The sequence below is a fragment of the Coregonus lavaretus genome (genome assembly GCF_964263955.1).
Source record: "Coregonus lavaretus genome assembly, chromosome: 3".
Taxonomy (NCBI): domain Eukaryota; kingdom Metazoa; phylum Chordata; class Actinopteri; order Salmoniformes; family Salmonidae; genus Coregonus; species Coregonus lavaretus.
The window spans coordinates 13922433-13994521 of record NC_139990.1 but is presented as its reverse complement, the minus strand read 5'-3'; the positions used below and the strand labels follow the sequence as shown (position 1 = coordinate 13994521).

General features: G+C 41.0%; 2 protein-coding genes and 1 pseudogene across 3 annotated transcripts in view; 1 reads left to right on the top strand and 2 right to left on the bottom strand.

The window, feature by feature from the left end:
- The window catches only part of LOC311108759 (succinate dehydrogenase assembly factor 3, mitochondrial-like), a 16454-nt pseudogene extending 4239 nt beyond the window's left edge, over window positions 1-12215 (bottom strand). Inside the window, exon 1 of the transcript in view lies at window positions 11708-12215. The product of the transcript in view is annotated as a succinate dehydrogenase assembly factor 3, mitochondrial-like (transcript). The remainder of the gene's footprint in view (window positions 1-11707) is intronic.
- A 14101-nt stretch (window positions 12216-26316) lies between these two features.
- Window positions 26317-29831, top strand: LOC311122682 (glycoprotein-N-acetylgalactosamine 3-beta-galactosyltransferase 1-like; the record flags this gene model as incomplete). Its single annotated transcript, XM_084158091.1, has 3 exons — window positions 26317-26488; window positions 27921-28585; window positions 29622-29831. The coding sequence occupies 3 exons, from the start codon at window positions 26317-26319 to the stop codon at window positions 29829-29831; spliced, it is 1047 nt and encodes a 348-aa protein (XP_084014217.1).
- A 1066-nt stretch (window positions 29832-30897) lies between these two features.
- Window positions 30898-61224, bottom strand: col28a1a (collagen, type XXVIII, alpha 1a; the record flags this gene model as incomplete). The annotated part of the gene is made up of 37 exons (XM_084157157.1): window positions 30898-31070; window positions 33990-34302; window positions 34639-34781; window positions 36333-36660; window positions 36938-37164; window positions 37479-37515; window positions 37619-37654; window positions 37747-37827; window positions 38022-38090; window positions 38916-38984; window positions 39215-39283; window positions 39475-39543; window positions 39851-39919; window positions 40054-40122; window positions 40401-40469; window positions 43716-43787; window positions 44480-44548; window positions 52190-52261; window positions 52575-52643; window positions 52768-52836; window positions 52982-53050; window positions 53564-53632; window positions 53787-53855; window positions 54052-54120; window positions 54248-54316; window positions 54432-54485; window positions 56002-56046; window positions 56400-56444; window positions 56724-56750; window positions 56848-56892; window positions 57055-57108; window positions 58628-58687; window positions 58776-58796; window positions 59037-59303; window positions 59588-59714; window positions 60752-60923; window positions 61104-61224. 37 exons carry the CDS (start codon window positions 61222-61224, stop codon window positions 30898-30900), a joined length of 3555 nt encoding a protein of 1184 aa, XP_084013283.1.
- Window positions 61225-72089: the final 10865 nt, after the last annotated feature.

Below are 72089 nucleotides of genomic sequence, written 5' to 3'. Positions count from 1 at the left end.
CCCCACAGCACAGGCATAGAAGTTGGTCTAATTTACTGGAAAGTCTACTAAAGCGTGACTGTCCTTGTGTTTCTTGGCTATTTATATTGTTTTGTTCACACGCTAGGTTACTTTTCAATGTTAGCTTGGGTTTGCTGCAAGTGCAACCGAAGATACAATGTAGATTCAGTCTCACTCAGAGACAGACGAGTTTCACTATTATCACGGCAACTCCCCCGCCCTTAAAGGGGCAGCTGAACATTATCACAACTAAATTACTTAAATATTTGAGGGTATATTGTGGAACACGCCAAAATCATTTTATTATTGAACTTTTAGTCATTTCTTATCATTAAAACACTATTCCTACCTCGGGGGCACATGTGCTCCTTGTAAAATCTGTGTACATTCCAAACCACTCTCTTCTCCTATAACTCCTATGGTCATTGTCCAATGTTCACAGCTAGAAAACATTTTGGTAATCATTTTTCATTTCTGTGTCTTTCTTTGGTCCCACTTCCCACTGTATATTTTCACTGCAACATATCAAGGTTGGTAGGGATGTGACAATACCAGTATCGCAATTTTTTTCCATGCATGAAGCAGAACAAACTCTTTGGTCCTTTAAAAACCTGCTGTATGTAAAATAGTGTGTATAGCTTGGAAAATAAATAAATGTGACTCTGGATGAGAACATAATGATGTTTGTTTTCAACATTAGGGCTGTTTTCCTAAAGAAGTAAAATCTGCTTTGTGTTTTGTTTCCTTGCCACGATACTAACGAGTATCGCTATCCACTTTGCCGCTCTGACATTGCTCGTCCATATATTTATTTATATATTCTTAATTCCATTGCTTTACTTAGATTTGTGTGTATTGGGTATATGTTGTGAAATTGTTAGATATTACTTGTTAGATATTACTGCACTGTTGGAGCTAGGAACACAAGCATTTTGCTACACCTGCAATAACATCTGCTAAACACGTGTATGTGACCAATAAAAATGGATTTGATTTGATTTATACTGGTATCGTTCCGTCCATAACACATACCATGTCTGTTCACACTGCACATGTAGAGCTGCAGTAATGGAGAGTGGGGAACGTGGTGAGTCATGACTCATGATATAGCCTAGGCCTAAAGATAAACCCAAGCCATTTCTATAGATTTTTTTTAACCATTTATTTCACCAAGGTAATTATCTTTCCCAAGAGCAACTGGACCAAGACAACAGCAAGTAATGGAGAGACTTGTATAGAGCCAGGAGAGAAGGAGAAGAGAAGGAGAAGAGAATAAAGGAGAAGAGAAGGAGAAGAGAAGAGAAGAGAATAGATTATTAAACAGCAGCTCCATCCCCCATGGATTCCTATTCTCCGCCGTCATCAAAGACAAAAGGACTCTCTGCTCTGGCATCCAGCTGCCATCCCATCACCACTTCATTAGACGCATTACTGCAGGTGGATGGATTCCCTTCCTCTCTAATTCATCATTACACTGGAAAAACACTCTGTAGGTTCCTCACAGACAGTCATAGTAACACAAACTGGGCCATATCTGGGTTCAGTTTACCCCCATATGTGAAGCATATTGAGCACCTGGTAGAAAATCACAAGGCTATATCAATCCTATCAATTATGATTAATTCATGAATAATTCATAATTCATTATGACCTTCTGTATCACAAAGGAGATACATAATCATTATTGGTTGGATAAATAATACATAAAGGAATAAATGGTTTGATAAATAAATCCTTGGAGGCTATCAGGACACAGGCTTATGCCAGTCTGCCTGTGAAGTCATTTTACTTGCAGAATCCAAAAAGATCCATATTGAATGGCAGAATAAGTAGTCTAGTCTCAGTCCAGAATGCCACTGTCAGACAGCACCATCTGTGTGTTACACTCCATTCATTTGCCAGTAAATTAAGTTAGAAATAGTGCTACTAATGCACATGACACCAAAAACACATATCGTAAAAGTAATGATGCTTTTGTTTGTTTGTGTGTATCTAACATCATGCTTCATGATTGTTTTTGAGACCCAACATCTTAAGAGGACTTTGAACCACCTCTGAGAGGTAGCACAAAGGAGGCTTGGCAGATGAAATGCATCGAAGCCTCTGGTGTGTGTACATATGGCAGATTGGTATGGGGAAAGTTGCTCTGATGATTCTCATCACTTAATTTGTCATGCTCCACTCAACGAAGACCGAGTGAACCTGGGAACCTGTGTGTGTGTTAGTAATGTACCATTTGAATATCAGTGTAGTTTTCATCTTTGGTTGACTGGATATCTTACAGTGGGGGAAAAAAAGTATTTAGTCAGCCACCAATTGTGCAAGTTCTCCCACTTAAAAAGATGAGAGAGGCCTGTAATTTCCATCATAGGTACACGTCAACTATGACAGACAAATTGAGAATTTTTTTTCCAGAAAATCACATTGTAGGATTTTTTATGAATTTATTTGCAAATTATGGTGGAAAATAAGTATTTGGTCACCTACAAACAAGCAAGATTTCTGGCTCTCACAGACCTGTAACTTCTTCTTTAAGAGGCTCCTCTGTCCTCCACTCGTTACCTGTATTAATGGCACCTGTTTGAACTTGTTATCAGTATAAAAAGACACCTGTCCACAACCTCAAACAGTCACACTCCAAACTCCACTATGGCCAAGACCAAAGAGCTGTCAAAGGACACCAGAAACAAAATTGTAGACCTGCACCAGGCTGGGAAGACTGAATCTGCAATAGGTAAGCAGCTTGGTTTGAAGAAATCAACTGTGGGAGCAATTATTAGGAAATGGAAGACATACAAGACCACTGATAATCTCCCTCGATCTGGGGCTCCACACAAGATCTCACCCCGTGGGGTCAAAATGAACACAAGAACGGTGAGCAAAAATCCCAGAACCACACGGGGGGACCTAGTGAATGACCTGCAGAGAGCTGGGACCAAAGTAACAAAGCCTACCATCAGTAACGCACTACGCCGCCAGGGACTCAAATCCTGCAGTGCCAGACGTGTCCCCCTGCTTAAGCCAGTACTTGTTCAGGCCCGTCTGAAGTTTGCTAGAGTGCATTTGGATGATCCAGAAGAGGATTGGGAGAATGTCATATGGTCAGATGAAACCAAAATATAACTTTTTAGTAAAAACTAAACTCGTCGTGTTTGGAGGACAAAGAATGCTGAGTTGCATCCAAAGAACACCATACATACTGTGAAGCATGGGGGTGGAAACATCATGCTTTGGGGCTGCTTTTCTGCAAAGGGACCAGGACGACTGATCCGTGTAAAGGAAAGAATGAATGGGGCCATGTATCGTGAGATTTTGAGTGAAAACCTCCTTCCATCAGCAAGGGCATTGAAGATGAAACGTGGCTGGGTCTTTCAGCATGACAATGATCCCAAACACACTGCCCGGGCAAAGAAGGAGTGGCTTCGTAAGAAGCATTTCAAGGTCCTGGAGTGGCCTAGCCAGTCTCCAGATCTCAACCCCATAGAAAATCTTTGGAGGGAGTTGAAAGTCCGTGTTGCCCAGCGACAGCCCTAAAACATCACTGCTCTAGAGGAGATCTGCATGGAGGAATGGGCCAAAATACCAGCAACAGTGTGTGAAAACCTTGTGAAGACTTACAGAAAAACGTTTGACCTGTGTCATTGCCAACAAAGGGTGTATATAACAAAGTATTGAGAAACTTTTGTTATTGACCAAATACTTATTTTCCACCATAATTTGCAAATAAATTCATTAAAAATCCTACAATGTGATTTTCTGGATTTTCTTTTCTCATTTTGTCTGTCATAGTTGACGTGTAACTATGATGAAAATTACAGGCCTCTCTCATCTTTTTAAGTGGGAGAACTTGCACAATTGGTGGCTGACTTAATACTTTTTTCCCCCACTGTAACTATGCTGTTGAAATGAGTAGTATGTCTCTGAAAAGAAAAGCAGAGAACATTTGGAACTTCAATTTATTAATTGAAAATGTTCCTCAGTTTTCAACAAAGGTTTATAATGTCATTAACTGAACTTGAATTAGGGTATGTATACAGTTGAAGTCGGAAGTTTACATACAGTGAGGGAAAAAAGTATTTGATCCCCTGCTGATTTTGTACATTTGCCCACTGACAAAGAAATGATCAGTCTATAATTTTAATGGTAGGTTTATTTGAACAGTGAGAGACAGAATAACAACAAATTAATCCAGAAAAACGCATGTAAAATATGTTAGAAATTGATTTGCATTTTAATGAGGGAAATAAGTATTTGACCCCCTCTCAATCAGAAAGATTTCTGGCTCCCAGGTGTCTCTTATACAGGTAACGAGCTGAGAATCAATCAGATTCCAAACTCTCCACCATGGCCAAGACCAAAGAGCTCTCCAAGGATGTCAGGGACAAGACTGTAGACCTACACAAGGCTGGAATGGGCTACAAGACCATCGCCAAGCAGCTTGGTGAGAAGGTGACAACAGTTGGTGCGATTATTTGCAAATGGAAGAAACACAAAAGAACTGTCAATCTCCCTCTGCCTGGGGCGCCATGCAAGATCTCACCTCGTGGAGTTGCAATGATCATGAGAACGGTGAGGAATCAACCCAGAACTACACGGGAGGATCTTGTCAATGATCTCAAGGCAGCTGGGACCATAGTCACCAAGAAAACAATAGGTAACACACTACGCCGTGAAGGACTGAAATCCTGCAGCGCCCGCAAGGTCCCCCTGCTCAAGAAAGCACATATACATGCCCATCTGAAGTTTGCCAATGAAAATCTGAATGATTCAGAGGAGAACTGGGTGAAAGTGTTGTGGTCAGATGAGACCAAAATCGAGCTCTTTGGCATCAACTCAACTCGCCGTGTTTGGAGGAGGAGGAATGCTGCCTATGACACCAAGAACACCATCCCCACCGTCAAACATGGAGGTGGAAACATTATGCTTTGGGGGTGTTTTTCTACTAAGGGGACAGGACAACTTCACCGCATCAAAGGGACGATGGACGGGGCCATGTACCATCAAATCTTGGGTGAGAACCTCCTTCCCTCAGCCAGGGCATTGAAAATGGGTCGTGGATGGGTATTCCAGCATGACAATGACCCAAAACACACGGCCAAGGCAACAAAGGAGTGGCTCAAGAAGAAGCACATTAAGGTCCTGGAGTGGCCTAGCCAGTCTCCAGACCTTAATCCCATAGAAAAACTGTGGAGGGAGCTGAAGGTTTGAGTTGCCAAACGTCAGGCTCAAAACCTTAATGACTTGGAGAAGATCTGCAAAGAGGAGTGGGACAAAATCCCTCCTAAGATGTGTGCAAACCTGGTGGCCAACTACAAGAAATGTCTGACCTCTAAGATTGCCAACAAGGGTTTTGCCACCAAGTACTAAGTCATGTTTTGCAGAGGGGTCAAATACTTATTTCCCTCATTAAAATGCAAATCAATTAATAACATTTTTGACATGTGTTTTTCTGGATTTTGTTGTTGTTATTGTTATTCTGTCTCTACCTGTTCAAATAAACCTACCATTAAAATTATAGACTGAGCATTTCTTTGTCAGTGGGCAAACGTACAAAATCAGCAGGGGATCAAATACTTTTTTCCCTCACTTAGCCAAATACATTTAAACTCAGTTTTTCACAATTCCTGATATTTAATCCTAGTAAAAAGTCCCTGTCTTAGGTCAGTTAGGATCACCACTTTATTTTAAGAATGTGAAATATCAGAATAATAGTAGAGAGAATGATTTATTTCAGCTTTTATTTCTTTCATCACATTCCCAGTGGGTCAAAAGTTTACATACACTCAATTAGTATTTGGTAGCATTGCCTTTAAATTGTTTAACTTGGGTCAAACGTTTCAGGTAGCCTTCCACAAACTTCCCACAATAAGTTGGGTGAATTTTGGCCCATTCCTCCTGACAGAGCTGGTGTAACGGAGTCAGGTTTGTAGGCCTCCTTGCTCGCACACGCTTTTTCAGTTCTGCCCACAAATGTTCTATAGGATTGAGGTCAGGGCTTTGTGATGGCCACTCCAATACCTTGACTTTGTTGTCCTTAAGCCATTTTGCCACAACTTTGGAAGTATGCTTAGGGTCATTTTCCATTTGGAAGACCCATTTGCAACCAAGCTTTAACTTCCTGACTGATGTCTTGAGATGTTCCTTAAATATATCCACTTAATTTTCCTTCCTCATGATGCCATCTATTTTGTGAAGTGCACCAGGCCCTCCTGGAGCGAAGCACCCCCACAGCATGATGCTGCCACCCCTGTGCTTCACCGTTGGGATGGTGTTCTTCGGCTTGCAAGGAACCCCCTTTTTCCTCCAAACATAACGATGGTCATTATGGCCAAACAGTTCTATGTTTGTTTCATCAGACCAGAGGACATTTATCCAAAAAGTACGATCTTTGTCCCCATGTGCAGTTGCAAACCGTAGTCTGTCTTTTTTATGGCTGTTTTGGAGCAGTGGCTTCTTCCTTGCTGATCGGCCTTTCAGGTTATGTCGATATAGGACTCGTTTTACTGTGGATATAGATACTTTTGTACCTGTTTCCACCAGCATCTTCACAAGGTCCTTTGCTGTTGTTCTGGGATTTATTTGCACTTTTCGCACCAAATTATGTTCATCTCTAGGAGACAGAACGCGTCTCTTTCCTGAGTGGTATGGCGGCTGCGTGGTCCCATGGTGTTTATACTTGAATACTATTGTTTGTACAGATGAACATGGTACCTTCAGGCGTTTGGAAATTGCTCCCAAGGATGAACCAGACTTGGAGGTCTACACATTTTTTTCTGAGGTCTAGGCTGATTTCTTTTGATTTTTTCCATAATGTCAAGCAAAGAGGCACTGAGTTTGAAGGTAGGGCTTGAAATACATCCACAGGTACACCTCCAATTGACTCAAATGATGTCAATTAGCCTATCAGAAGCTTCTAAAGCCATGACATCATTTTCTGGAATTTTCCAAGCTGTTTAAAGGCACAGTCAACTTAGTGTATGTAAACGTCTGACCCACTGGAATTGTGATACAGTGAATTATAAGTGAAATAATCTGTCCGTAAACAATTGTTTGAAAAATTACTTGTGTCATGCACAAAGTAGATGTCCTAACCGACTTGCCAAAATGATAGTTTGTTAACAAGACATTTGTGGAGTGGTTGAAAAACTAGTTTTAATGACTCCAACCTAAGTGTATGTAAACTTCCGACTTCAACTGTACCTATTAAGCCCACCGAAATCTAAGTTTAGACATTTCAAAAATATACTGCCCTAATTTTTGTAAGAAAAGTGGAGATAAAATGAAAGATTAATCTCTAATGTGAAGTTTTATGACTTTACTTAGATGTTTTTGGATAAAATATGTGAAAAGTCGGAACTGGGCTTAAATGGGTACCGAATGTAACCTTTTAGCCCATGGGTGTTCCAAATAATCCCACCTCTTAAATAATCCATTTTAATTAATTTTCAAATGTTCTAAACCTACAAATGGACATTTCTTATGTAAAATTATATTAGTCTCCCCTAAAGTAGCACTCATAAAAGGGGGTGTTCAATCATATCCAGAGATCAATGTGGGCTTTTGTTCTTACCAACCAGTACACACCTAATTCACCTAATCATAGACTTCAATCAAGACATGATTAGTTGAATCAGGTGTGTTATTGCTTGGTTAGAACACAAACCTGCACCCACACTGGCCCTTTGTGGATAAGAAGCCATGCACAAAGTCCATAAGACACACAACTTTTAAAGAATTATCTGAAAGCTGATTCACATTTGCTGTACTGCTATTCTTGTTAATTAGTTCAACTTGTCTTCCTAAAGGGTCGTTCCACTCAAAAAGCACAAGAAAGATAATTTTGACACCCACCATCTCAGATTGTTCTGAAATTGTTTCTGTTGTTAGAAACAGATACAATTAAAATTCCTGCAACATTATTTGGTTGAAATATAATTTGATCTCTGAAAAATTCCGCTAATTGATTGCACTCAAATTGGCCATTTTAATTTATAGGATTCATATAATATTCAATAAATATAGTACCTAACATCCGACTTGGACCAAGCGTTTTTCTAACAATGAGTTAGACATAAGGAATCCAAAGAAATGGTCAAAAGCCACCCACGGACCCCCCACACCACACACCAATCCCACCCCAACAACGAGTATACAGTATAAGTTCTCTATGTCTGACAAGTAGTATGGAGCTGCGGCTCAGAGTTTCTTCATCCTATGTAATGTGAATTTGGTGATGTTTTTATTAAAAAAATTTCTGTTCAGAGAAATTAGTCATTGAAGTTGTTAGGTTTATGTCCAATCCTACATCCTGATATTACCAGGTTCTGACCACTAGATTGTGCTGTTCCTGCTATTAGGTGAATTATTTTTTAAAGATCCCTCACCCCATCAATTTTAAAGGGATAGTTCACCCAAATTACAAAATGACACATTGGTTTCCTTACCCTGTAAGCAGTTTATGGACAAGGTATGACAGCAATCCTGCCATTTGATTAGATGTTCAGGAGTCTTATGGCTTGGGGGTAGAAGCTGTTTAGAAGCCTCTTGGACCTAGACTTGGCACTCCGGTACCGCTTGCCGTGCGGTAGCAGAGAGAACAGTCTATGACTAGGGTGGCTGGAGTCTTTGGCAATTTTTATGTTAGGTACTATATTTATTGATTTGAGAGCTAAATATTAGCTTAATATCTCAAATTATATTTCATAAAAATAATGTTGCAGGAATGCTAATCTTAGCTGTTTCTAACTACAGAAACGATTTCAGAACAATCTGAGATGGTGGTGTCATGGCTTGCTGAAATGACATGGAATGACCTTGAAGAGTGAAGACAGTTTAAAATCTCCCTCTCAACTGTTGTATTACAAAGGTACAGGTGGTGGACCAAAAAACTGAATCACCTGGATGAACAAAGGACAACAATATGACACCACCTAAAATTCCATGATTAGTCGCCCAATAGTCATTTTCTTATCCCTCATTTGTTTGCATTTTTGTCCATCACTTGTAGGTCTTCTATCCCTGATATCCCTCACCCTGACCTTATTCTACTCTCTCTGCATCAAAGACTACCTGTCCACTCCAAATGTATTGGAGAGAGTACAGAGGTTTCTAATGGTTCCTAATTGTTTCTAATCTTGGTAAAGGCACCATGGCTAGATACATGATATGCATAAATGTAGTTTTTGTGTGTTTTAATCAACTTATATCTGAACAAAGAAACATATTTATGCTCATTTTCATTGAATATTAGGGATATCAACACACTATCCCCACGTGTTTCAATGAAAACTGGGCTTAATAGGAGCATACTGGGCTTAATTGGAACAACAGTGATTTATGATGAAAAAGACAGAATAGCAAAGTCTACTCATAAAATATTTGGAAACTAATGGTTTGGGGTATAAATATACACTACAGACAACAATATTATTCTAAATTAGTATTGATCTTATTGAACACTATTTATTTATTGCCATTTACATTCTGTATACCCTTTAAGCCCTCCTGACATAAATGTCCAATAAAAAAAATAAAGGTATGTATAACAATGCAAGGTTTTTTAAATAGTAAAATAAGACAAAATGCATTTAAAAATGTAAGATGTGAATGCCTAAAATCTATTATCTTGTTGCAGTTCAAGTTATGTTACTATTGTGTGACTGTGACATGCACGCTCGACTGCTTGCATGAAAAACCCATCTTTTCAATTGGTAAGAAATAGTAATTAATGCCCAAGAAATATGCTATCATGTGCATATACACTATATATACACAAAGAAATGCGAAAACCCCTTCAAATGAGTGGATTCGGATATTTCAGCCACACCCGTTGCTGACAGGTGTATAAATCGAGCACACAGCCATGCAATCTCCATAGACAAACATTGGCAGTAGAATGGCCCGTACTGAAGAGCTCAGTCACTTTCAACATAGCACCGTCATGGGATGCCACCTTTCCAACAAGTCAGTTCGTCAAATTTCTGCCCTGCTAGAGCTGCCCCGGTCAACTGTAAGTGCTGTTATTGTAAGATGGAAACGTCTAGGAGCAACAACAGCTCAGCCGCGAAGTGGTAGGCCACACAAGCTCACAGAACGGGACTGCCGAGCACTGAAGCACGTAAGCGCGTAAAAGCCGTCTGTCCTCGGTTGCAACTCTCACTACTGAGTTCCAAACTGCCTCTGGAACGTCAGCACAAGAACTGTTCGTTGGGAGCTTCATGAAATGGGTTTCCATTGTCGAGCAGCCGCACACAAGCCTAAGATCACCAAGCGCAATGCCAAGCGTTGGCTGGAGTGGTATAAAGCTCGCCGCCATTTGGCTCTGGAGCAGTGAAAACGCCTTCTCTGGAGTGATGAATCACGCTTCACCATCTGGCAGTCCGACAGACAAATCTGGGTTTGGCGGATGCAGGAGAACGCTACCTGCCCCAATGCATACTGCCAACTGTAAAGTTTGGTGGAGGAAGAATAATTGTCTGGGCCCCTTAGTTCCAGTGAAGGGAAATCTTAACGCTATAGCATACAATTACATTCTAGACGATTCTGTGCTTCAAACATTGTGGCAACAGTTTGGGGAAGGCATGTTTCAGCATGACAATGCCCCCGTGCACAAAGCGAGGTCCATACAGAAATGGTTTGTCGAGATCGGTGTGGAAGAACTTGACTGGCCTGCACAGAGCCCTGACCTCAACCCCATCGAACACCTTTGGGATGAATTGGAACGCGGACTGCAAGCCAGGCCTTATCTTCCAACATCCCCCAATGCTCCTTATAGGACACATCACTGCACTCTATACGCCTATGTAAACTGGTCATCTCTGTATACCCGATGCAAGACCCACTGGTTGATGCTTATTTATAAAACCCTCTTAGGCCTCACTCCCCCTATTTGAGATACCTACTGCAACCCTCATCCTCCACATACAACACCCATTCTGCCAGTCACATTCTGTTAAAGGTCCCCAAAGCACACACATCCCTGGGTCGCTCCTCTTTTGAGTTCAGTTCTCTGCAGCTAGTGACTGGAACAAGATGCAAAAAACACTCAAACTGAACAGTTTTATCTCCATCGCTTCATTCAAAGACTCAATCATAGACAATCTTACTGATTGTTCTGGCTGCTTCGAGTGATGTATTGTTGTCTCTACCTTCTTGCCCTTTGTGCTGTTGTCTGTGCCCAATAATGTTTGTACCATGTTGTGTTGATACCATGTTGTTGTCATGTTGCTACCATGCTGTGTTGTCATGTTGTGTTAATGCCATGCTATGTTGTTGTCTTAGGTCTCTCTTGTCATGATGTGTGTTTTGTCCTATATTTTTATTATATATTTTTTAATCCCAGCCCCCGTCCCCGCAGGAGGCCTTTGGCCTTTTGGTATGCCGTCATTGTAAATAAGAATGTGTTATTAACTGACTTGCCTAGTTAAATAAACGTTAAATAAAAAATAAAATCTTGAATCAGAGGTGCAGTCAAGGCTCTGGAATTATGGTAAACACTGCCATCGTTCGGCGAGGGATTGAAAAGCCACGTTCTTCTATAATAACGTGACCAACAATATTGGTTAAATCTCCCGTCTCCTCAAAGATCCTCTATCCAAAGAAAGAGCTAGCATGACCATAAGTATCGGGACGTGCTTACCCATTTCATTTATTAACTACCATTTTATATGTATTGACAGTGCACTTGCAATGATATGCGATTCTGTACTGTTGTCAACTTACATTCCCTCATGAAGACAGTATCCTCGGGCGCCGCCGTTTTGTTCCTTCTGAATTCATCTTTCACATACTGGTCTCCCAGCGCTCTCAAGTCTATGGGCAGGAACCCGTGCAACAGCAGAATCCTCTTGTACAAAGAGAAAACTCTCGATACATGGGAAGGATTCGCCATGAAGTTGTTGGTAAGAGAAACACGCAAAACAAATACATCTAGAACGCTAGCTAGGTATATATGTATATAACGGTTACTTACTTGACTTTCCTTTAAAGACAACTTGGTAGCCGATTGTATGACAGGTGAATGCTAGCTAAGCTATAACTAATAGTGTGATTGCTGGCTCGAGCTCACAGCTTCAAGCCAAGCGACGAGTTCCCTACTATGTAAGGCAAGTCCTTTCGTGACAAATACTAATTCAGATAAAAAGCGAATATCTCTTCAGATTTGCAGCTTTGGCAAACTTACAAACAGTCACATTACAACAAGGATAGTTATTCAATAGAACAGAACAGCGTGCCCTTGTTTATTCCGGAAGTTGAATTTTCTTTGACCATTCACCATAGACTTGGATGAGAAACCTCAAGATGCCTATGTTTTCTTTTAGTGTCCTCTAGCGGTGAATTTGTCTTTGGATGTAACGTTATTGACCTGAAATTCATATATACAGTACAGTAATTGGAAATGACTTGCACCAAATGATATGCAGCACTAAGATTCTCAATTTCCATCGTAACCTAAGACACAAGTATTATAAAGAATGGTTATGAAATTGTTATATAATTGTTGCGAAGTTGTTATTAATAAATCAGGATTTTTTTATTTGAGCTCCCTCCATACAAATAAAGAGGAGAAAACAAGGTGACACTGACGAAATCTATTTTTGTTTCCTAGAACATTCTTGTGACTGCAGGTAAATGGATGAATGCACATACTGAAAATCGGTCAGTTATAGCCTAGTAGTTTAGATACGTATAGTCTCATCATCAGATGTATCAGGCAAGGAAACATCCAGTCAAACCTGCTTGGTAACATCCCCTGCATGCAGGTAGGAGGTACCCGATAAGAGTTCACCTGCCTATAAAACTCACTCCCACAGCTGTGCTCTTTGCCTAGTCACTCCATACTTCTACTCTTTGGCATTATCCACAATCAGAGGACAAGATGACCAATCGTTTAAAACATTTTTGTGTGAAAATAAATTCCTGTAAAAATTACCAACGATAATAGAAAAATATTTTAAGATACTGTAAGACTAAAATATTCCAAAACGTGTTATTGTAACTTTAAAAAGCAACAATGACTTTGGTTGAGAGTCATTATTACAATACTTTCTTTTAAATGCATACTTCCCCCTTGTAAACTGATCTTGAAAATGATAGCACAATCAATGTCAGTTGTATACTGTATATAGTATATGTGCATGTTTGCATATTATTTTGAAAGGTTGGAAGTAACATGTGTTTGTTCACCTGCCCTATCTCACTTTTCCTTCTTTTTTTTTCACAGGGTTTGGTCTGAAAGATGGGAATGAAGATCACACTTTGACTTGTATTCTTTGTGTCTGGGCTGTGTATAGGATTTCTGTCTGTCCAATACTTTGTTTACTCAGACCCTAGCACTGTAGAACCAGCTGTTTTCTCACTGGGTAACCCCAGTGGAATTCATTATGACAGCAGGGTTCCAAGACATGTACACCCAGGTCATTGACTTGTGAATATCAATTCACTGCATTTTATTTGTGGCTTTCTAAATCCCAATATTATAATAAAATGTTATTCATCAAAAACGTATGTAATGTAAGCAAAGGAATTTTGAGGTTTTCTCCTCTTGCCCTGATGATGTAAGGTCTAAGTCTAATTAGAAAGCTTGTATTGGATGTGTGTGAGAGAATCTTCAAACATTTGTGATTCCTGAAATAATTGTGGTTCCAAGAGGCCAGTGGGTTAGAACACGGTGCTGGGAACACTAGTGTTAAGGGTTTGATTCCCACATAGGCCACATACTGTTGTTTCCATGTCACAACCAAATACTTTGGATAAGAGTATCTGCTAAATCAGGGTTTCCCAAACTCGGTCCTGGTTTTTGCCCTAGCACTACACAGCTGATTCAAATACAGTGCATTCATAAAGTATTCACACCCCTTGACTGGAATAGATGGAATAGAGCTAAGCACAGGCAAAATCCTAGAGGAAAACCAGGTTCAGTCTGCTTTCCAACAGACACTGGGAGACAAATTCACCTTTCAGCAGGACAATAATCTAAAAAACAAGGCCAAATATACACTGGAGTTGTTTACCAAGATGGCTGTCTAGGAATCAAAATATTTTTTTTTCTCCATTGATCTACACATCCTACCCCACAACTTCCAAGTGAAAAAAATATTCTGGATTTTTCTTTTGAAAAATTACAAATAAAATAGCTTGGTTGGATAAGTGTCCATACCCCTTATAATAGCAATCCTAAATTAGCTCAGGGGTAACCAATCACCTTCAAAATCACATACCAAGTTAATTGGCCACCACATGTGTTAAATTGTAATGATTCATATGATTTCAGAATAAATTCAGCAGTTTTTGTAGGATCCCTCTGCTGGGTAGTGAATTGCAAAGCAAACACTCAACCATGAGCACCAAGGAGCTTCCAAAGAACTCTGGGAAAAAGTTGTGGAAAGGCACAGATCAAGGGATGGGTATACAAATATTTCAAAGCCCTTGAATATCCACTGGAGCACGGTCAAGACAATTATTACAAAGTGGAAGGTCTATGGCACCACCAAGACCCTGCCTAGATCAGGCCGTCTCTCAAAACTGGATGAACGAGCAAGTAGGAGACTGATCAGAGAGGCTACCAAGAGTCCAATGGCAACTTTGAAAGAGCTATAGGCCTTTGTCTCCAGTACTGGTCAAAGTGTGCATGTGACAATAATAGCACTTCACAAATCTGGCATGTATGGTGGGGTGGTAAGAAGGAAGCTATTACTCAAGCAAGCCCACATTGAATCCCGTTTGAAGTATGCGAAAAAAATAACACTCAGGAGATTCTGTAGCCATGTGGCAAAAAGTGTTGTGGTCTGACTAAACTAAAATGGAACTTTTGGGTTTAAATGCAAAGCATTACGTTTGGCGCAAACCCAACATGGCACATCACCCAAAGAACACCATCCCTACTGTGAAGCATGGTGGTGGCAGCATCATGTTATAAATACAATATAATATACCATTTAGCAGACACTTTTATCCAAAGCGACTTACAGTCATGTGTGCATACATTTTTACGTATGGGTGGTCCCGGGGATCGAACCCACAACCCTGGCGTTACAAGCGCCATGCTCTACCAATTGAGCTACAGATATTTCTCATCATCAGGGACTGGGGCACTTAACAGGATAGAAGGGGAAATGAATAGAGCAATGTAAAACTGGGACAGAAGTTCTCCTTTCAGCATGACAACGACCCGAAGCACACAGCCAAAGCTACAGTGGAGTGGCTAAGGAATAAACAAGTAAATGTCCTGGAGGGGCCCAGTCAGTGCCCTGATCTAAATCCAACTGAACATTTGTGTCATGACTTGAAGAATCCTGCCCATCAATGCTCCCCAAGGAAGAATGGTCAAGTATTGCCAAATCTAGGTGTGCAAAGTTGGTAGAGGCCTATCCGAACAGACTCACAGTTGTAATTGCTACCAAAGGTGATTCGTCCAAGTATTAACTCAGCGGGTGGAGATTTTTTCAATTATGATATTTCAGTTTTGTATTTTGTATATATATTTATATAGATAAGTGAGGGAAAAAATCCTTATTTAAATGCATGAAACTCTGAGGCAGTGAGTAGTTGGGTAAATCCATTTGAATTCAATCACATTTTGACAGCACCCCTTTTGATTTGAATGAAACCTTCCATACATATTTCTCCATTGTAGAAGCACTCACTTAGTAAGTGACTTTTTGGACCGGAATGCCAAAACATTCAAGAGATAAAGGTGCTCAAAGTTGACCCATTTTGCATACCTCACCATACCATTAGACATGCATGTCTTCATCACTGGAAAAGATAAATGGTTGAGATTGTTATACTGAAAAAATATATTAACGCAAAATGCAACAATTACAATGATTTTACTAAGTTACAGTTAATATAAGGAAATCAGTCAATTGAAATAATATGTAAATAATAAATAATATAATATATAATATAATATATATAATATATATGAAATAAATTCATTATTAGGCTCTATTTACTCTCAGATTCGAAAACGCTAATTAGCATCAAAATAGACATAATGCAAAACTACAAATCCCTGCAAGCTCCTGCACGTCATCTCTAGATGACACCTTTGCTAACAGGTTTTGTGTCAGTTTAAAACTTGCACAAGACAGTTCACAGAATTGTCCATTTATAGAAATGCAGTGGTGGAAAAAGTACCCAATTGTCATACTTGAGTAAAAGTCAAGATACCTTAATAGAAAATGACTCAAGTAAAAGTGAAAGTCACCCAGTAAAATACTATTTGAGTAAAAGTCTAAAAGTATTTGGTTTTACATATACTTAAGTATCAAAAGTACATTTAATTGCTAAAATATACTTTAGTATCAAAAGTAAAAGTAAAAGTATAAATCATTTCAAATTCCTTATATTAACCTCTTAAGGCCCAAGCTGTTTTTTTACATGCATTTTTTATTTCTCTTTGCTATTTGGGCTTATTGGAACCTAATTAGAAAAAAAATTAAGTATCATCTTTTGATATGATGTACTTTTAGAGAAAAATGATGTCCACATATGTGGATTCATGGTCCGAATTGCATTAGGCTAACATTTTCAACACAACTAATTTAAGTATGTATGTATGTATTTAGTGATTTAATTGTTATTTATTTCATTGGGACCATGTACAGCTTTTTAGCTGCATCAGAGCTAGCTTTTTTCCCATTTTACATGTGTGCATGTTTACAAGCATATTAGCTGTTTCGAGGAGCCTCAGTCCATAAGTACACTTACGTGTACTTCATGTTTAGCGACCTACAAAGTTGCTAGTTTTACACTTTTTTTTCAAATTTGCATGTCATGACAAATATACAAGGCTTTTATAAATATCTAAATCAGAATAAGCCATGAAATATGACAGAACTTCTACACAATTGTGGACATAAGAGCTAAAAAGTGCTGTCCACGTATGTGACCACTAAGCCCTAGGAGGTTAAGCAAATCAGACAGAACCATTTTCTTGTTTTTTATTTATTTACGGGAAGCCAGGGGCACACTCCAACACTCAGACATAATTTACAAATGAAGCATTTGTGTTTAGTGAGTCCGCCAGATCAGAGGCAGTAGGGATGACAAGGGATGTTCTCTTGATAAGTGTGTGAATTGGCCATTTTCCTGTCCTGCTAAACCAATACTTTTGGGTGTGATGTATGGAGTAAAAAGTACATTATTCTCTTTAGGAATGTAGTGAAGTAAAAGTAAAAGTTGTCCAAAATATAAATAGTAAAGTACAGATACCCCAAAAAACTACTTAAGTAGTACTTTAAAGTATTTTTACTTAAGTACTTTACACCACTGAAGAAATGTAGCCCATTTATTCATTACTACATTTAGCTAACATTAGATAGTTAATCCAGAGATTCTTACCTTTGCCTCGATTCAGCAGTCTCGTCCAGATCATCATGGCATTTGTAGTTCTTTATGATAGCCACATTAGCAGCTAATTAGAATTTTCATTTTGGGGGGAATATATTGTTAAAAGTCACCTTGTACTAAAGACATTTACACAGTTATTAAAACGTCACGCCAGGGTAAGCCTGTTTGATCTCTAGGTTTTATGGGTATTATGACTCATACTGTGGTACTCTATAGAAATACAGATGACAGCCAGGCGCAAAGTAGGCTACTTAAAAGGTAATATTAGGTGTATTTGTTTATCTTGAATGATATCTAATGACAAGCCAGGAAAACTGTCAATCAATAATTTAATTGCAATAACTCATTTGATTAACACGGGTTAGTAAAATAAAGATGTAGGCGTATAGCAGGAAAATACATTATACACGTTTTTTACAGAGACTTGATTCATGGTACTCATGGTCTATCAGTTGAAGTCAAGTGTAATGAGTGTTGACAGTATGGTTCATAGTAACGTTATTGATGTCTTTCAGCAAGCATTCTAATAATGCAATATCTTAGTAATTTGAAGCTAAAGTTTGAATACAAGGTCACACGACAAATACGAGTGTTTACAGCATTTGCTTCCTATTGTTTGATTTTATTACGCTCCTAAGTGAACAGAGGGATCGAGTTTAGGACTGATATTAAATCATAGGTGCCATTCCTCTCCCTCCCCAGCATATCTGGTGTTTGGGCTAAAGATAAGCTGTGCCCTTGACGTTGTGAACTCAAACAGGATGTAAGAGACACAGTGGAGAAATTGGAACAGAGGTAGGCAATATAAATAATTGAATAGGATACGTGTCAATCTGACATGATGATTTCTAATTATAATTTCTCAATTCGATAGAGTTTAAATAACGCCAGTGATTTAAGTAAAACAGTAATTTTAATATAAAAATAATATGTTTCCATTACGTGGAACACTGTCCAAAATAAATTTAAGTAGATCCATAGGAATGTTTTTAGTACAAGTGAACCCAAAATAGCTGATAAGCTGGCACCAACTTTTGCAGGACCTAGAAGATTTATTAAACAACAAGGTTCATATTTTGACTATTTGATCTCCCAGGGACAGAAAGTACAGAACGTAGCCATACGTCAATGCAACAGGTCTAGACAATAAGATTACAAGTAAAATGGGACCCTGTATTATCTGATGTGCCTCCGGTATGAGTACAGTGAGGGAAAAAAGTATTTGATCCCCTGCTGATTTTGTACGTTTGCCCACTGACAAAGAAATGATCAGTCTATAATTTTAATGGTAGGTTTATTTGAACAGTGAGAGACAGAATAACAACAACAAAAATCCAGAAAAACGCATGTCAAAAATGTTATAAATTGATTTGCATTTTAATGAGGGAAATAAGTATTTGACCCCCTCTCAACCAGAAAGATTTCTGGCTCCCAGGTGTCTTTTATACAGGTAACGAGCTGAGATTAGGAGCACACTCTAATCTCAGTTTGTTACCTGTATAAAATACACCTGTCCACAGAAGCAATCAATCAATCAGATTCCAAACTCTCCACCATGGCCAAGACCAAAGAGCTCTCCAAGGATGTCAGGGACAAGATTCCTCCACAAGTCTGGTTCATCCTTGGGAGCAATTTCCAAACGCCTGAAGGTACCACGTTCATCTGTACAAACAATAGTACGCAAGTATAAACACCATGGGACCACGCAGCCGTCATACCGCTCAGGAAGGAGATGCGTTCTGTCTCCTAGAGATGAACGTATTTTGGTGCGAAAAGTGCAAATCAATCCCAGAACAACAGCAAAGGACCATGTGAAGATGCTGGAGGAAACAGGTACAAAAGTATCTATAGCCACAGTAAAATGAGTCCTATATCGACATAACCTCAAAGGCCGCTCAGCAAGGAAGAAGCAACTGCTCCAAAACCGCCATAAAAAAGCCAGACTACGATTTGCAACTGCACATGGGGACAAAGATCTTACTTTTTGGAGAAAGGTCCTCTGGTCTGATGAAACAAAAATAGAACTGTTTGGCCATAATGACCTTCGTTATGTTTGGAGGAAAAAGGGGGTTCCTTGCAAGCCGAAGAACACCATCCCAACCGTGAAGCACGGGGGTGGCAGCATCATGCTGTGGGGGTGCTTTGCTGCAGGAGGGACTGGTGCACTTCACAAAATAGATGGCATCATGAGGAAGGAAAATTATGTGGATATATTGAAGCAACATCTCAAGACATCAGTCAGGAAGTTAAAGCTTGGTCGCAAATGGGTCTTCCAAATGGACAATGACCCCAAGCATACTTCCAAAGTTGTGGCAAAATGGCTTAAGGACAACGAAGTCAAGGTATTGGAGTGGCCATGACAAAGCCCTGACCTCAATCCTATAGAAAATGTGTGGGCAGAACTGAAAAAGTGTGTGCGAGCAAGGAGGCCTACAAACCTGACTCAGTTAAACCAGCTCTGTCAGGAGGAATAGGCCAAAATTCACCCAACTTATTGTGGGAAGCTTGTGGAAGGCTACCCGAAACGTTTGACCCAAGTTAAACAATGTAAAGGCAATGCTACCAAATACTAATTAAGTGTATGTAAACTTCTAACCCACTGGGAATGTGATGAAAGAAATAAAAGCTGAACTAAATCATTCTCTCTACTATTAATCTGACATTTCACATTCTTAAAATAAATTGGTGATCCTAACTGACCTAAGACAGGGAATTTTTACTAGGATTAAATGTCAGGAATTGTGAAAAACTGAGTTTAAATGTATTTGGCTAAGGTGTATGTAAACTTCCGACTTCAACTGTACATACACATACATATACACATACATACATATAAATACATATACATACATATATATACATATCCTTAAAAAAATAATATTTCCCTTTATTACTTTCCAACCCTACCACCCCTCCCCTAATTTGGGGTAAACTAGTGAACAACATATATACATTTTATGGACACAGTCAATTTTGCAATCATTCTATTTTGTTTGTTTTTAATCCTGAACTTCCTCTACCCTTAACCTCTCCGATCATTTTCATGATGTCCATCCGGTTTGCTTCTACAGTGCCTTGCAAAAGTATTCACCCCCTTGGCGTTTTTTCTATTTTGTTGCATTACAACCTGTAATTTAAATGGATTTTTATTTGGATTTCATGTAATGGACATACACAAAATAGTCCAAATTGGTGAAGTGAAATGAAAAAAATAACTTGTTTCAAAGAATTCTAAAATATAAATAATGGAAAAGTGGTGCGTGCACATGTATTCACCCCATTTGCTATGAAGCCCCTAAATAAGATCTGGTGCAACCAATTACCTTCAGAAGTCACATAATTAGTTAAATAAAGTACACCTGTGTGCAATCTAAGTGTCACATGATCTGTCACACGATCTCAGTATATATACACCTGTTCTGAATGGCCCCAGAGTCTGCAACACCACTAAGCAAGGGGCACCACCAAGCAATAAAGACCAAGGAGCTCTCCAAATAGGTCAGGGACAAAGTTGTGGAGAAGTACAGATCAGGGTTGGGTTATATAAAAATATCAAAAACTTTGAACATCCCACGGAGCACCATTATATTCATCATTAAAAAATGGAAAGAATATGGCACCACAACAAACCTGCCAAGAGAGGGCCGCCCACCAAAACTCACGGACCAGGCAAGGAGGGCATTAATCAGAGAGGCAACAAAGACACCAAAGATAACCCTCAAGGAGCTGCAAAGCTCCACAGCGGAGATTGGAGTATCTGTCGATAGGACTACTTTAAGCCGTACACTCCACAGAGCTGGGCTTTACGGAAGAGTGGCCAGAAAAAAGCCATTGCTTAAAGAAAAGAATAAGCAAACACGTTTGGTGTTTGCCAAAAGGCATGATGGAGACTCCCTAAACATATGGAAGAAGGTACTCTGGTAAGATTAGACTAAAATTGAGCTACTTGGCCATCAAGGAAAACGCTATGTCTGGTGCAAACCCAACACCTCTCATCACCCCGAGAACATCATCCCCACAGTGAAGCATGGTGTGGCAGCATCATGCTGTGGGGATGTTTTTAATCGGCAGGGACTGGGAAACTGGTCAGAATTGAAGGAATGATGGATGGCGCTAAATACAGGGAAATTCTTGAGGGAAACCTGTTTCAGTCTTCCAGAGATTTGAGACTGGGACAGAGGTTCATCTTCCAGCAGGACAATGACCCTAAGCATACTGCTAAAGCAACACTCGAGTGGTTTAAGGGGAAACATTTAAACGTCTTGGAATGGCCTAGTCAAAGCCCAGACCTCAATCCAATTGAGAATCTGTGGTATGACTTAAAGATTGCTGTACACCAGCGGAACCCATCCAACTTGAAGGAGCTGGAGCAGTTTTGCCTTGAAGAATGGACAAAAATCCCAATGGCTAGATGTGCCAAGCTTATAGAGGCATACCCCAAGAGACTTGCAGCTGTAATTGCTGCAAAAGGTGGCTCTACAAAGTATTGACTTTGGGGGGGTGAATAGTTATGCATGCTCAAGTGTTCAGTTTTTTTGTCTTATTTCTTGTTTGTTTCACAATAAAAAAATATTTTGCATCTTCAAAGTGGTAGGCATGTTGTGTAAATCAAATGATACAAACCCCCAAAAAATCTATTTTAATTCCAGGTTGTAAGGCAACAAAATAGGAAAAATGCCAAGGGGGATGAATACTTTCTAACTGTGCTTTTTCACAAAAGCTCTCAACCTATATCCTATATACAGTGGGGGAAAAAAGTATTTAGTCAGCCACCAATTGTGCAAGTTCTCCCACTTAAAAAGATGAGATTGGCCTGTAATTTTCATCATAGGTACACGTCAACTATGACAGACAAAATGAGAAAAAAAATCCAGAAAATCACATTGTAGGATTTTTAATGAATTTATTTGCAAATTATGGTGGAAAATAAGTATTTGGTCAATAACAAAAGTTTCTCAATACTTTGTTATATACACCCTATGTTGGCAATGGTCAAACGTTTTCTGTAAGTCTTCACAAGGTTTTCACACACTGTTGCTGGTATTTTGGCCCATTCCTCCATGCAGATCTCCTCTAGAGCAGTGATGTTTTGGGGCTGTCGCTGGGCAACACGGACTTTCAACTCCCTCCAAAGATTTTCTATGGGGTTGAGATCTGGAGACTGGCTAGGCCACTCCAGGACCTTGAAATGCTTCTTACGAAGCCACTCCTTCGTTGCCCGGGCGGTGTGTTTGGGATCATTGTCATGCTGAAAGACCCAGCCACGTTTCATCTTCAATGCACTCCTGAGTGGCGCAGTGGTCTAAGGCACTGCATCGCAGTGCTAACTGTGCCACTAGAGATCCTGGTTCGAATCCAGGCTCTGTCGCAGCCGGCCGCGACCGGGAGACTCATGGGCGGCGCACAATTGGCCCAGCGTCGTCCAGGGTAGGGGAGGGAATGGCCGGCAGGGATGTAGCTCAGTTGATAGAGCATGGCGTTTGCAACGCCAGGGTTGTGGGTTTGATTCCCACATGGGGCCAGTATAAAAAATATATGTATTCACTAACTGTAAGTCGCTCTGGATAAGAGCGTCTGCTAAAATGACTAAAATGTAAAAAAAATGCGCTTGCTGATGGAAGGAGGTTTTCACTCAAAATCTCACGATACATGGCCCCATTCATTCTTTCCTTTACACGGATCAGTCGTCCTGGTCCCTTTGCAGAATAACAGCCCCAAAGCATGATGTTTCCACCCCCATGCTTCACAGTAGGTATGGTGTTCTTTGGATGCAACTCAGCATTCTTTGTCCTCCAAACACGACGAGTTGAGTTTTTACCAAAAAGTTCTATTTTGGTTTCATCTGACCATATGACATTCTCCCAATCCTCTTCTGGATCATCCAAATGCACTCTAGCAAACTTCAGACGGGCCTGGACATGTACTGGCTTAAGTAGGGGGACACGTCTGGCACTGCAGGATTTGAGTCCCTGGCGGCATAGTGTGTTACTGATGGTAGGCTTTGTTACTTTGGTCCCAGCTCTCTGCAGGTCATTCACTAGGTCCCCCCGTGTGGTTCTGGGATTTTTGCTCACCGTTCTTGTTATCATTTTGACCCCACGGGGTGAGATCTTGCGTGGAGCCCCAGATCGAGAGAGATTATCAGTGGTCTTGTATGTCTTCCATTTCCTAATAATTGCTCCCACAGTTGATTTCTTCAAACCAAGCTGCTTACCTATTGCAGATTCAGTCTTCCCAGCCTGGTGCAGGTCTACAATTTTGTTTCTGATGTCCTTTGACAGCTCTTTGGTCTTGGCCATAGTGGAGTTTGGAGTGTGACTGTTTGAGGTTGTGGACAGGTGTCTTTTATACTGATAACAAGTTCAAACAGGTGCCATTAATACAGGTAACGAGTGGAGGACAGAGGAGCCTCTTAAAGAAGAAGTTACAGGTCTGTGAGAGCCAGAAATCTTGCTTGTTTGTAGGTGACCAAATACTTATTTTCCACCATAATTTGCAAATAAATTCATAAAAAATCCTACAATGTGATTTTCTGGAGAAAAAAAATCTCAATTTGTCTGTCATAGTTGACGTGTACCTATGATGACAATTACAGGCCTCTCTCATCTTTTTAAGTGGGAGAACATGCACAATTGGTGGCTGACTAAATACTTTTTTCCCACACTGTACTTATTATGAACACAGTATGCTTTACATTAGTTATCTTGTTGTTATTAGTTGTTGTTAGTTGTTATTAGTCCCATCCTTCAGCTCCATTCAACCCCTCCCATCTATCTCTTAACACCATCCATATTGGATTTCTATTTGCCATATATTTTTCAACTGTACTGTGATGTTTCATAAAAGTTCTGAACCCTTCCATTCTCGTTGTTTCTACAGATTGTAAATTGAAAATAAACATTTTTGCTAAAAGTATTATTATATTATTGATTGATTGACTATGACTTTTCAGATCACCCAGTAGTGCTATCTGCAGGGTTAGCTCCAGGCAAATATTGCAATCCTTCAGCCATTCCTAGACCTGTGATCAAAAACAAGCTACAAATGGACAGTACCAAAACAAATGATCTAATGATTCTGTCTCTTCGCAGCAAAATCTGCAGAGCTGGGAAGATTGTATCCCCAATATATATAACATTCTATTGGTAGCAAGAATTTTGTATAATAATTTAAATTGAAAAATTCTAAGTTTTGAGTCCGGTGTCGTTTTGCGTATCAGTTCATAAACCATTTGCCATGGAATCGGTACGTCAAAAATCTCTTCCCAACTATTTTGCAATCTATATGGGATGGCTGTCAATCCTTTGGTCCTTAAATGAAGCTAGTATACTTTTTTATTTATCACAATTTTCTTTAACCAATTATGGGCTTTAATGCAAGGCAGACAGACAAGTTCCTTACTTTTTCCCCCTTCCACTTTCCTTTTCCATTTTTGCGGTAATGCTGCAATTATTTGGTTGTAATTTTGGGTAGAGCAGACATTTCCATATGTTTTTGTTAGCTGCATGTGCAACATAACTCCACCATGATATCATTTACGAAGATTATACTTTTTTTTTTTTATAAATTTTGTTCTGTCATTTCTGGAGGATTACATTGCAATTGCAACCAACTTTCTATGGCATGTTTTAGAAATAGTGATATTTGGGAGATTATTTCCTTTTCAAATGACTGAAAGTGAGAGGTTGTAATCTGAATAAAGGGAAAAAAGGCCATTCTTGAACATGGGGTGAGACAATCTTACTAATTTGCTAGAGAACCAGTTCGGATTTAAGTATAACTTTTGTATGACTGAAGCTTTTAGTGATAGGTCTAATGCTTTAATATTTAATAATTTATGTTCCCCGAATTCATATTCATTATATAAATAGGCCCGTTTAATTTTGTCTGGCTTGCCGTTCCAAATAAAATTCGACATTTTATTCTCATATAATTTCAAAAACTGTTCACAAGGCGTAGGCAAGACCATAAGCAAATAGGTAAACTGGGATATTACTAAAGAGTTACACTGTAATGTACATGTTTTGTTTTTTAGTGATCCAATACGCGGAAGCTGCTTTCGTTCTCCCACTGTTTGAAATGCCCTGATAGAATGGAGGAAAAGAGTCTATTTTCTCCAAAGAAAAAGTGTGGAATGCTAAGAATTCAATTTTTTTAATTGCTTTTTCCCAATCGGTATTTAGCCTCTGGGTAAACTCTCTAGGGTCAGAGGTCACCATAAAGCAGAACCTGGTAACTTGGTATCTGGGCCCTTAGCTGTAATCCAGCCAGGGTTACTCCCAAGCAATTAAGATGTTCAAATGTATAGGCTACTTTGACCCGAGTGGTCTCAGCTCTGATCGAATGTTTTGACCAGGGTCCCGGAACACTTGGAGAACAAACAGATAAGCAAGAGTATTTATGCCTGCCTGTCCTTGAGGAGGTTGGCAGATTGCTATGAACCTCTCAGAAGAACATGTCTGTCTCCCCATATGTTTGTCTATTAAACCTTTAAATATAGAAGTCGTTCGCCTTCTGTTTGGGTACAGCTTTTTTCACACCTTGAGCAAATCAATTATTCCTGACAGCTACATTTTTCTACACTGTGGCATTATCCACAATCAGAGGAGAATAAGACCAATCTTTCAAGACATTTTTGTGTGAACAGGTAAGCAATTTTTTTCCAGTAAAAATAACCAGCGAAAATATAAAAATATTCAAACGCGTTATTGTAACTTTAAAAGCAACAATGACTATGGTTGAGATTCATTATTACAACACTTTTATTTCAAATACTTTCCCCCCTTGTAAACTGATCTTGAAAATGATAGCACAATTAATGTTAGTTGTATACTGTACACAGTATATTTGCATGTTTGCATATTATTTTGATAGGCTGGAAGTAACATGCTTGTTCATCTGCCCTAACTCACTTCTCCTTCTTTTTTGTATCACTCACAAGGTTTGGTCTGAAAGAGGGGAATGAGGATCAATCTTTCAACTGTATTCTTTGTGTCTGGGCTGTGTATAGGATTTCTGTCTATCCAATACTTTGTATACTCAGACCCTAGCATTGCAGACCCAGCTGTTCTCTCACTGGGTAACTCCAGTGGAGTTCAGTATGACAGGGGGGTTCCAAGACACATACACTCAGGTAATTAATTATGACTTATTATTGATAATAAATTACAAAATGCTGTAATCTATTTTTTATTACAATGTAATATAATTCAGTTATCAAAAACGAATGTAATTGAAACAACTAGGTTATTGGGTCTCTTTCCTCTTGCTATGGAGATGTACACAGAGTGTACATTATGAACACCTGCTCTTTCAATGACATAGACGGACCAGGTGAATTCAGGTGAAAGCTATGATCCCTTATACGGTTACATAAACATCTGAAATCAGGCTACCTGATGGCACTCTAATAAATGCAGAAAATCGCCAATCAAAAGAAACGTTCTACCACAGCGACCTTGTAATTTTTGGGAAGTGTCTTTGATTCTGAGTTTTGACGTATAAAGTTTGTATATGAAAACTACACTACATTGTGGGGGTATAACTCAATATTAGGAAGGTGTTCTTAATGTTTTATGCACTCAGTGTAAGTGTAATCCAGCCTTAAGTCTAAGTAGAAGTTGTTGTTTTTTACCCTGGAGTTGTATTGGATGTGTGTGAGAGAATCTTCAAACATCAGTGATTCCTGAAGGCATTGTGATTCCAAGAAGCCGGTGGGTTAGAGAGCACAGTGCTGGAAACACTAGGGGTTTGATATCAGGGTTTAGGTAAATTCCATTTCAATTCCAGTCAATTCAGAAAGTAAACCAAATTCCAATTCCAATTCAAAATGTTCCTAATTGAAAAGCATTGGAAGATAATTGGAATTGGAGTTGGAATTTCATTGTACTTCCTGAATTGACTGGAATTGAAATGGAATTGACCCCAAACCTTCCACATATTGTACTGAATACGTGTCACAACCAAACACTTTGGATAAGTGCCTCTGCTACATCAGGGGTTCCCAAACTTTTCACTCAGGCCCCACTTCCAGCATTGGGGTACATCCCGCGGTCCCCCTGTGCCACGCCTATTTCTATGGGCACAAGCACTGTTCATGACACAAACTGTTCACACCGCTCTTGTTGGCAGAGAGAACATTTTGCAGGTTTAAAACTTATTTCCTGCAATTCTACACATTTTGTCATGGGGTGCAAAGAAAATGTTGCAGTTTTAAAGCAAATTGTCTTGCAATTCTGTACTTTTTGCCATGCCTAATGTGTTTTCATGTGATATTTGAGTGACTCGAACATCTAATCTATGGGCTAAAAAACCTAGCTAAAAAACATTAGTTGACGTGGGCTATAGAAATAGCTCTCTAAGGTAGGCAATGACTGACATGACAAGAGGAAAACTGATGATGTACTACCCAATTTCAAAATTGCACCTTGTGCATTCTACTATTACAACTTTCAAAAGTAAGTTGAAAGCCAGACTGAGTTCAGGGTGGCCGACCCCTCAGTTTGGGAACCACTGTGCTAAATGACTACAATTTTCATGAATTATCTTTAAATGATCTCTTCCAGATGAGGACGGGAGTGTGGCAACCAACCTGTCCCAGAAGGTGCGTCTGCTATGTTGGATCATGACTGGGCCTAAGAACCTGGAGTCTAGAACCAAGCATATCCGGGCCACCTGGGCCAAGCGATGCAACAAAATCCTCTACATGAGTTCAGTGGAGACAGAATTCCCCACGGTGGGGCTCAACGTAACTGAGGGACGAGCCCAGCTCTACTGGAAGACCATCAGAGCCTTCCAGTACATCTACCAACATCACCGCAATGACTACGACTGGGTCTTCAAAGCTGATGATGACACGTTCGTGGTCATCGAAAACCTCTGCTACACCTTGTCCAAACAGGACCCGGAGAAGCCTGTGTACTTTGGGCGAAGGTTCCGCCCGTTCGTCCACCAGGGTTACATGAGTGGTGGCGCCGGCTATGTCCTCAGTAAAGAAGCCGTCAGAAGGTTCATCGAGGGATTCGACACGGGGAAATGTACCCACTTCTCCATCATAGAAGACATGGCTCTGGGGAAGTGTATGGAGACAATGGGTGTGGAGCCAGGGGACTCCAGAGATGTGAAGGGAAGGCAGACGTTTCATCCCTACCCACCAGACAAGTACCTGATCAAAAAGCCACCCAGAAAACGGCCTTGGTTTCTCTCCTACGACTACTACAAACCCAGAGAGGTAAGCATAGCCTACCCCTAATCAACTGTTCACTTACGTCAAGTATACTCATACCATTCTATACTATTCAATTCTATTCTCAACTCTCTGTGTGGTTGTGATGCTCTCTCAATCATGTGTATTATGGGAGAGTTGTCATAGGTGCTTAGGGTTTGGCATTCACAGTGTTATGACTGACTAGCTAAAGTCAATCTTTACTCATGGATTTACTCATGGCTTTGTACTTATTATATGTAAGTAGCCTTGCACAAGCCTTGGTTTGTGTGAGCCAGGAAGGCTTATAGGAGCAGGAGCCTATATCTTGTTTCTGTAGCGTGAGGCAGCTTGATGTACAAGTACACCCCCTGGACAGGACGCTAGTCTATCGCAGAGCCTTATATACTACACAAAAATATAAACGCAACATGTAAAGTGTTGGTCCCATATTTCAGTAGCTGAAATAAAATATCCCCAACATTTTCCAATAGCACAAAAAGCTTATTTCTCTCAAATGTTGTGCAAAAATGTGTTTACATCCCTGTTAGTGAGCATTTCTCCTTTGCCAAGATAATCCATCCACCTGACAGGTGTGGCATATCAAGAAGTTGATTAAACAACATGATCATTACACAGGTGCACCTTGTGCTGGGGACAATAAAAGGGCACTCTAAAATGTGCAGTTTTGTCACACAACACAATGCCACAGATGTCTCAAGTTTTGAGGGAGTGTGCAATTGGCATGCTGACTGCAGGAATATTCACAAGAGCTGTTGCCAGAGAATTACATTTTCATTTTCAGGTATCAGTGACTAACAGGTAGATGCATATCTGTATTCCCAGTCATGTGAAATCCATAGATTAGGGCCTAGTGAATTTATTTCAATTGACTGATTTCCTTATATGAACTGTAACTTAGTAAAATCTTTGAAATTGTTGCATGTGCATTTATATTTTTGTTCAGTTTATAAACACTTCTAGAATGTTTTATACAGGCTTTGTACACTAACTAAACGATTATTAATATACTCAATCAGACTGTCGTTTTTCTTTCTCCCAGGGCCCAGAATGTTGTTCAGATCACACCATATCATTTCACTACATCTACAATGTACAGATGTACACACTGGAATACCTCACCTATCATCTACGGCCCTATGGATACCAGTACAGGTACAACTCTGATGCTGCAGCAACTGAAATTGAAAGTAACACAACCACACCTGTCTCTGCTAAACACAGAGATAACATAGACAGACTACTACACTGAAGAAATCACGTATTACTGTGTCATGTTTAAATGCCAGAAACAACAGCTGACCCTGCCACTTTGTTTGGTATGCTGAGCGATGAGACTGGGGAAATGACAGTTGTTCTAAGCTCATAAGGCATTTACTATTCATTGTATAACAGTAGACTGTGCCTTTAACTGTAGGTTTGCACTACTGACCACAAGTGTCAATCATTTCCCCTGTTTATGTCATTCCAAAGTACCTATGATATTTATTCTAGCTGACGTTGCTTTTGATTTAGGCACTCTATATTTTGTATTTTATTTTATTATATATTTATTAAAACAAACAAGTTCAGTCTGTTGTGTGAGCTTCACATTTTCTTCTTTGCTATTAAACAAAATATATTTTGGAGTCAAGTGTTCCTTTTTTACAACTTACAGTAAAACAAAGGTTAACATGGTTTGTTAATATGAAAATAGAAGTATTTACTTTATGTCTTCTACAGGTTTCTGGAGGTCTAGCGCGATATATCACATTCAGTTTGTTAGCTAAAGATGAAACTGAGATAAAACTGGACTCAACACAGCACACACATACAGTAGATAGATAATTTTATGTCATGAGAATCCTGACCTGTGAGAATCTGTTCAGTTCACAGGTTTATGGTTTGGAAGTTATTAAGGTGTCTTTTAATGGACAATTATTTTAAGCAACACAATGGGTAAAAACAAGGGTGTGTGAAAATATAAAAAATAAAAACAGGTTGAACATTTGTACAGTACAGGGGGTGGTCACAGACTACATAAAGAACATAACAGAGAATAAAGAGACAGTATACAGGTCCTCTCTGGAGCATCAGTGTAGCAGTGCTGTTGTTTGCCTGAGCTTTGGTCAAACTGTAAGTGATAGAAAGCCTATGTCACAATTCTCCACCCTTCTGCAAAGTATACACTTACAAACTCCCCATCCTTGGGAGAATTGGGACGCAGCCATAGATAGATAGGAGCCCATGTCCTCAGTGCATCCCTCTGACATCATCATTGGGGAATGTGCAGGCTTTGCACACGGCCCTTCTCTCTTTAAACAAAGCACAACTGTCTGTTACGTGCGGACGCAGCCGCTCCTGCACCCGGCCTCCGACTCAAACTGGTTTCCGTTACCCTGGCAACCTCCGTACCAGAACTGGGCGCAGGAGTTGGCTTCCGGGTCGTAGTACCACCTGACCACATACTGACGACACGGCCCAGGGTCCAACGGCTGTCTGCACCCCACCACTGGAACAGACAAGAGGATTTTGTAAGAATTTTGATTCGTATTTATTTATGTTTAGGGGGTAGATCAGCTTTAATATTGCAGATAGATTGTGGCTTCCATCAATGTAATTGTCTGCATCATTTCCAATCCCCCATATTTTTTGGGGTAAATATACACTACCGTTCAAAAGTTTGGGGTCACTTAGAAATGTCCTTGTTTTCGAAAGAACACAGGACTGATGGTTGCTCTTAATGGTCCTCTGTACGCCTATGTAGATATGCCATTAAAAATCAGCCGTTTCCAGCTACAATAGCCATTTACAACATTAACAATGTCTACACTGTATTTCGGATACATTTGATGTTATTTTAATGGACAAAAAAATAGCTTTTCTTTCGAAAACAAGGAATTTTTGTAAGTGAGCCCAAACTTTTAAACGGTAGTGTATATAAATTATATATATATTTTTAAATATATTTTCCTTTATTATTTTCCCCTAACTCTTCCCCTAATTGGAGTAAACTAATGGACAACAACACTTAGGCTTCTACTTCCAGCTTATATATCCACTGCTCAAAAAAATAAAGGGAACACTAAAATAACACATCCTAGATCTGAATGAATGAAATAATCTTATTAAATACTTTTTTCTTTACATAGTTGAATGTGCTGACAACAAAATCACACAAAAGTTATCAATAGAAATCAAATGTATCAACCCATGGAGGTCTGGATTTGGAGTCACCCTCAAAATTAAAGTGGAAAACCACACTACAGGCTGATCCAACTTTGATGTAATGTCCTTAAAACAAGTCAAAATGAGGCTCAGTAGTGTGTGTGGCCTCCACGTGCCTGTATGACCTCCCTACAACGCCTGGGCATGCTCCTGATGAGGTGGCGGATGGTCTCCTGAGGGATCTCCTCCCAGACCTGGACTAAAGCATCCGCCAACTCCTGGACAGTCTGTGGTGCAACGTGGCGTTGGTGGATGGAGCGAGACATGATGTCCCAGATGTGCTCAATTGGATTCAGGTCTGGGGAACGGGTGGGCCAGTCCATAGCATCAATGCCTTCCTCTTGCAGGAACTGCTGACACACTCCAGCCACATGAGGTCTAGCATTGTCTTGCATTAGGAGGAACCCAGGGCCAACCGCACCAGCATATGGTCTCACAAGGGGTCTGAGGATCTCATCTCGGTACCTAATGGCAGTCAGGCTACCTCTGGCGAGCACATGGAGGGCTGTGCGGCCCCCCCAAAGAAATGCCACCCCACACCATGACTGACCCACTGCCAAACCTGTCATGCTGGAGGATGTTGCAGGCAGCAGAACGTTCTCCACGGCGTCTCCAGACTCTGTCACGTCTGTCACATGTGCTCAGCTTTCATCTGTGAAGAGCACAGGGCGCCAGTGGCGAATTTGCCAATCTTGGTGTTCTCTGGCAAATGCCAAACGTCCTGCACAGTGTTGGGCTGTAAGCACAACCCCCACCTGTGGACGTCGGGCCCTCATACCACCCTCATGGAGTCTGTTTCTGACCGTTTGAGCAGACACATGCACATTTGTGGCCTGCTGGAGGTCATTTTGCAGGGCTCTGGCAGTGCTCCTCCTGCTCCTCCTTGCACAAAGGCGGAGGTAGCAGTCCTGCTGCTGGGTTGTTGCCCTCCTACGGCCTCCTCCACGTCTCCTGATGTACTGGCCTGTCTCCTGGTAGCGCCTCCATGCTCTGGACACTACGCTGACAGACACAGCAAACCTTCTAACCACAGCTCGCATTGATGTGCCATCCTGGATGAGCTGCACTACCTGAGCCACTTGTGTGGGTTGTAGACTCCGTCTCATACTACCACTAGAGTGAAAGCACCGCCAGCATTCAAAAGTGACCAAAACATCAGCCAGGAAGCATAGGAACTGAGAAGTGGTCTGTGGTCACCACCTGCAAAACCAGTCCTTTATTGGGGGTGTCTTGCTAATTGCCTATAATTTCCACCTGTTGTCTATTCCATTTGCACAACAGCATGTGAAATGTATTGTCAATCAGTGTTGCTTCCTAAGTGGACAGTTTGATTTCACAGAAGTGTGATTGACTTGGAGTTACATTGTGTTGTTTAAGTGTTCCCTTTATTTTTTTGAGCAGTGTACTAAATACATTTTACAGATACAGTATATTTTACAATAGTTATCTTTTGTTTGTTTTTAGTCCCATCCTTCAGCGCCACTCAACCCCTCCCATCTATCTCTGGACACCATCCAGTTTTGATTTCTATTTGCCATATGTTTCAACTGTGCTGTGATGTTTCACAAAAGTTCTGAACCTTTCTATTCTCATAGATTCTACTGATTCTAAATTAAAGATAAACATTTTTGCTAAGAATATTGTTATATTATTGATCGATTGACTATTACTTTTTAAATCACCCAGCAGTGCTACCAAAACTAATGATCTAATGATTCTGTCTCTTCTCTTTGGTTTTTGTAAGACTTTATAAAGACTTCTACATCCTTATAACAAGTTAAAAGCATTACACTTGTTTTATAAATGCTTATAGGACTTTATACTTTAACACACATAGACTAACAGAGAGACAAACGGGTTAATACCATCTGTTTGTTGAAGATGTGACAACTGGTTTTGTAACATTATGACATACCATGAACAAGGAAACAGATCTGAGTCTACCATAGACAAAACATTTCTAGTGGGTGTATGGTGTAAGCAAACGTGTGAAGAAATCCATCTGTAGATAAGACGGCGGAGCTTGATAAGCCACACAAAGACAAACAATACACATGTTTGACGTGATAAAAAGTCGTCAATATGGTGTTACAAATAAATAAGATGTAATGAGGAAATCTTTCAGAATTACTTGTTCGTACAGTTCGAGATGTAACCTACATAATGTACTTTCTCAAATGGTCAATAAAAAAAAGAGACTCACCTGGTACAAAGATGTCTGGGAGTGGGGGTGGAGGTGGCTGTGTTCGGGGGGGAGGAGCCTGTGTGGTCTTGGGGACATACAGCCAGTTGGTGGGTGTCTGGGGGGTCTGGGGTCCCACCATAGAGATAACAGGGGGTTGCTGCTTCCCCCCTCTGCCCCCTGATGCTGCTGTCATGATGTCTGTGAGCTTGTTCAGGGGTACCTTGAAAACCGATGTCGTCTTGCCAGTGTCAATTTCATTCTCTTTGAAGCCGGGGGACTCTGGGGCTTGTGAGGAGGGAGGTCTCTCAGTCTCAAATATTGGTGGTCCAGGCTGGAGAGGGAGAAATATACAGTGGAAGAAATATAAAGTGACTACGCATTCCAGACATAGTGGTTGCTGTAGCGGTCATGGTAACAGACTGGATGGTAGAGTCTTAAGTAGCTTTTTAGAGTCATATGTAGTTTATTAGAGTGTAATACATAGTTGGTTAGAGTGTAATTTGTGTATTGGTAGTGGTATGATAATGTGCAATGTCTACTTTCATGTGGTTTTGTCTATTGTTTGTAATGTCTACTTTCATGTGGTTTTGTCCATTGTTTGTAATGTTTACTGTAATGTCTTAGTAAGTTCATCCCGTAAGTTCATCCTAAAAGTGTTTTCTCTTACTCTTCTGTAATCGTCCTCAAAGTCAGGTATGCCCCCCCTGTCTGGAAGCACTCTGTAAACCTCGGGGGTGGGTATGGGGTTGGGGATGAAGAGGGTTCCATCGTCCTGTTCACATATCTGATTCAGCAGCTTACTCTCCAGGGCTGTGCCAAGACACACAGTTTAAAAGACTGTAATCAACCCCAAACTCATTTCAAGCTATTAAATGATTAAATAGTCATCCAGGGAGTTTCAAAACATAGAACATCAATCATCATCAGTCATAATATAATGTAATTGGCCTGTTTCTCTAGCTAGTGTACGGGAACTCCACCACTTGGTTATTTATATAACCTTTGGTTTAAACTTTAAAGAGCGACTGAACACACCGATTGGCACTTGTGTTTTTCTGTTGCTCATTAGAAAAACGAGATTTCAGTCTTGTACATGTGTTTCCTGACCGATTCTGCATTTGGTTAATGATGTTTGTCCCCCATGAGACAGTGTAGACGTGGAAGCCTATTTCACTTCCTCAAAATCCCCAGAATGAATCTAAGATACAGTAACTCAATAAATCTGTAATTAATTTGGACATTTTTACCAAGGATGTTTTAGTTGCACAATTTTACATCTAACTAAGGTGTTTGGTGCAGTATTTCTCAAGTTAAATGCGTGACGTGTTGTCTTATGTAAACAAAGTCGGAGCTGCTGGGCAGGTCTGTCTCACAGTTTATGCTATTGGATAGAGAGCAATCACTGCAGCTATTCACCCCATGTTAGAGGGCAAATGGACATCGTCTAATCAAAACCCAACCTTCATTTACCCGTTGTGATGCACGGATGTTCCAAACTCCGTTTTAGACGAGATTGGCTTTATGACCAAAATTATCCTATTTAGACTTTGTAGTCAATTTTGAAACTAGAATAACTGTTTCTGATTTATATTGTTGACACATAGGCTGTTTTCAAAGGGATTTGTTGCTTTTTAAAGTCAGCCGTTATTTAAAATATCTTAGCATAGTAGTGATGGCAGGCATTTTCCCAAATGTCATTTTTAAACAGGCCACGCAGTGAGCATAGTTGGGATGTGATGAGACATTATCTATAACGCTTAAAGAGTTTACAATACTGCAACTATAGTGACTCCGTTTCGTGCAATGCATTTTCACACTGTTTGTTTAAACTCAAATACTTCAATTTTAAATAATCGCTGCTTTATATATTATTGTTATAAAGCAATTTTGGCACTGTTCCGTGCCAATCTACAGAAATCAAGATATCCCCTTCACAAACCCCTTAATGGGGCTCTTCATCAGTTTTGTTGGAATAGATCCCTTGTCTGTTCTTTTATCAATTTAAACATATGTATTTAGATAGGCCAGTGCCATTTGCATGGATATCATTTTGTATTGACTGCTATGAGTGTGGATGTAAATAAAACCAAAATAGAACCATATACTAGGCAGAGTCTAGCACTTCATCTAGAGTCATGAACTTCATCTAGTCTTACATATTATTATTTTTTGTCATTTAGCAGACGCTCTTATCCAGAGCGACTTACAGTTAGTGAGTGCATACATGTTTTGTTTTTTGTTTTTTTATACTGCCCCCCGTGGGAAACGAACCCACAACCCTGGCGTTGCAAGTGCCATGCTCTAACAACTGAGCTACACGGGGCCTTCATCTCGTCTTGAACTTCATTTAGAACCACATACTGGGCAGCGTCATGAAGTCATCGATCAGGTACACATGCTCCTCGTCTGGGTCGGAGGCGATAGCGATCATCTCAGATTGGAACTCTGCGTACAGCGGGTCTTTCTTATTCACCACGCCGATGACAAACATCTCAATGCCGGCGGCGTGGGCCTCCCTGGCGGCGTCCTCGGGCTGCACTGCGTCACGCCGGTCTGCCTGCCCGTCGGTTAGTACCACGGCGACTTTACGAACACCGGGCCGCGAGGCCTGGAACAGCTGGTTGGCTCTCCCAATGGCACTACCCGTAAAGGTGCCCTCCCCCATGTACGGCATCTTCCTCACTGCAGCCTGAGAGAAATTACATAGACAGATAGATAGACAGATAGATAGACAGATAGACAGACAGACAGACAGACAGACAGACAGACAGATATATAGATACCAGGGGATGAAAGAGTGAATTTAATTAACATCATACAGAAAAAGGATACAGCAGAATAAACACAGATCTGCTTCAAGAATGTCTATGCTTTAGCTCAGAGGACTAACACAGTTGTGGCATGCAGGAGACCCGGGATTCGAACCCAGTCTGTGACAGGTACTCATCTTCTTTAAAACTACTGACCTTGACGTCGTTCTGGCTGGACTGCTGCTTCAGACTGACCACTACTATGTCCACATGACTGTAGAGGACCACACCGATCCTGCTGGCCTCACGGTTCACAGACACACGGTCAATCAGGGCATTCACAAAGTCCTTGACCACCTCGAAGTTCTCCGGTCCAACGCTCTCTGAGCTGTCAATCACAAACACCAGCTCCAGAGGACTCTCTCTGCACTTCAGACCACAGCCTGAGAACATAAACAGAGAGACCGTCTATATCAATCAATCAAATGTATTTAAAAAGTCATTTTTACATCAGCAGTTGTCACAAAGTGTTTTACAGTGACCTGGCCTAGAACCCAAAGAGCAAACAGAAGCACATTTAATTTATTCATTTTTTATCTATTTAGCAAAGGATTGTCCAGCAATAGTAACAATTGCCACTGTTTTCCAGGGAGCTCTGTGCACAGTTCCTTAGAAGGAAGAAACGTTGGCTAACACTTTAAGTCAGTAGTGTTTATGTTCTGTACACATGTATAGTCAATGAGCTGTTTTAACTCACCACAACTTTCCCTGATAATTTTGATGACTTCCTCTCTCTGTGGGTGGAACAGGAAAACATTATTAAGATATAAAAAATATGGTTGAGAGACATAACAAAGGTACCATTATGAAACAGTATGCATTTTGTGCTCTACTCACTGTCAAGCCAGGTTCCCCCTTCTCACCAGATTTCCCCTGCAAGTTTGAACACATGTTAGCAATCAACATATACATGAACCATGAAATATGTTTTTTATGGCCATGAAGGGACAAGAAGACTATCATACCATGGGTCCTGTAGAACCTGGCTCTCCAAATTCTCCCTTGTCTCCTTTCCTCCCACGGTCTCCACCAATCCCCCTGTCTCCCTGTGTACAGTGATATGACAACAGTATTGTTAAGCACATCAAGAAGAACATTTATAGTGAACAGCAAATGGTTGTGTGTGTCCGTGTTGGCATTGAACCGGTCTGTGTGTGTTTGTTTGGCAGTTACAGTCCTGTGTGGCTCAGGTTGTTGGTTCAATTCCCGCAGGGATCAAAAGCGTTCGCTACGTTTGTACCTTTTCACCTGGAAAGCCGTCCCCTGGAGGACCCCGAGGGCCCATTGGCCCCTCGAACCCAGGCTCCCCCTGAAGGTCGCAAAAAGACAAGACTAATGTTTAGCATGGTTAATCATGGCTAATGTTGTAACAGCTCACAACACTGTATACAGCAGCATACAGAATATTGTGCCACGTCAGATTGACAGTACCAAAACCAACTTCCCTCTGAACATACAGGTAGCTACCAAAATAAAGGAAACACTTGAGTAAAAGTATATTGAAAGCAAGTGCTTCCACACAGGTGTGGTTCCTGAGTTAATTAAGCAATTAAAACATCCCATCATGCTTAGGGTCATGTATAAATATGCCCAGTTGCCCATTGTCTTGGCTACCATGGCTAGAAGAAGCATAGGGGGGTTAAAGGGTGTGTGTGTGTGTGTGTGTGTCAGTCATCAGATCTCAACCAAATTGAATAGTTATGGGAGATTCTAGAGCTGCGCCTGAGACAGCGTTTTCCACCACCATCAACAAAACACCAAATGATGGAATTTATTGTGGAAGAATGGTGTTGCATTCCTCCAATAGAGTTCCAGACACTTGTAGAATCTATGCCAAGGCACATTGAAGCTGTTCTGGTGGCACGTGGTGGCCCAATGCCCTAATAAGACACATGTTGGTGTTTCCTTTATTTTGGAAGTTACCTGTAGTTCCCCAATTGAACATAGCACAGTCTTTTGTTTCTGGGGCCATGAATGACATACTGTACTATAATTACATTGGCATTTAATTAGAATTGCAGTTGATATATTGTCACTATGACATAAGTATTCAATAAATATCACACCATTATCATCATTATGATCATTATCATAGGCCCCACCAAGCCAGTCCAGTGTGATAATGAGGCCCTACCTTGGGCCCCTGGATGCCCTCTCCTGGGATTCCTGAGAGGCCAGGTGGACCTGGCTGACCCACAGAACCCTGCAAAACACACAAACATTAGTTCAGTTCCACATTACAATTTTCAAAAATAAACCTTTTTAAAAGGACACTGGTATTGAAAAGAAACGAGATGTTGACAAAAAGTGTATACAATAAGATCTACAGCAGATGAAGGGTCTATGCCGGGGTAGGGGCTAGGGGGTAGGGGCTAGGAGCAAGTGGATGCAGGCTGTTTCTGGACTAATCCTGTGTTTCCAGTCATCACTGACCTTAAGTCCCAGCAGACCAATGCCAGGTGGTCCTGTTGGCCCTGGAAGTCCTGATGAACCTCTGTCACCCTGAAACACATGGCAAATAATATGAATTAATGTTTCATTGTACACATACAGTGCAGTATATATACTCATGAGAGAGAGAGAGAGAGAGAGAGAGAGAGAGAGAGTATGTAAAACCGTGTATGTAAAACCGTGATTCATTGTGTGAAGGATTAGAGTTAACATTGTGTGTATAAGGTAAGTTCAGAGCTTACCTTAGGACCAGGTAATCCTTTCCCTTCAGGTCCCAACTCTCCTGGTTGCCCTGGCAACCCTGGGAGGCCCTGCTTATCAACAAGAACAAGGCTGGGTTAATGTGTTGGGATTTCATTTTCAATGCATACTAAAGCTCTGATGAAGGCTATGGGGATACTATGTAAGCTTAATAAACAAGTGATACTGGCAAACGGAATTTCCCACACATCTGCAAGTAACTTCAGATATTCAAGGAATTTTCTTATTTTGAATCCATGAATGTTGCCATTCGTATTTTCATAGCTTGGCTTGCCAGGCTTATAGGGTGGTGCAAAGACACAGGGCTGGCAAACTAGACTAGGGTTTTTAAATAACTAGCAACATCAATAGTCCCACCTGAGGTCCTGTATAGCCGTCTCCCTTCAACCCTGGTGGTCCAACAGGTCCAGGGTTCCCCCTCTCACCCTGAATGGGAGAGAAACACACAAACAGAAAAATATGTGTCATTGCAGTACTAGCTTGCTGCAAAACCTTGGTAATAATGTAATAAATCCATTGCATCAGAGCTAGGCTGTGTTCTAGCTGTGTGTTGAGGTTACCTTCGGCCCAGCGATGCCCACTCCAGGGTCTCCTACAGGCCCTGACTGCCCCACTGGTCCAAGGTCGCCCTGTCAATGTGGACAATAAGGTTTTAGTGCTGTGTATGACAGAGCATTAAATGGATGGGTGTGTAACTCAGTAGTCACTTTATCTGAGACCTAAAGACTTGAATTAGTTCCTAGAGTTAATGCCTGGGCTTTAGTTTAGCAGGCTTATGGCGCGCAGGGGACCATGGTTTCGAACCCAGGTCAATCAAAAGTTGATATTTCTAAGACACTATGGTGTGTGTGTGCACGTGCATGCGTGTGTGCAGGTATTTGTATGCACCTGTGTGTATACCACTTACCTTTGACCCAGGTAGGCCCCTGCCAGGAGGACCTGGTAGACCCATCATTCCAAAACTGCCAGGCTCTCCCTGAACAGAAGAACAGAGACGTGAGATATATGACACCATGAACCTCACGGATGACAAAGAAACAATTGCCAGGTAACTACAGCAAACACACACAACCTGTTCCTCTGATATGTTGAACCAGCATTCAAAAGCCACATCTCATATTATGAGCCAAATCTACTGTAAAAGAGCGTAATGGGAGTTTACTGATATTGTCATTATAAACATATTGTTAAAAAAGACCTCTCATAGGATTAACAAGCCTAAAAGAGATGTAAGATACAGTCATGGGTGGGATAGCTTACTGGTGTCGTTATAAAGCATATTGTTCATCTGTCTTCTTTATCCTTAATCAAACAACCTCATATCACACAATAGCCACAATAAATCAGTCCCTCAAATAGTTTGTAAAGTAATTTAAGCAATACTTATGTATTTTGAAATCTGAGGATTATGGTATGAAGGCAAACACTGATAGTAAAACAGTGTTTGAAGTGTGCATACCCTTAAAGTGAAGTGACATGATGCGAATTGATGACACTAAAATGCAACCTGGTCTCAGAGCATTTCGTATTAATTTGTACGTAAATCCGAGATGCCCCATTTATACTGAAGAAAAATATAAAGGCAACATGCAACAATTTCAACGATTTGACTGATTTACAGTTCATATAAGGAAATCAGTCAATTGAAATTAATTAATTAGGCCCTAATCTATGGATTTCACATGACTGGGCAGGGGTGCAGTCATGGGTGGAGCCAGGCCCAGCCAATCACAATGAGTTTTTCCCCACAAAAGGGCTTTATTACAGACAGGAATACTCCTGTTTCATCAGCTGTCTGGGTGGCTGATTTCACACGATCCCGCAGGTGAAGAAGCCGGATGTGAATGTCCTGGGCTGCCGTGGTTACACGTGGTCTCCGGTTGTGAAGCCGGTTGGATGTACTGCCAAATTCTCTACAACGACGTTGGAGGCAGCTTATGGTAGAAAAGTGAACATAAAATTCTCTGGCAACAGCACTGGTGGACATACCTGCAGTCAGCATGAGACATCTGTGGCATTGTGTTGTGTGACAAAACTGCACATTTTAGAGTGGCCTTTTATTGTCCCCAGCACAAGGTGTACCTGTGTAATGATCATGCCGTTTAATCAGCTTCTTGATATGCCACACCTGTCAGGTGGATGGATTATCTTGGCAAAGGAGAAATGCTCACTAACAGGGATGTAAAGAACTTAGTGCAAATAATTTGAGAGACATTTCTGAGATCTTTTATTTCAGCTCATGAAACATAGGACCAACACATGTTGTGTTTATATTTTTGTTCAGTATATTATGATATCTTACGTTTTCGTATGGTATGTATTAATTTGTGGATGTCCATCATCCATTTAGTATGATATGTTACGAATTCCAATTTGTTGTGGTTAACGTTAGCTGGGTGGCTAGGTGGCTAATTCTAACGTTAGCTAGCTGGCTAACATTAGCTAGGCTAGGGGTTAAGGTTAGGAGTTAGGTTAAAGGGTTAGGGTTAGGGTTAGTCAAAAGGGTTAAGGTTAGGGTTAGGGGAAGGGTTACATAACATGCTAAGTAGTTGCAAAGTAGCTAAAAAGTAGTAAGTAGTTGAAAAGTTGCTATTAGCTAAAATGCTAAATGAGATTTGAACACGCAACCTTTGGATTGCTAGATGTTCGCGTTATACGCCGACCCATCCACTCCGACCAACCACCCTCCTTTCATTTTTGCCTTAACTAACCTTCTTTCTTATGTAACCATACCAAACGTAACATATCATACTAATTTGAGTGTCCCCGGATTTACATTTACTGTGTTACATCTAGTCTATAAGACCAGGCTGTAAAATGCAGTGATGGAAAACAATGGTTGTTGGCTTCTTGTCAATGCTTCTGGGAACCCTGGAGGAAACAGCGCACATACTTGGTACAACTCAGACTTCTTTAATGTCAATGGGAGACTTGCTTAAAAATGTGTGTTAAGTGTGAAGATCTCAAATCAGAATACCACCCAGACTGAACATCAAGTTGAAGAATTCCAAGCAGCATTCCACTCATGTAACTTGACTGAGAACCTCAGACGACACTCATATAACAGCCATATAATCGAACCCTAACATTAGCCCCTAGAATTCCCTTTAAAAATGCTTAAAACCAAGCCAGGTATAAACCCTAATGCCTCCTCTATTAAACCCTAACATTCCCTAACATCTAACTAACTACAACAGGGATGGGCAACTTTGATGAGGGTGGGGTCCACAAAAAAACAGAACTCACCATAAGGGGCCCCAGTGACTCGTGGGTCTGCATACCCACATCCATACAATTCAGTTTTAAAGTTCATTTCCTGCAATTCTGCACATTTTGCCATGGGACATAGAGAAAATGTTGCCATTTCAAAGCAAGTTTGCTGCAATTCTACACATTTTGCCATGGGGAGGTGATAAGATTTAGCAATTTTATAACACATTTCATGCAATTCTACTCATTTTGCCATGGGGTGGAGAGCAAAATGTACAGTTTTACAGCTAATTTGCTGCAATTCTACACATTTTGCCATAGGGTGGAGGCAAATGTTTTTAATATGATAACTGATGATCAATGGGCCCCACCCCGGTCGGTAATTCGACCATGCTTACTACAAGTTTAGATAGCTGGCCACTAGACTAACTTACCAATCTAAAACATGTTAGCTGACATGGGCTAATTGACTGACTGCTGATGCGCAAACAAATTTCGAAATTGCACCTTGTGTATTATATTAATCTAACTCTCAACAGTAAATTGAGACCGCGACTGAGTTCCCCCCCATTTTTTTTTTTTTTTTGGGGGGGGGGGGAACTCAGTCGCGGTCTCAATTTACTGTTGAGAGTTAGATTAATATAATACACAAGGTGCAATTTCGAAATTTGTCCGCGAGCCTACAAAAGGGGGTCCACAGGCACCAAGTTGCCCATCCCTGATTTAAAGCATCATAAAAGGAAATCATGTGAACATGGACCTTGGCTGAAAGACTCCAGTCTATACTTTTCCACAGCAGTTGTGACCAGCCAGCCGTTAACCCTAACATTCCCCATATTACCTGCTCAGGTAGCTAAGCTATAACTAGGACCTGAAGAAATTCTTGACCATTTTGGTCTTTATTGTCAAAACGTTTCACGGCAGAAGTCATAGAAAGGACCCAGTTTGATGAGAGTGCAGTGGACCACTCTTTAAGGGTATGCACAAATTGAGGAGTGTGGCTTTAACATACCTTGGCTCCTGCAGGTCCCACAGCCCCTGACATTCCTGGTAGTCCCCTCACCCCCCGGTCACCTCGATCACCCTGTAGACAAACACACGTGAAATCCTTCAAAAAACGAACTGTACACACAAAGACAGAGCACAGCATGTACCAACCTGTGATGTGCATACCATAGAGCTATGGTTAAAAGTAATGCACTATATAGGGAATATGGTGCTATTTGGGACGTTGACACTGTCAGGATTCTCTGGAATGCACCAATACTGTGTTTGAGCTTCCGTTACCAATACAGGTGCCATTCATGTCTTATTATTTTGACGTATAATATTGCTTGGAATTTCCTTTCAAAGGTGAAGCACCGGTCAGGGAGTCTAGTTGTATTGGATATTGACTTTGTGAAAATGTTCAGTAAATGTTTATTCATCCAGCCTGATGTATACGGCATGTTCAATATGGCGTTAATGATGCAGATTTCTCTGCCGTCACACCCTCCCTTTGACCAGTAAACTCACTCAATTCAATTGTGTAAGGCCCAGCGCAATATATGTCCATCCTGTACTTTGAAGGTTGACCATTCAGGATGTCATTGCCTGTATTGCTTAAGGTGGAATTGAATAATCGGACGGACTCCTATACTGGATGCAGGTAACACTGTGTTTAACGTAGTTGTTTGCAGGTGTGCTAGCACTACAGTGCCAAAGGTTTCGATAGGACTGTGGGTGGTTGTCTGGGTAAACATTCTAGATCCCAAACCTTCAAAAAAAGAACTCTACCTTTTCTCCAGGAATTCCTTTCCCAGGCGCACCCTCTGTCCCTCGCAGTCCTGACAAACCAATCTCACCCTGTTTCAAGACACGAAGGAGAATATAAAAATGCAGACAATTAACAAGTTTTCTTTATTTTTTTTATTTTTTTAGGGGGTAGATCAACTTTAATATTGCAGATAGATTGTAACTTCCATCAATGTAATTGTCTGCATCACTTCCAATCCCACATATGCTTTTCTTCTCGCAAATATATATATACACATAAATATACACATATATATATACATATTCATATATATATACACACATACACATACACATATACACATACAGTTGAATTCAGAAGTTTACATACACTTAGGTTGGAGTCATTAAAAATCGTTTTTCAACCACTCCACAAATGTCTTGTTAACAAACTATAGTTTGGCAAGTCTGTTAGGACATCTACTTTGAGCATGACACAAGTCATTTTTCCAACAATTGTCTACAGACAGATTATTTCACTTATAATTCACTGTATCACAATTACAGTGGGTCAGAAGTTTACATACACTAAGTTGACTGTGCCTTTAAACAGCTTGGACAAATCCAGAAAATGATGTCATGGCTTTAGAAGCTTCTGATAGGCTAATTGACATCATTTGAGTCAATTGGAGGTGTACCTGTGGATGTATTTCAAGGCCTACCTTCAAACCCAGTGCCTCTTTGCTTGACATAATGGTAAAATCTAAAGAAATTAGCCAAGACCTCAGAAAACAAATTGTAGACCTCCACAAGTCTGGGTCATCCTTGGGAGCAATTTCCAAACGCCTGAAGGTACCACGTTCATCTGTACAAACAATAGTACACAAGTATAAACACCATGGGACCACGCAGCCGTCATACTGCTCAGAAAGGAGACGCGTTCTGTCTCCTAGAGATTAACGTACTTTGGTGTGAAAAGTGCAAATCAATCCCAGAACAACAGCAAAGGACCATGTGAAGATGCTGGAGGAAACAGGTACAAAAGTATCTATATCCACAGTAAAACGAGTCCTATAGAAGCCACTGCTCCAAAACCGCCATAAAAAAGACAGACTACGGTTTGCAACTGCACATGGGGACAAAGATCGTACTTTTTGGAGAAATGTCCTCTGGTCTGATGAAACAAAGATAGAACTGTTTGGCCATAATGACCATCGTTATGTTTGGAGGAAAAAGGGGGTTGCTTGCAAGCCAAAGAACACCATCCCAACCGTGAAGCACAGGGGTGGCAGCATCATGCTGTGGGTGTGCTTTGCTGCAGGAGGGACTGGTGCACTTCACAAAATAGATGGCATCATGAGGAAGGGAAATTATGTGGATATATTGAAGCAACATCTCAAGACATCAGTCAGGAAGTTAAAGCTTGGTCGCAAATGGGTCTTCCTAATGGACAATGACCCCAAGCATACTTCCAAAGTTGTGGCAAAATGGCTTAAGGACAACAAAGTCAAGGTACTGGAGTGGCCATCACAAAGCCCTGAGCTCAATCTTATAGAAAATGTGTGGGCAGAACTGAAAAAGCGTGTGCGAGCAAGGAGGCCTACAAACCTGACTCAGTTACACCAGATCTGTCAGGAGGAATGGGCCAAAATTCACCCAACTTATTGTGGGAAGCTTGTGGAAGGCTACCCGAATCGTTTGACCCAAGTTAAACAATTTAAAGGCAATGCTACCAAATACTAATTGAGTGTATGTAAACTTCTGACCCACTAGGAATGTGATGAAATAAATAAAAGCTGAAAGAAACAATTCTCTCTACTATTATTCTGACATTTCACATTCTTAAAATAAAGTGGTGATCCTAACTGACCTAAGACAGTGAATTTTTACTAGGATTAAATGTCAGGAATTGTGAAAAACTGAGTTTAAATGTATTTGGCTAAGGTGTACAGTGTGGGAAAAAAGTATTTGATCCCCTGCTGATTTTGTACGTTTGCCCACTGACAAAGAAATGCTCAGTCTATAATTTTAATGGTAGGTTTATTTGAACAGGTAGAGACAGAATAACAACAACAAAATCCAGAAAGGTGTATGTAAACTTCCGACTTTAACTGTACATACACACACATATATATACATCCATCCATCCATATATACATACATCCATACACACACACATATCCTTTTTTAAATTATATTTCCCTTCATTACTTTCCAACCCCACCACCCCTTCCCCAATTGGAGTAAACTAGTGAACAACAACGCTTAGACCTCTACTTCCAGCCCATACATACTATATATATTTTATGGACACAGTCAAATTCTACAATAACTATATTTTGTTTGTTTTTACTCCTGAACTTCCTTAGATCATTTTCATGATGTCCATCTGGTTTGCTTCTATATGCCATATTTTGTGCTCTTTCACAAAAGCTCTCAACCTATAACCTATATACTTATTATGGACACAGTATGCTTTACATTAGTTATCTTGTTGTTATTAGTCCCATCCTTCAGCTCCATTCAACACCTCCCATCTATCTCTTAACACCATCCATATTGGATTTCTATTTGCCATATATTTTTCAACTGTACTGTGATGTTTTACAAAAGTTCTGAATCTTTCTATTCTCATTGTTTCTACAGATGGTAAATTGAAACTAAACATTTTTGCTAAAAGTATTATTATATTATTGATCAATTGACTATGACTTTTCAGATCACCCAGTAGTGCTATCAGCAGGGTTAGCTCCAGGTAAATATTGCAATCCTTTAACCATTCCTGGACCTGTGTCCAAAAACAAGCTACAAATGATCTAATGATTCTGTCTCTTCGCAGCAAAATCTGCAGAGCTGGGAAGATTGTATCCCCCATATAAATAACATTATATTGGTAGAAAGAATTTTGTATAATAATTTTTTAATCCGGCGTCGTTTTGCGTATCAATTCATAAACACTATGCCATGGAATCGGTACGTCAAAAATCTCTTCCCAACTATTTTGCAATCTATATGGGACGGCTGTCAATCCTTTGGTCCTTAAATGAAACTGGTATACTTTTTTATTTATTACAATTTTCTTTAACCAATTATGGTCTTTAATGCAAGGCCGACAGACAAGTTCCTTACTTTTTCCCCCTTCCACTTTCCTTCTCCATTTTTGCGGTAATGCTGCAATTATTTGGTTGTAATTTTGGGTAGAGCAGACATTTCCATATGTTTTTGTCAGCTGCATGTGCGACATAACTCCACCAGTCCTACCGATAATATCATTTACGAAGATTATACCTTTATTAAACATTTTGTAAAAAAAAAAAAGTTTTTTGATCAATTAGTATATTTGAGTTTAACCACAATATTTGTTACATTATTTGTTCTGTCGTTTCTGGAGGATTAAATTGAAATTGCAACCAACTTTCTATGGCTTGTTTTAGAAATGGTGATATTTGGGAGATTATTTCCTTTTCAAATAACTTAAAGTGAGAGGTTGTAATCTGAATAAAGGGAAAAAGGCCATTCTTCAACATTGGGTGAGACAATCTTACTAATTTGCTAGAGAACCAGTTCGGATTTAAGTATAACTTTTGAATGACTAAAGCTTTTAGTGATAGGTCTAATGCTTTAATATTTAATAATTTCTCTCCTCCGAATTCATATTCATTATATAAATAGGCCCGTTTAATTTTGTCTGGCTAGCCGTTCCAAATAAAATGGAATATTTTTTTCTCATATAATTTAAAAAACTGTTCGCTAGGCGTAGGCAAGACCATAAGCAAATACAGTGGGGAAAAAAGTATTTAGTCAGCCACCAATTGTGCAAGTTCTCCCACTTAAAAAGATGAGAGAGGCCTGTACTTTTCATCATAGGTACACATCAACTAGGACAGACAAATTGAGAAAAACATTTCCAGAAAATCACATTGTAGGATTTTTTATGAATTTATTTGCAAATTATGGTGGAAAATAAGTATTTGGTCACCTACAAACAAGCAAGATTTCTGGCTCTCACAGACCTGTAACTTCTTCTTTAAGAGGCTCCTCTGTCCTCCACTCGTTACCTGTATTAATGGCACCTGTTTGAACTTGTTATCAGTATAAAAGACACCTGTCCACAATCTCAAACAGTCACACTCCAAACTCCACTATGGCCAAGACCAAAGAGCTGTCAAAGGACACCAGAAACAAAATTGTAGACCTGCACCAGGCTGGGAAGACTGAATCTGCAATAGGTAAGCAGCTTGGTTTGAAGAAATCAACTGTGGGAGCAATTATTAGGAAATGGAAGACATACAAGACCACTGATAATCTCCCTTGATCTGGGGCTCCACGCAAGATCTCACCCCGTGGGGTCAAAATGATCACAAGAACAGTGAGCAAAAATCCCAGAACCACACGGGGGGATCTAGTGAATCTTGCGAATGACCTGCAGAGAGCTGGGACCAAAGTAACAAAGCCTACCATCAGTAACACACTACGCTGCCAGGGACTCAAATCCTGCAGTGCCAGACGTGTCCCCCTGCTTAAGCCAGTACAGGTCCAGGCCCGTCTGAAGTTTGCTAGAGTGCATTTGGATGATCCAGAAGAGGATTGGGAGAATGTCATATGGTCAGATGAAACCAAAATATAACTTTTTGGTAAAAACTCAACTCGTCGTGTTTGGAGGACAAAGAATGCTGAGTTGCATCCAAAGAACACCATACCTACTGTGAAGCATGGGGGTGGAAACATCATGCTTTGGGGCTGTTTTTCTGCAAAGGGACCAGGACGACTGATCCGTGTAAAGGAAAGAATGAATGGGGCCATGTATCGTGAGATTTTGAGTGAAAACCTCCTTCCATCAGCAAGGGCATTGAAGATGTAACGTGGCTGGGTCTTTCAGCATGACAATGATCCCAAACACACCACCCGGGCAACGAAGGAGTGGCTTCGTAAGAAGCCTTTCAAGGTCCTGGAGTGGCCTAGCCAGTCTCCAGATCTCAACCCCATAGAAAATCTTTGGAGGGAGTTGAAAGTCCGTGTTGCCCAGCGACAGCCCCAAAACATCACTGCTCTAGAGGAGATCTGCATGGAGGAATGGGCCAAAATACCAGCAACAATGTGTGAAAGCCTTGTGAAGACTTACAGAAAACGTTTGACCTGTGTCATTGCCAACAAAGGGTATATACAAAAAGTATTGAGAAACTTTTGTTATTGACCAAATACTTATTTTCCACCATAGTTTGCAAATAAATTCATAAAAAATCCTACAATGTGATTTTCTGGGGAAAAAAATCCTCAATTTGTCTGTCATAGTTGACGTGTACCTATGATGAAAATTACAGGCCTCTCTCATCTTTTTAAGTGGGAGAACTTGCACAATTGGTGGCTGACTAAATACTTTTTTTCCCCACTGTAGGTAAACTGGGATAATACTAAAGAGTTCATCAGGGTGATTTTTCCAAAAATTGACACGTATTTACCTTTCTATGGTAGCAGGATCTTATCTATTTTTGCTAACTTTCTATGAAGATGTATTGGAGTGAGATCATTTATTTCATTTGGGATATGTATTCCGAGTATATCCACATCACCGTCAGACCATTTTATTGGTAAACTACATGGTAATGTAAAACTTTTATTTTTTAGTGATCCAATACGTAATATAGTACATTTATCATAATTTGGTTGTAATCCAGAGAGGTTAGAAAATATATCTAGATCCTCTGTGAGGCTGTGGAGGGATTCAAGTTGTGGATTAAAAAAAGAAAACATGAATCATCAGTGTACAATGACACCTTTGTTTTTATGCCCTGGATTTCTAATCCCTTGTTATTATTGTTAGATCAGATTTTAATAACTAACATCTCGATGGCAATAATAAATAGATATACCGATAGTGGACAACCTTGTTTCACTCCTCTTGACAGTTAAAAACTTTCTGAGAAATAGCCATTATTTACTATTTTACACCTAGGGTTACTATACATGATTTTATCCCAATTTATAAGAGATTGTCCAAAATTTTAATGCTCCAGGCATTTATATATAAACCCCAGTCATACTTTATCCAATGCCTTTTCGAAGTCTGCTATGAATAGTAAGCCTGGTTTCCCAGATTTTTCATAGTGTTCTATTGTTTCCAGTACTTGCCTTATATTATCTCCAATGTATCGCCCATGTAAAAAACCTGTCTGATTAGAATGAATAATGTCTGACAATACCTTTTTAATTCTATGCACTATACATTTTGCTAGAATTTTTGCATCACAACACTGAAGTGTAAGGGGCCTCCAATTTTTTTAATGGACTGGATCTTTATATTTTCTACTTGAATCCTGTTTCAGTAATAATGAAATCAGACCTTCTTCTTGAGTGTCTGATAATCTACCATTTACATAGGAGTGGTTAAAACATGCTAATAACGGTCCTCTGAGTATATCAAAAAAGGTTTGGTATACCTCGACTGGTATGCCATCCAACCCATCCCGGACATAAAGTCTTTAATTGCATCCAGAAGTTCCTCCTCTATAATTTCACCTTCACATGAGTCTTTCTGTATGGCTATTCATTTTACATTATCAATAGAAAAAAATCTCTACAATTTGCTTCAGTTAGAGGAGATGGAGGCGACTGAAACGAAAACATATGCTTAAAGTACTTTGTTTCCTCCTTCAAAATATCATTTGGTGAATCATGGGTGACTCCGTCATTTGTAACCAGTTTCAATAAATTATTTTTGGTAGCATTCCTATGTTGAAGATTAAAAATGAATTTGGTGCATTTTTCCCATATTCCATCCAGTTTGGTTTATTTTTATAATATATTACACTTGATCTTTCTTGAATAAGTTTCTCCATTTATTTTTGTTTTTCCTCTCATTTATTCTGAGCCTCTATGTTACAGTTTTTATTGCTATCTATCTGTTCTGTTAGACCTTCTATTTCCTTTGTTAGTGTGGACTCTTTTGACCTAAATTGCTTTTGTTTTCGAGATGAGTACTGAATTGCATGGCCTCTAAAGGCACATTTAAAGGTGTCCCATACAATAAGGGGATTTGCTGTACCTATGTTATGTCGGAAAAAATCAGTTATAAATTCCTCTGTCCTAGTTAAAAAGAAGTTATCATCCAATAGGCTTTGATTACATTTCCAATATCCTCGCCCACGTGGAAATTCAGTAAGAGTAATGTATATGCCAATTATATGATGGTCCGACCGCATTCTCTCCCCTATCAACACTTTTTAAACTTTTGGTGCCAACGAGAATTACATAAGAAAGAAGTCAAGACGACTAGCTTGATTGAGTCTCCGCCATGTATATCTCACTAGATCAGGATATTTAAGCCTCCATATATCTAATAGTTCTAATGTATCCATGACATTCATGATTTCCTTAAGAGCATGAGGGTGATTGTTTGTAGTGTGATTTCTTTTACGGTCCATTGAGCTATTTAAAACTGTATTATAATCTCCCACCATAATAATAGAGTCTTGAATTGCTTGCAGAGTTCATCATTAATTATATATATTGTCAAAGAAGTGTGGATCATCATTATTTGGTCCGTAAAGGTTAATGAACGAGTTAGCAAGTTAACTATTTCAAATGGCTGTGCTCTGTGCATTTGCGTGTGCATTTTAAAGCAGTTGGACGAATAAAGATTACTTAAACTTTAGAGCAAATCATTCCTAACTTTACACTCTAGTAAATATACAATGGGGCCCAATTAACTTTGACCTCTAAATTAACTTTGACCTCCTTTGACCCCTTGCTTACCTTAGGTCCGACCGCTCCATCTTCCCCAGGTATACCAGGTATCCCAGAGGATCCGTCAGGTCCTGGTTCACCCTGGAGACGACCAAAGATCAGACACACACCTCCACATTCAACACCTGCTCATCTCAGCTGCACATACCACAGGAGGTTGGTGGTACCTTAATTGGGGAGAACAGGCTCGTGGTAATGGCTGGAGTGGAATAGGTGGAATGGTATCAAATACATAAAACACATGGTTTCCATGTGTTTGATGCCATTCCATTTACTCCGTTCCAGACATTATTATGAGCCGTCCTCCCCTCAGCAGCCTCCACTGGTACATACAGTACATGTATATAATGTCCTGTGTTGTATGTTGCATTGGGGACTTTTGCCATCCACTCACCTTTGACCCTGGCTCCCCGACTCCTCTCTCTCCCTGTGGTCCATGCTCTCCTGGGAAACCCTGGTCACCCTGTGGAGAAGACAACTGAATCAGTCCCTGAATGAAAACCAGCAGTACTACAGACATCGAGGTCTGGATTTGAGTAAGGGGGCAATGTACCATGTCACCCACCACCATATTTAGTTCCACCCACCTTTGGACCAACTATTCCCAACCCTGGTGGCCCCCGAGGGCCGGAAGACCCAGATGGACCATTGTCTCCCTGCAAAGAGAGAGAGGGGCAGAGAAGAGTCAGTTCAGTTATACGTGAGTGATCCAACAAACAGAATGTCAGTGGGATACAAATTGAAATAGTGGAACAGAGTGGAAACAGTAGAACAAATAATGGAATAATTTGATAGGCCTGCCTTTTCTCCTTGGATCCCTGCACCTGGAAAACCCACCAATCCTGGCAAACCTGGGGCTCCTGTGTTTCCCTGGAGGTCAAGAGGTTAGAGGGATCAGGGGATAAGCGGTAATCCCTTAGTGCAGGGGTTCCCAAACTTTTTTTTTTGCGTCGGTACCCCTTTTATGATAGCAACTTCATAAGGGACTGTCATAATATCAGAACACAACTCCTACTTTAGAGTGTGATAAAAATAGCATACAAGCAGTTTTACTATGACTTCCGCAGTGCATGGCCGGACATATCAAGTCTCGGCCCCTGGGAATTAACATTTAAAAGGCCCCCCTCTTGACATCAGAGAGACAATTTTGAAGTTTTAAAGCACATTTCCTGCTATTCTACAAATGTTGCCTTGAGGCAGACAAAAGAATTTGGCCGCGGACCCTCTGCAGTTCCCCACTTTGAGAACCCCTGCCTTACTGTACACAATGTTTTCATGACCATCATCAACATAGACACACAGCAATTCATGATGTCTGTTCAATACCTTCCATCTTGAGATGGTTTAGGGTTAAGTTTAAGGTCAGGGTTAGGGCTAACATACCTTGTCACCTTTGAACCCTGAACCCTGGGTGCCGCGGATGCCCTTAGGACCCTCGTAACCCCTGTCACCCTGAAACACATAAAGGACACTGAGCCATTAGCTAGGTACACACTTTACTGTATAAATAAGAAAGATATGTGATTCCTACATGTCATATCTCACATACAGTACATATTCAAGCTAGACTATTCAGTGGGTTGAACAGCTAGTGATGGTGTCTCACCTTAGGCCCTGGTAGACCCTCTCCTGGGGACCCTTGTGTTCCCTGAACCCCTGGAGAACCAATCGGACCCTAGTAGACATAATACAGAGGATAAAAATTGCATATATTCCTCAGCATAGAGCAAAGCTCAATTATTTACAATATGTCTCCACCTAGTGGATAGCCTGACACACTGCAGGGTAATTCTACAAGAGGGCTATGTCAAGCAAGCATTGACATAAGAAAGATATCTAGCCATAACACCTAACAAACATTGTGAACTTACTGGCAGTCCTGGTTCACCCATACCCATGGGACCATTGGGTCCAGGCCTTCCCTGATTTCCCTTATTGCCCTAGGATACAGGAGAAACTAGGATTAGAATCCGAAAGATCACTAGAGGGATTACTAGAGGGATCACTAGAGAGATCGTATGACAGAAAAGAGGTAGAAGTCACCCCTAACAACAGATCTAAACTAACCTTAGGTCCAGGAAAGCCGATGCCAGTATCCCCTGGAGGTCCCATCACTCCACCAGGTCCACGGTCACCCTGGGAAAGAGAGGGGCATCATTTTCACCTTTCCCCAACTTCCTCAGTACATTTTAGCTGTTTATCTTTATCTAGAACATTTCTGGAGGTATAGGAAGTTTAGCGTCATCCTTACTTTGGGTCCTACAGGTCCTTCAGAGCCCTGGTCCCCAGGACCTCCAATAAGACCCTGCAACAGAGACAAGACAAACACTTCGGTCAATGCCTGAATTTAAATAATCTGCAGTAGGCTAAATTCACAGGGCCTTGAGTTTTCCTTGTTAGAACCCCTCCCCACCACACACACACATACACAAATACTGTATAATCCCAAATAAGAAAACCAATAAATCAATAAATCAACTGAATGTTCTAAATTCTTAAAAATTCCCTCTATATCCCGCTAAGCTTACTTTGTAATTTTTTTTTACAAAAATGCGTGTGAGCAGCAATGTTTAGTTTCAAATTCTCTGGTCAATGTTATGGTATGGCAAACAGGTCATGTATATTTTGGAGGGTCAGGGTGTGGTCAATCAAATTATGTTTGATCATCCTCCATATTTCTACAATTATTCGCATAGGTACTCCCCAGTCCCCATGGGAACGTGGTCTGGACCAGGCCTAAAACTAAAATCTAAAAACCACCACCGTATTCAGACGATGGACTGCTGTTGTCATGCTAATGCAGGAGGGGCGTGAAAAGCGTTTAAGGAGGAATTAAGGGGGGGTGGATAACATGTGCAGAAACACTAATGCTGCAGGACAATAGTCTGGTGGGAGATAAAGACAATAAACTGCAGGCTTGGATTCCCTTCTTTAGATAGGCTCCATTAGGACGGGATAAGGACTAATCCAGGACTCACATTCCATAAGTGCAGACTGGGAGAAAAGCTTCATACTCAGTGTGCATCTCCATGAGATACTGATGGTTCCAGTGGAGGGTCGGATGTGGGGGTGTAGTCACAGGAATCGTTCAATTTGACCACTCACTCATTCACACACAGGTATGAATGGGCAAAGTGTTGTGTGAGGAGTGGGATTTTTCAAAATTGTTATGGCCATGGGGATTTCTCCTCAGTATGTAAATCGAAGACATTATAATTTAGAACACATGTAAGTACATATACTGGATTCTAAAGATACTCAGGGCCTTATTCAATTAAACCTAGTTGTTTTCCTGTTTCCAGCAGAGGCCGGTGGGAAGAGCTATCGGAGGACAAGCTCAGTGTAATGGCTGGAATGGAATAAATGGAACGGAGTCAAACACATCACACATATTTGACTCTGTTCCATTGATTCCATTCCATGCATTACAATTAGCCGTCTTCCTATAGCTCATCCGACCAGCCTCCTCTTGTTTCCAGGGTAAGTCAAATATAACATTTTCCCTGTACAGTGATAAAGTGTGTTAGAAAGAATCGATACGAAGTTGAGTTTTCTTTTTGTTTCACAAGCACAAAACAGTCACTCCTGCAGCACAGAAATAATGACTTTGACTTATCCCTGGGACTTGGCTATCTATTTTGATCTATTTTGTAGGGCCCCAAGTCTGTATCGACATGACAATAACCAAGCAAACATTGTCTGAGGCCTCTGGGAAAAAACATTGATCTGCATGTCTCCAAAATGACCATGCCACCACCATATTGACCATATTGTTCGCTGTAACATATGGACAATAAAGTTATATTATATTATTGAGTCACCTGCTCTCCTCTGGGTCCCTGAGGGCCTGGAGGTCCGTTTGGCCCCTGTGGGAACAGGTCACAGTCAGGAGGGGAAGAGGGACAAAACAACCCATTGAGGGTGCAGCCAAAAGTCGCAAGAACTTTAAAAAGGACATGTGCAACTCTAACTCAGAGTTACAAGCTTACAAGCTGTTGAGTCTAGCGTATAGCTATCTCTTTACATTTACATTTTAGTCATTTAGCAGACGCTCTTATCCAGAGCGACTTACAGTTAGTGAGTGCATACATTTTTTTGTTTTTTATCTCTTCACATCACAATGTAATTCATCCAAAGTCAGCAAGGCATCTGAATGCACTGAGTAGCAGTTAGCGTGGGGGATAGCCATTTACAATGAACAGAGCAGAGGCGTGCCTACATGATCTCCCTTCATCCCGGGGGTGCCGCACTCGCCTCTTTCCCCCTGGAAAACAGAAAAAGCAGAGAAGACAGAATTTTGACTGCACTGAGCCTTTTAAACCGTGGCGTGCCAGAGGACGATGGCACTGGTTCAAACTGATGGTATCTAGCTAGCATGTGTTAGCTAGTGTTTGTTGTCAGAGTAGCATTGGGACCTTGACGAGCTGTTTCACTATGATTCAGCATCCAATCCATCATGGGTCAGTTTTCTTTGCTGTAATTAATGATTTGCTGTAATGTACTGTCATTCATTTATGGTCAGCAAGTAGTACTGGTATCTCACCTTTCCCCCTCTAGTGCCGGGCTGACCCTAAAACAATGGGAGAGATCTCAATAAAAATCGATACATCAGTTATAAGTCAACAATATACCTGTATAGATTGGCTTAGTCATCTATGCTACAGTACCTCGATACCCTCCATCCCAGGCCTTCCATTGATACCAGGTTCCCCCTACAGTGACACCAGAGACCAGACAGTGAATACATCCATACATCCATCAACATATATAAAAACATTACAACGAACATCAACGTATATAAAGAAAACAGCATTCTTTCTGTCACAACAAACGAACATTGGTGGGATTATCTCAGGGCAAAACGAAGAACTTACATTAAATCCTTTAGGACCGGGAGTACCGTCAGATCCAGGCTGGCCTGATTTCCCCTGCAGATTACACAGGAATGGAGAGATCATTCCATCAGAGGACAGAATGGACAGATTATTGGACAGAATGTGATTTTTTGGGGCCAATTTTCATCCCTGGTTGTTCCCATAACATCCCTGTAGTGTGTGTAGATTTGTGCGTAGGTGACCGTGGTCGTTCGGTGCATGTCCCTGTCTATGCTGTTCCTGTGACCTCTCTATGTATTATCAGCCTCAAACCCTGTGGTAGCCTATACAACCTCAGTCAACTCAATAGTGTCAGGGGCCTCTGTGCCGTATAGCCTCAGTTAACTCAATAGTGTCAGGGGCCTCTGTGCCGTATAGCCTCAGTCAACTCAATAGTGTCAGGGGCCACTGTGCCATATAGCCTCAGTTAACTCAATAGTGTCAGGGGCCTCTGTGCCGTATAGCCTCAGTTAACTCAATAGTGTCAGGGGCCTCTGTGCCGTATAGCCTCAGTCAACTCAATAGTGTCAGGGGCCTCTGTGCCGTATAGCCTCAGTAAACTCAATAGTGTCAGGGGCCTCTTTACCGTATAGCCTCAGTCAACTCAATAGTGTCAGGGGCCTCTGTGCCGTATAGCCTCAGTTAACTCAATAGTGTCAGGGGCCACTGTGCCGTATAGCCTCAGTAAACTCAATAGTGTCAGGGGCCACTGTGCCGTATAGCCTCAGTAAACTCAATAGTGTCAGGGGCCTCTGTGCCGTATAGCCTCAGTTAACTCAATAGTGTCAGGGGCCACTGTGCCGTATAGCCTCAGTAAACTCAATAGTGTCAGGGGCCCATCCCCTCCCTGTGTGTTTGCCCACACCTAATCTCCTATCCTTGACCTCTGCTTCCAGCCAAAAGTTGCTCTTCAAAAGGCCTGCTAGTCAAAACACAGTCCCTCTATGCTATTCTTTTATTTTACGCCATGACCCTTCGCCCCCTCGCACAGTACAGCTCTGCTACACTTGCAGTGTGGGAAACACTTCCTACTCTTTGATGTGATGCCCAGGACCCCTCTTGTATACACAGAGGCCAGATACAACTCATCCTATTCACAAAGAGGCCAGATGCACCTGCTATGAGCATACAGTGGGGTATGCAGGGGTGTTAGAGGGGCGTTGAGCAGTTAGGGTGCGTTAGGGACTGGGTGCTATGACTGGGAAAGCCCCTGGTTGCATACAAAGGGATATGTAGGGGGGTTACAGCCCATGGTTGTCCAACTGGTGAACTTGCCAGCAATAACACAGGCCTGTCTGAGGATTACTGCTCCTCTGTACTGCAGAGTAAACCACTGTCAATTTGGACACATCAACCTCGACACATGAGGTCAATTCATCAAACCAGTCAGTGCTTTTCAATGAGGAAAATTGGAATTTAAATGTCAGTGTACTTCCTGAATTGACTGAATTGACAAAAGACAACAAAATTAAAACTGAAGAAGAGTTATAGCGTATAGTGTTTACTAGCTACTAGAAGATGCTTTTGAGCCAAAACAAGAACAAGTTCGACAATGAGACAGAAGTGGACTCACTGGGCTTCCAGGGGGACCTCTCTCTCCTTTATCACACAGACAGGACTTTGGCTGTGGGCACTAAAACCAAGAGAAGCAACATTTGAGTATACACCTCAGAGATAATCATATTTACATTCCAAATGAAAAGAAAAAGGGACATATTTACCCCTGTGTTGACAAGCGCGTTCTAAAAAAAGAAGAAATAGCAAAAAAAAACGGTGATTTATATTTTGATAGCTCACACTCAGGTGCTCAGTAATGTATATGTTTAAATTGAGCCATTTTAATCCTGGTCAGGTAACTCACAGCATGAGCCCTACTGAATCGGGATTTAGGGGCTGAAGGAAAACATAAACATCTAGAATTGTATGGCAATGTCAAGACATGTTGGTATCCTTGAGGACAGCTCACTCCCATCACCACTCACCAGTTCTCTGAAGAGTTTATCCTCCAGCAGGTTGTCTGTAAGGCTGAGGACGTGCTGCTGTGGCGGGGCACTGGCGATGGAACGTAGCCTGGCATTGGTGGGCCCGTCCCAGGGTAGACCCGATAGCCCGATGGTGAACAGACGAATGTTGTGGTTCTTAGCCTCGGCCGCGGCGGTCACAGCACTGGGGCTGCGGGGATGGTCCACGCCGTCGGTCATTAGCAACATCACCCTCAGGCTGTTGGCCGCTGTCTCACGGCTAAACATCTGGGTGTTATAATCATTTGATTGTACTTTGGTATTGAGTCTCATACTTGTTTTTTGTATGGTGCACTTTGTTCTCAATTGGTTCTACTTTCTTTGGATAGTCCTCTATAGATAATCAAACTATCAACAAACTTTCATATGCAACCCTATTGGCTTGGGGTTAGGACTAGGGTTAGGTTTAGTGGATAGTTAGTTGAACGGTTAGTTGATGGTTAGTTTAACATCCATCAACCATCTGTAGGGGACTATCCAAATAAAGCACTACCAGATAATGATATGCAGACCTGTGTAGCGTTAGTGATGGCGTAGGCTGAGTAGGTTCCGTGTCCGATGTAGGCCATGGATGCCACTCTGCTCTGGAACACATCCACATCCTGCCAGTCCCGGAAGTTGTGCTCCAGGGAAACAGAGCTAGGAGAAGAAGAAGAAGAAGAAGAAGAAGAAGAAGAAGAAGAAGAAGAAGAAGAAGAAGAAGAAGAAGAAGAAGAAGAAGAAGAAGAAGAAGAAGAAGATGGAGAGCAGTTAAATCTAGAGCAGTTAGATGGAGAGCACAAGGGCAGAAGATTACATCTACAGTGGGATACTAATACTAGCAACCCACTAGTTGCCAGCCCACTCCCGCCCAGATTTTTGTCCCGGCTGCCATGAGATAGAACCGGAGACTCTCTGGTTGTTAGCTCATCCCTCTAACCTCTACAGTACCAACCTGCTGTACTGCAGCACAGTCAGCCTCATCCCTCTAACCTCTACAGTACCAACCTGCTGTACTGCAGCACAGTCAGCCTCATCCCTCTAACCTCTACAGTACCAACCTGCTGTACTGCAGCACAGTCAGCCTCATCCCTCTAACCTCTACAGTACCAACCTGCTGTACTGCAGCACAGTCAGCCTCATCCCTCTAACCTCTACAGTACCAACCTGCTGTACTGCAGCACAGTCAGCCTCATCCCTCTAACCTCTACAGTACCAACCTGCTGTACTGCAGCACAGTCAGCCTCATCCCTCTAACCTCTACAGTACCAACCTGCTGTACTGCAGCACAGTCAGCCTCATCCCTCTAACCTCTACAGTACCAACCTGCTGTACTGCAGCACAGTCAGCCTCATCCCTCTAACCTCTACCGTACCAACCTGCTGTACTGCAGCACAGTCAGCCTCATCCCTCTAACCTCTACAGTACCAACCTGCTGTACTGCAGCACAGTCAGCCTCATCCCTCTAACCTCTACAGTACCAACCTGCTGTACTGCAGCACAGTCAGCCTCATCCCTCTAACCTCTACAGTACCAACCTGCTGTACTGCAGCACAGTCAGCCTCATCCCTCTAACCTCTACAGTACCAACCTGCTGTACTGCAGCACAGTCAGCCTCATCCCTCTAACCTCTACAGTACCAACCTGCTGTACTGCAGCACAGTCAGCCTCATCCCTCTAACCTCTACAGTACCAACCTGCTGTACTGCAGCGCGGCCAGCCTCAACCTCAGTCTCCAGCCTGCTGCCTGGATCTGCATGAGCCGCGTGCTGAAACGCAGGACAAAGTCTTTCTGCTTCTCAAACAGCAGCACCTTGGCCTTCTCTGAGCTGTCCAGGATGAACATGATCTCCACCGGGCAGATCAGAACTATTGGGGAGGGGGAAGAGAGAGAGAGGGATGGAAAGAGAGAGGGTGGAGAGGATTAAAGGTGAGTGAATGAATGAATGAATACATGCATGAATACATGAATGGATGAATGCATGAATGAATGAATAAATGAAAGAATGAACGAATCGATGAATGAATTAATGAATGAAACCCACTTACTTTTTCCTTCATTTTGGAGGACCTGGTTGTCGTCTCTCTGGCCCTTCCTCCTCCTGCTCTGGCCCCTGGCTGTGTGTGTTAGTACCAACATGAGGAGCAACAGCTCCACAAACTTCCTCATCTTGATCTCTTGTCCAGCAGCTCAGCCTAGAACCAACCAAACACAAATTTGAGACTCCTTCTCCTAATTCAGCATACACACAGCACACACAGACACAGACACACACATGCACACATACACACACACACACACACACACACACACACACACACGCACACACACACACACACACGCCTAGTCACAGAAGAGTGACTAGTATGAAAATGTATGCACTCACTAACTGTAAGTCGCTCTGAATAAGAGCGTCTGCTATATGACTAAAAATGTTTTTAAAAATGTAAGAGTGCTATGACTTCTGTACACACTAGAGGGCAGCAACACCATAATACACAACAATAAATGACGCTAGATCCATTTGGGACAATGTGGTATCATAACTTGGTTGCATGCAAAGGGAACAGGGTGCACATGAAGCCTCCAGTGAGGGAATAGCTGCAGGTGTAACATCAAAATGACTACCCAGGGGACCAGAACCACTGCTCTATGTTTCAGATCATTTGTTTATTTTACCAAAGTTATTGCCAGTTACCTTTTGCCTTTATAGCAGTAATTTTCAGGATATGGTCAGACACCATTTTTTCTTCAGAAAATGAAAGGTCATTTCAATTGATTTATTTGAATTGGAATTGGTCTCAGCCTTATTCATAATATTTAGCTGCAAATATTTCGTTGTAAATATGTGATTATAAATGCATAATTCCTGATAATTATTCGGAGAACTAGTTAATGCTCTCAAATCAACGGATTGACTGATTTAATAGCGCAGACAACCCTGAACTCATCATTATTATCACTATTTATTTTAAAAATATATTTCAATCTGGAATACAATATGCAACAAATGCGATTGTCATTGGTTTGTCTACAAAAATGTTCTCTCTACATGTTCAATAGCCTACACTTGACACGAATGTGTTACATAACATAGTTTCAAATCAATTTAAACTTACCTTGATTCTCATTTAAATACAATCAATCACAGTAATAGTCAGCTCATTTGGTCTCAATTACATAATCCGGTGGGCGAGATTTTTATCCCCGGTTTAGTCCTAAAGCAAGAGAGAGCAATGGTGATCAAACCGCACGAATCGATTCAAACCTGCACGAGGGGGCTGCACTGGGAACACTGAATATTTATGAAGCGCACCTACCATCGCACTGTTGTCAAATGGCACGGGGATGCCTCCCTTTACCAGTGTTTTATAAAGCTACAGGGCTGATTATTATCAGATTGATGGGAAAAAAAATACGAGTTTAGGTTATTGCACATTTTTCATATTGATAACATCAATAGTAATTCCGTTTTTTTCACTCTACATTATTGAGGTCAGACCACATTTGTTTTCTCAGTCATCATTCATGCCAACTATTGGTCTATAATAGATATTGATAGGCCCTGTGCACAAAGCATGTTGTGGCCTATCAACCTTCAACATCCTTCCCACCCAACCTAATGGTATTAATATGTTACAATCAAATATATAACCCTAGTGGGACTACTGTATATGTTTATATTCATAGCTGTAGGCAATTGAGTCTCATTGAACCCACAGACAGTCATGATGAACCTCTGTCCTCCCCCCCCATCCCCCAATAACTGAAGGGTTTTATTACTCCTTTGTGGGCTCTTTGAAGATTTTAATGTGAGCACCTACTCATCCATCATTCATTGCATGGTTCAACTAACTCATCTGAACGATCAAGTTAGAGGTTTCTGTTCAGAGTTATTGAGTTTCTAGCATGATCCATTGAGTCACCGACATGCTATTAAAACTCAACAGGGCCAATATGGCACTAAATATGACTTACGGGTTAAAACACATGAGTACTGTAGACCTGGATCAAATGCTTACTGTAAGTCAAATACTTTAAAAAACTGGAGGTGCACTTGATTTAGCTTGCCCGGTAGGCTAGCCTAAAATGAAACCAATGTAATAATCCCAAAAGTGCAAACTCGGCCCACCTTGTATGTTGGTCAAACTAAATAAGTAATGTGCACCTCAAGAGTTTCAGTTATGATTTGTACCTAGGTCTGGAGTACATGTAGGTCACCCAACTCCTGCACAAAAAGGGTCCCAAAAGGATTCTTTGGCTGTCCCCAGAGGATAACTATTTTTTTAGGTTCCAAGTAGAACCCTTTTGGGTTCCATCTGGAACCCAAAAGGGTTCTTCAAAGGGTTCTCCTATGAGGACAGCCGAATAACCCTTTTAGGTTCTAGATAGCACCTTTTTTTCTAAGAGTGTAGGGATGGAGTGAATTATCTGTTAAAGGAAAGGAATAGGATGAAAACATCCTTGACCGATGACCATTGAGTAACATCTTGGACCCACTCCAAGTAGCAACGCCACAAGTTCATAGAATAGCAAGCACCAAACCTCATCTGGATGACTGCAATATGAAAGAAACATCACAGCACAGAGACATGTCCGAAAGGGTTTTCATGCAACTCCCGACGACGTAAATCAAAAGTGTCTGAGAAAGAGGGGTTGCTCCAGCTGAAAAGGTTAACAATCTTCCCATGAGATGTACCAGGTTTGGTGCAACAGACCAGAAAGACTACAGATGTTGACACAATGTGTTTTTCTGAAGACGTAATGAAGACACCTAGCGACTTCATCAAGGTCACTCACTATCACAGGAACCCAAGTTCACAAACGTCATGACATGTTGTCAAACACATTCTAAGCTACATTCCGAACTGTTAAAATGCTCACATTACAAACCTATATTGATAATAGGACACAGGTGGTGGTTGCATTAGTAGACTAATATATTTGTCTTTCACAGTGCTTAAAATGTCATCCTGAGGAATCGGTCATAAACTTCCGTAGTTCCCTATTTGAAGGGTGCATAGGAGGGTGCTTACTAGCTGGAGGGGGGCAGTGATCTACATCTACACTATGTGACAGGGATCATGCTGCTTCTCCTTCCAGGCACTACTAACCCTGTGTCATGGCACAGTAGACTATAAAGATGTCAAACCGCAGAACATGCCTGTCAAAAAGTTCTGCTTCTGAGAATGTTGAAGGAATGTTCCTTGATAACTGCCTGGCCAGAATTGAAGTCCTGTGTTGCTCAGTTGGTAAGAGCAGGACACTAGCTAAATCCAAGGTTGTGGCTTCTATTCCCACAGGGATTACAAAGGCCTACACTTACTAAAAATGTATGCACTGTACTGTGCTGTAAGTCGATTTGGATGAAAGTGTCTGCTCAGTGGCGTGTGGTGTTATTATTATTCAGTGTAGTGCTGTGAAAGCCATGCACTGTGAATGAGTACTGGGTCGGTGTCTGGGCTCAGTCTGGGTGTCTGGGCCAGGCTGTTAAACCAGCAGAGCCTGGCGGCAGGACCGATGCCAGCCCCGCCTCCACCGGCCAGGGAGTTTGGAGGGCGGCTTCCTGCCGTCTCTCCTGGTGCAGCGACTAAACATGCGACTGAGATAATGAAAGTCAAACAACATTAGACCGTATAGAAAACAACTCCACAGAGGCAGCAGGCTCTGATTGAGAGAATAGGAATCTAACACAGGTTGTCTTGTCTCTCCATCAGTTGGGAGTTTGCATGGTCTGTCATCCAAGAGGCCAAAACACCAAATAGTGTTGTGACTAGACATGGGGGTGTGCTGTTCAACAGGGTCCAATGGTCCGAGTGTTGCTGCGGATATAAATATGGCAACATTTTAAAGGTTCCATGTTCTATCAGACACATTCTAAAGGTTCCATGTTCTATCGGCAACATTCTAAAGGTCTGTGTTCTATCCGCAACATTCTAAATGTGCCATGTTCTATCTGCAAAATTCTAAAGGTTCCATGTTCTATCTGCAAGATTCAAAATGTTCTAATGAATAAGCCCTTGATAGGACTCGCAGTAGCATCCATGGTATTGCACTAGATAAATTCCACAGAGATCTTCCGCCAAGGCCTGTCATTTAGTGAGATGTGAAGCTGCAGAGAAGCCGGTGTGTGACATTTATGAATTAATTTTTTTACAGCATTTGCCTTGCAGTTTGTGTACAAGCACCACCGAGGCTTGGTTTTAAAACTGTAAAACTAAATTCAGCCGGCCTGAACTCTGGGTGTTCAGTATAATAAAAAAGAAGTGCTCAAAATGTACGGAATGTGACTTCAAAGTGTCACATATATCTGCAGCAGCAGCAGCAAGAAGAACTCAGGAGAGACAGTTTTACGCCCTTGGGTGCTCATACATGAGTGGCCTGAGGGTGTGTAGTTTTCCAGAACCCGCCATACTTGGATCATTTGTTAAACATGTGGCAATTTCAGCTTCAACTCCCTGTGGCAGTTTTCAGCTTCAACTTTGACTAGTTTGAGGGCTTCATGTGGTTGTATCAAACCTTTCAGATGGGTACCTGATAGGCATGATGCTGGGATAGATATGTGAAACTGGGGAAGAGGTTGTTTTAAACATAGTTCATATTGTATGATGGAGAGTCGTTACATTCATGGGAAAGAGCAACATGAAGTTAATAGAAGAAATGTCCACCTTGGTATGTAAACTATTAGCCTTTTTATTTAAAAAAAATAAAAATAAAGAGTTAGTCAGTCTCTCTATCTCTCTCTCTCACAGACTGTCTCTGACTGGGAAAAGCGATATCTAGTAAAAGTGATAGGCTATCAACTTAACAATCATGTATGTATCTACACTACCGGTCAAAAGTTTTAGAACACCTACTCATTCAAGGGTTTTTCTTTATTTTTACTATTTTCTACGTTGTAGAATAGTAGTGAAGACATCAAAACTATGAAATAACACATATGGAATCATGTAGTAACCAAAAACGTGTTTAACAAATGAAAATATATTTTATATTTGAGATTCTTCAAATAGCAACCCTTTTCCTTGATGACAGCTTTGCACACTCTTGGCATTCTCTCAACCAGCTTCACCTGGAATGCTTTTCCAACAGTCTTGAAGTAGTTCCCACGTATGCTGAGCACTTGTTGGCTGCTTTTCCTTCACTCTGCGGTCCGACTCATCCTAAACTATCTCTATTTGGTTGAGGTCGGGGGATTGTGGAGGCCAGGTCATCTGATGCAGCACTCCATCACTCTCCTTCTTGGTAAAACAGCCTGGAGGTGTGTTGGGTCATTGTCCCGTTGAAAAACAAATTATAGTCCCACTAAGCCCAAACCAGTTGGGATGGCGTATCGCTGCAGAATGCTGTGGTAGTCATGCTGGTTAAGTGTGCATTGAATTCTAAATAAATCACAGACAGTGTCACCAGCAAAGCACCCCCACACCATAACACCTCCTCCTCCATGCTTTAGGGTGGGAAATACACATGCAGAGATTATCCGTTCACCCACACCGCGTCTCACAAAGACACGGCGGTTGGAACCAAAAATCTCAAATGTGGACTCCAGACCAAAGAACAAATTTCCACAGGTCTAATGTCCATTGCTCATGTTTCTTGGCCCAAGCAAATCTCTTCTTATTATTGGTGTCCTTTAGTAGTGGTTTCTTTGCAGTAATTCGACCATGAAGGCCTGATTCACGCAGTCTCCTCTGAACAGTTGATGTTGAGATGTGTCTGTTACTTGAACTCTGTGAAGCATTTATTTGGCCTGCAATTTCTGAGGCTGGTAACTCTAATGAACTTATCCTCTGCAGCAGAGGTAACTCTGGGTCTTCTTTTCCTGTGGCGGTCCTCATGAGAGCCAGTTTCATCGTAGCACTTGATGGTTTTGGCGACTGCACTTGAAGAAACTTTAAAAGTTCTTGAAATTTCCAGATTGACTGACCTTCATGTCTTAAAGTAATGATGGACTGTTGTTTCTCTTTGCTTATTTGAGCTGTTCTTGAATGAGTATGTGTGTCCCCTGTAGCTCAGTTGGTAGAGCATGGCGCTTGCAATGCCAGGGTTGTGGGTTAGTTTCCCACGGGGGGCCAGTGTGAAAATGTATGCACTCACTAACTGGAAGTCGCTCTGGATAAGAGCGTCTGCTAAATGACTAAAAATGTAAATGTAAAATGTGTGTCCAAACTTTTGACTGGTACTGTATATCCATTTGGAAGTCCCCATTTGACATATCCATTGTAAATCTTCCATTCCTGTGGCGGTCCTCATGAGAGCCAGTTTCATCATAGCGCTTGATGGTTTTGCGACTGCACTTGAAGAAACTTTCAAAGTTCTTGACATTTTCCGTATTGACTGACCTTCATGTCTTAAAGTAATGATGGAATGTCGTTTCTCTTTGCTTATTTGAGCTGTCCTTGCCATAATATGGACTTGGTCTTTTACCAAATAGGTATATCTTCTGTATACCTCCCCCTACCTTGTCACACACAACTGATTGGCTCAAACGCATTAAGAAGGAAAGAAATTCCACAAATTAACTTTTAAGAATGCACACCTGTTAATTGAAATTCATTCCAGGTGATTACCTCATGAAGCTGGTTGAGAGAATGCCAAGAGTGTGCAAAGCTGTCATCAAGGCAAAGGGTGGCTATTTGAAGAATCTCAAATATAAAATATATTTTGATTTGTTTAACACTTTTTTGGTTACTACATGATTCCATATGTGTTATTTAATAGTTTTGATGTCTTCACTATTATTCTACAATGTAGAAAATAGTAAAAATAAAGAAAAACCCTTGAATGAGTAGGTGTTCTAAAACTTTTGACCGGTAGTGTACAGTATGTCTGAACATGCCACAATATGCAGCTGTCCTGCCTTCCCCTAGGCTACTCCTCTCCTTTCCCACCCATCAAGAAGAAGAATATAGCAAGCAGCATATCGAATAATAGTACCACTATCAGACAATCATTACAGCTCTTGTGCCATTAAGCAATATTTTATTAATTTTTCATTTCAAAATCGAATACAATTTTATTTGTCACATGCTTTGTGAAATGCGTACTTACGGGCCCTTCCCAACAATGAAGACAGAGAAAATAGAGAAATAATAGAAAAGTAATAACACGTAATAATAAAAGTAATAATAAATACACAATGAGTAACGATAACCTGGCTATACACGGGGTATAGGTACCGAGTCGATGTGCAGGAGTACGAAGTAATTGAGGTAGATATGTACATATAACTAGGAATAAAGTGACTAGGATAGATAATAAACAGTAGCAACAGCGTATGTGATGAGTCAAAAAAGTTAGTGCAAAAAGGGTCAATGCAGATAGTCCGGGTAGCTATTTGGTTAACTATTTAACTAACTATTTAGCAGTCTTATGGCTTGGGGATAGAAACTGTTCAGGGTCCTCTTGGTTCCAGATTTGGTGCATCGGTACCGCTTGACGTGCGGTAGCAGAGAGAACAGTCTATGACTATGCTTCTACATCTGCATTGCTTGCTGTTTGGGGTTTTAGGCTGGGTTTCTGTATAGCACTTTGTGACATCTGCTGATGTAAAAAGGGTTTTATAAATAAAATGTGATTGATTGATTTATGACTTGGGTGGCTGGAGTCTGACCATTTTTAGGCCCTTCCTCTGACCACGCCTTGCATAGAGGTCCTGGATGGCAGGGAGTTCGGTCCCAGTGACGTACTGGGCCGTACGCACTATCCTTTGTAGCGCCTTGTGGTCAAATGCCAAGCAGTTGCCATACCAAGCCAGTCAAGATGCTCTCAATGGTGCAGCTGTATACATTTTTGAGTATCTGAGGTCCCATGCCAAATCTTTTCAGCCTGAGGGGGAAGAGGCGTTGTCATGCCCTCTTCACGATTGTGTTGGTGTGTGGACCATGATAGATCCTTAGTGATGTGGACACCGAGGAACTTTAAGCTCTCGACCCGCTCCACTACAGCCCCAAAAACAGGTATTCTATATGATGACTCGATTGAGAAATGAAACTCCATTGAGAAAAGCACAAACTGTATGGGGGAAGTGGAGGCTCCTCAGAGGAGGAAGGGGAGGACCATCCTCCTCAGTGAATTTCATACAAATTAAAATTGTAAAACATTTTTTTAAAGTTATCCTTTTTAGATAAAACCATACTAAATATATTCACATCACCAAATAATTTATTAAATCACACTGTTTTGCAATGAAGGTCTACAGTAGCCTCAACAGCACTCTGTAGTGTAGCACCATGGTGTAGCCAGAGGACAGCTAGCTTCCATTCTCCTCTGAGTACATCGACTTCAATACAACACCTAGGAGGCTCATGGTTCTCACCCCCTTCCATAGACTTACACAGTAATTATGACAACTTCCAGAGGATGTCCTCCAAACTATCAGAGCTCTTGCAGCATGAACTGACATGTTGTCCATTCAATCAAAGGATCAGAGAATTAATCTAGGACTGAAAGCATAAGCTACAGCTAGCTAACACTGCAGTGCATAAACTGCTGTGAGTAGTTAACTTAAAGAGAGAAAGACAATAGTTGAACAGTTTTTAACAAATTAATTTCCTCCAAAATGAAGGAGAAACAAGAGAGATTTCATCATTTTTTTTCACTTTCAGTTTCACTTACTTAGCTAGAAAATGCAGCTAGCTAGTTTAGCCTACTCAAACACCCTGCTCAAACAGAGGGATGCTTTGTTAGCTAGCTGGCTATGACTATCCAACACAACACTGGAACTCTTCCAAGTCAAGGTAAGCTTTTGGTTTTACAAATGTATTGCCACCGGGGCCCACCGGTGTAATTGCTAAACTGCTAACTGACTATACAGTGAGGGAAAAAAGTATTTGATCCCCTGCTGATTTTGTACGTTTGCCCAATGACAAAGACATGATCAGTCTATAATTTTAATGGTAGGTTTATTTGAACAGTGAGAGACAGAATAACAACAACAAAATCCAGAATAACGCATGTCAAAAATGTTATAAATTGATTTGCATTTTAATGAGGGAAATAAGTATTTGACCCCCTCTCAATCAGAAAGATTTCTGGCTCCCAGGTGTCTTTTATACAGGTAACGAGCTGAGATTAGGAGCACACTCTTAAAGGGAGTGCTCCTAATCTCAGCTTGTTACCTGTATAAAAGATACCTGTCCACAGAAGCAATCAATCAATCAGATTCCAAACACTCCACCATGGCCAAGACCAAAGAGCTCTCCAAGGATGTCAGGGACAAGATTGTAGACCTACACAAGGCTGGAATGGGCTACAAGACCATCGCCAAGCAGCTTGGTGAGAAGGTGACAACAGTTGGTGTGATTATTCGCAAATGGAAGAAACACAAAAGAACTGTCAATCTCCCTCGGCCTGGGGCTCCATGCAAGATCTCACCTTGTGGAGTTGCAATGATCATGAGAACGGTGAGGAATCAGCCCAGAACTACACAGGAGGATCTTGTCAATGATCTCAAGGCAGCTGGGACCATAGTCACCAAGAAAACAATTGGTAACACACTATGCCGTGAAGGACTGAAATCCTGCAGCGCCCGCAAGGTCCCCCTGTTCAAGAAAGCACATATATAGGGCCGTCTGAAGTTTGCCAATGAACATCTGAATGATTCAGAGGAGAACTGGGTGAAAGTGTTGTGGTCAGATGAGACCAAAATCGAGCTCTTTGCCATCAAATCAACTCGCCGTGTTTGGAGGAGGAGGAATGCTGCCTATGACCCCAAGAACACCATCCCCACCATCAAACATGGAGGTGGAAACATTATGCTTTGGGGGTGTTTTTTTGCTAAGGGGACAGGACAACTTCACCACATCAAAGGGACAATGGACGGGGCCATGTACCGTCAAATCTTGGGTGAGAACCTCCTTCCCTCAGCCAGGGTATTGAAAATGGGTCGTGGATGGGTATTCCAGCATGACAATGACCCAGAACACACGGCCAAGGCAACAAAGGAGTGGCTCAAGAAGAAGCACATTAAGGTCCTGGAGTAGCCTAGCCAGTCTCCAGACCTTAATCCCATAGAAAATCTGTGGAGGGAGCTGAAGGTTGGAGTTGCCAAACGTCAGCCTCGAAACCTTAATGACTTGGAGAAGATCTGCAAAGAGGAGTGGGACAAAATCCCTCCTGAGATGTGTGCAAACCTGGTGGCCAACTACAAGAAACGTCTGACCTCTGTGATTGCCAACAAGGGTTTTGCCACCAAGTACTAAGTCATGTTTTGCAGAGGGGTCAAATACTTATTTTCCCTCATTAAAATGCAAATCTATTTATAACATTTTTGACATGCATTTTTCTGGATTTTTTTATTGTTATTCTGTCTCTCACTGTTCAAATAAACCTACCATTAAAATTATAGACTGATCATGTCTTTGTCAGTGGGCAAACGTACAAAATCAGCAGGGGATCAAATACTTTTTTCCCTCACTGTATACATATTAAAGTTACTGCATGATTGTATTGGGTTTACAAACTTGTTACTAGTAGTTATATTAGCTATGTTGACTATGACGTTACTTTAACTAATATGGTGACAACTATGTAGGCTGTGTGTAGCAGTGATGATATGGTTTGGCTAGGAAAGGTTTCTTCACCTGGTCACATACAGCTGATGTGTTGTGCATTGAAGTCCACAAATGAAGGGAAAAGGTGAGAGGAGAGCACATAGATGCGAGAAGGAATACAACGTGGCTGCTATGAACGTGAACTGTGTTTAAGAGTGACCAGGGGTGTTTTCATTCCACCAATTCTGTTGAAAAACAATTCCTAAACAGAAGCAAACAGAACAAAACAGGGATAAACATACCTGAATTTGTCTAATAGAAACTATATTTTTCAACTGTTGGACTAATGATTACACCCTATTTCAGCTAGATGCAGGCAAGAGTGTGCAAGGCGGTCCATGTGTCACTGTCTGTCACCTAATTTTCTCTCGACCTGTGTGCACCTACATTGTAATCTTTCATTCATAGGCTAGGTTGTAGCAACCTCATGATGGGTATAGGGAACATTTGAGTAACATGTAGTAGCCTAAACCTATCGAT